A 72,089-nucleotide genomic window follows, 5' to 3' on the forward strand; every position below is an offset into this window, starting at 1 on the left:
CATTTATGTAGATCATGAGCGGCCATTATGTAAATCCGGAAGGAGGGATTCTATGAGTGTTGCTCGCAAACTTAATTTGATGGGTTGGATTTTAGAAATTATTCTTTTCAAGTTGGGATTGGCTTCGTAATTTCTTCATGGTCATAAACTCAAGTTATTGGATGCTATTGTGTATTTGTGAAATCTTACTTCAAATGCTTGTTGTGATACATAAAAGATCTTTTTAATATCTGAATGTTGTTGTTTACTAGTATAATTGTATCGCAAAATTTGAATTTTGTTGAAAACATGCATTATGTGAGTTGGTATGGGTGGTTTGGTAGCTTAATTGGTGAAAGAACAAGCATTTAAATGTTGTTAATGGCATAAGCCTTAAATATGGTGGACCATTATGTAGATGTGCTTATCAAATGTTAAAAGAGCAATCCTTATCCTACAGGTAGATTATCTAAGAAGCTCCATGTTAAGATTAGAAAGTTGTATGAGATTGTTGATCAACTACAAAAAAATAATTAGGAGCTTTATGAGAGTCTGCATGAGATGAGCAATAATAATAAGGAACTTCAGCAAAGTCTACACGAGATGAGGGAGGAGAGATATCAGTATTGTGACTAGATGATGCGTCAAGTGCAAGATATGATGATGCAGTTCAAGACCAGGATCCTTCAATGCTCACGGTTTACTCAAGACTCATGACCAGCTAGGGATGATCATGATATTGATCACCGAGATGAGTTGTAGTTTAATAGTAACTTGTCGGCTTTTTTTTTGATTAAACATAGTTTTTTGGGCATTTGTTATGTATATGAATTAATGAAATTGTTATTTGCCAGCTTTGTTAGTTGAACGAATTTGTGGTAACATATATTATTTATATGAATTATCAAAATAAATACAATATTTTCTTGTATTAGGGATTTAGAAATGGATTAGCAACGAATTAGAAATAGATTAATTTATTTTAAAATATAATTTTTATATATTTTTAATTTTAGTAATAGATTTGAAATGGAATTATTTCGGATTCTAATAAAAATTTAAAACAAAATATTTATCTTTTCAAATCTGTTTTTAAATTCTAAAACGGCTAAATTTGATTGTAAATCCATTGCTAAATTTTGAATCTGGCACTATTACGGGCACAGTTACGGCCGTAAGCCCCAACCTGTGAACCTTATGGGCAACTGTTACAGCTGTAAGGGTTATTGTAGCGGTCGTAAGAACCCCTCAATTCTTGAGCTATAAAAAGCCAGAAATTAGGGCTTTTAAGACATCTTCTTCTGTACTCTTTGGCCACCCTTTGGGCGGTGATTTGTGGGGTTTTCTATTGATTATCTTGCCGGAGAAGGAAGAAAACAAGAGGGAGAGATTAGGAGAATGTTCAAAGCTTCAAGGAAGTCATTCGTGTAGAGATCTCGGCAGTGATTTTGGGAAATCTTCAAGGAACTTCATCCATCCAAAGAGATTGTGAGCTTTGAGGGAGTTTTGTTATTCTCTTTATGTATTTTAATTCATTTGTATTGGATTGTTGTTCTTCAATGATGGAGAACTAAGTTTCATGGTGTTTGGGCATAGTTAAAATCTAGGGTTTATACTTTGATAAAGGTTTTGGATGCTTGTGCTCTTTTATTTCATTAATTGCAATTCATGTTGTCGTATCTAATTGGGTGTTTTAATTGAATGAATACTATTGTGGCAAGAGCCCCCTAGTTTTCATACGTTTGATGTGCATGGTGATGAGAAGAAATTCTCATCTAGCATAGACATGCTGCAATTCGAAGGGATTGTGAGTACGCCTCTAGTTAGAGTACTTTGGAGACCCCGTTTCTTTCAATTCTCCCGAGTGAGTTAGTGATCCATGCTCTTTGCAATCATGTGGAGTAGATTTTAGAAGAAATCGCATCTTTACTCTATATTCGGATTAGGGGTAATCTCTCTTTTTGAGAGAGATTATCTACTTAAGAGATTGTCGTTAGCTCACTGTAAAGCTTCATAGAGTGTTAATGCGATTGTGTGGATGTCTGTATCAGCTCTGCACCTATTCAGTTACTCTTCGCCTGAGAAATCGGAGTTTAGTATAATTTAGAAAACCTTTCGGTTCGAATGGAATTGCATGCTTAGACAACTTGTGTCCTATACTTCATAACCCTAGATGGATACTATTCCCGGACATCGTTTTTTCCCTTAACTTCTCTTCTATTTTATTTCTGTATTTCTTATTTCATTCTCTTTTGTTTACACATACTTCACTCGTTCGATTAGGCTAATTTTCAGAATTAGGGTTATTACTAGTATTCACTTTCTTCCATGTGGACCGACACTCTACTTTACACACTAATATTACACGAATAACACATACAATTGCGTCCCTATTAGATACTAAATACTTTCAATTTCTATTTTCAAAATTTGGAAACAAAACTTATTCTGTTGCAAATCCGTTTTCAAAGTCTCAAAATGACAGTTATTTTCGTTTATAATAAATCAACATGACTTTTAGAAAAGAAAAGACAATTCTAATTTAATATGTTTTTAAAATGATTTAGCAAAGGATTAGAATCAGAAAATGATTTTTGTAAGTTGCAATTTTATTGTAGTGGATCTATAACTTCACCTCACGTTTTTGGACAACTCGTGGAGAAATCCCCCGCCGCTATGCAACTCTCTTCCAAGCCGTCTTTCTTAATGGCTTTCTTTACATTCATAGTCACAAGCCACATTCATCTCTTAAGGCTTGATTTGTCGTCTGGCAATTGGAAGAACGTCTCTAAGATGGCTCTCTATTTGGTGAGTGTTTGTGATACGACCTCCAGGTCGCACCGCACAAGAGCACCGTTCGAGTCTGGTGTGAGCTCCTAGAACAGGGGAAAAAGAAAGTTGAAGGAGAAAGGATGCTCTCCCAAAAATCCAAGTAATTCATTTCATACCCTTCCGATAACCCCAACCTTGAATATAACCCTCAAAGAACTACGAGAGACGATGACAACACTCGCCCTAAAAATCGCAAAATATCGCACTTATCATGCGCCACTACCAAAACCCAATGGTGACAGAGCTTTCAGTCATATCTCCACCTTACCATGCTTTCCACTACCCCCTGCTCTATCCCATGATCATCCCTCATAGTCCACGAGCCATGCTCGGGCGAGTCTTGGTCCTAGTCTTTTTATCAGGCGGGGCTTCTTCAAAGCTCCCACGAGTTGGTTCCACCGTGCCAGGTCCGATCGAACAACGGGTCGCATCACTCCCGCTATCGTCGAAAACCGCCTTGTCCTCAAGGTGGAAGCCAGGGAATTGTTGGCGGAACTTCATGAGCGGTTCCCAGGTGGCATCTTCTAATGCGGTATCTTGCCATTGCACAAGAACTTGCTGTTGCGGACGCCCACGGCTGAGCACCGTTCGAATAGCGCAGATGGCTACTGGTTTGGGCTGGTGATTATCCTCGCCGAGACTTGGCGGTAAAGGGCAGGTTTCAGCAACTACTCCCCCGCTAAATGGCTTCAGTGTGGAGATGTGAAAAACGGGGTGGATGCGACTGGTTGCTGGCAAATTCAGGCGATAAGCGACGGGCCCAATTCGCTCCTCCACCAAGAAAAGTCTGTAATACCTTTGCGAGAGCTTCTGTGATCTGCGACGTGCAATCGTGCTCTGTTGGTATGGTTGCAAGCGAACCAGCACTTGATCTTCTACCGATAGCTGGAGCTCGCGCCGTCGTGCATTGGCTTTCTGCTCCATTCGTTGCTGTGCTTGGCGGAGATTATCTTTCAACGAGCGTAGCACGGCATCTCGTTCCTGAAGGAGTTCCTCGAGGGCCTGGAGTGTTGTGGATCCCTTAGAATAAGCTGGGATAGTGGGCGGTGTTCGGCCATAGAGAGCTTGATAGGGTGACATTTTGAGACCACTGTGGAACCCGGTGTTGTAAGAGAGCTTCGCCCAAGTGAGGAAATCAACCCAAGTAGCAGGCCGGCCATGGGTGAAAGCTCGTAGGTATTGCTCCAGTCCCCTATTTACCACTTCCGATTGGCCATCGGTTTGGGGGTGATAAGCGGTGCTATGTCGCAACGTGGTGCCGCTGAGTTCAAACAGCTTTCCAGAAATGGCTGACGAATACTGGGTCTCTATCGGAGATGATGGAACTTGGAAAACCATGATGCTTGACCACAGTGTTGGCAAACACCTCAGCCACCTTAGTTGCAGTAAACTGGGTGGGAAGAGCGGCGAAATGTGCCGACTTCGAAAGGCGGTCGACGACTACCATGATGACGGTATTCCCTCGCGACGGCGGTAGACCGGTGATAAAGTCCATGGTCACCTCATCCCAAACCATTGAAGGAATTGGCAGCGGTTGAAGTAAGTCGGCCGGGGCCTGCGTCGCAAATTTGATTTGCTGGCACATCCTGCATTCAGCCACGTATGTCTCCACATCTCTCCGCATATGAGGCCAATAAAAATGGGTAGAGAGTCGAACTAAGGTTCGTTTGACTCCCGCATGCCCTGCCAGCGGCGTATCATGAAATTCCCGAAGTAGCGCCTCACGAATGGGAGAATGAGGACTGATATAATATCTATTGAGGAATAAGAGTATCCCATTCCTTGATGCGTATGCTGCCGATAAGCTCCCTTCCGCGAGTTGACGATGTAGAGCTTGGAAATCAGGGAGATTAGCATTCTCTCTGCGGAGGGCCTCCATGAACTCGGGAATAGGTTGACTAGCTAACTTCATGCATTGGGATTGTGGGCCTGGAAGGGTCCCTGTCGACTCCTCGTGCATCCGAGAGAGCGCGTCTGCGATAAGGTTGGTATGACCCGGTTTGTATTCTATCCGAAAATGGTATCCCAGTAGCTTCTGGATGTATCTCTGTTGCTTGGGTGTTTGTATCACTTGCTGTAGCAGTTCTTTGATGCTTCGATGGTCGGTTCGGATAATGAGGAAGTGGCCAAGCAAGTACTGGCGCCACTTCTGCACGGCCTTTGAAATGGCATATAATTCCTTGAGATATGTCGAGAAGGTGCGCATGCGGGGGTTCAGCTTTCGACTGAAATAAGAAATTAGGTGGCCTATTTGCATGGGCACTGCTCCAATACTAGTGTTTGAAGCGTCCGTTTCGAGGATGAAGGTCTCTCGGAAATCCGGTAATCTGAGGACAGGTGCCGCCACCATGGCCTTCTTGAGGGATTTGAAAGCTGCTGTAGCTACAAGTGACCAAGTGAATCCATCCTTACACAGGAGATCGGTAAGTGGTGCTGCAATAGTGGCATAGTCACGGATGAATCACTGGTAATACCCCGTGAGGCCGAGGAATCCTCGCAGTTGCTTCTGAGATGTTGGAAGCGGCCAGTGTAGCATGATAGCTATCTTCTCCGGATCCGCTTGCACGCCTGAAGATGAAACGAGATGTCCCAAATATTCGATTGTTTCTCGGCAGAAAGAACACTTCGATAGCTTGATATAGAAATTATGGGCGTGAAGGCGGGCCAGTACTTGCTCAAGATGCGAACTATGGTCCTCCATGGTCGTGCTGTAAACTAGAATATCATCAAAGAAAACGATGACGAAACGACGGAGATAAGCCGAGAGAACTTGGTTCATAGCAGCCTGAAAAGTAGACGGGGCGTTAGATAAACCAAAAGGCATAACTAGGAATTCAAAATGACCTTCGTGAGTCCGGAACGCAGTCTTGTAGATATCTCTGGTGTTCATCCTAATTTGGTGATAACCGGAGCGCAAATCCAACTTGCTAAACACCTTCGCGCCGCCGAGCTCATCAAGTAACTCATCAATGGTAGGGATCGGGAATTTGTCTTTGATAGTCACGGCGTTGAGAGCACGATAATCCACATAGAAACGGTAAGAGCCATCCTTCTTCTTCACCAGCAGAACCGGCGATGAGAATGGGCTTCGACTGGGTCTAATGATGCCTTGTTCCAACATCTCACGCACCATTTCGCTCCATCTCATTCTTCTGAAAATGCGGGTAACGATAGGGCCGCACATTCACCGACCTCGCATCCGGGGCAAGGTGGATTTGATGGTCAACGGCTCGATGTGGAGGAAACTGGGCGGGTAGACCAAACAATGACTCGTAGTTCTGAAGTACCTGTTTTCCAGACGGCGCTAATTCAGCTGGAAACGCCAAAGTGGATGGATCTTCCTTGATGGTTGGTGTTTGCAGTGCTTGTAGGGGAATTTGGTGGAGTTCGAACAGACTGGAGTACTTAGTGTTCTGAATCAGACCTTGTAGTTGGTGAAGGGAGATGGGTCGTGGTGGTTGCGGTACGTCTCCGCGAAGAATCACGGTGTTTCCCTGCCTCTGGAACTCCATAGATGGTTCAGAGTAGTCATGAGTGACTTTCCCTAGCAGTTGTAACCATTGGATTCCCAAGACCAAGTCTGGTCCTTCAATGAGGGAGGACATAGAGATCCACCGAAAACTGGTGCCCTTGCAATTTCATAATGACCTGAGGGCAATAATAAGAACATACTAGGTAGTCGCCATTACCTACGTATACTCGAAACGGTGGGGTTGGTCGGACGGGAAGACTCAACGCCTCAGTGATGGTGGGTTTGATGAAGTTGTGGGTACTCCCACTATCGATGAGGACCTGGTAATAGTGCTCCGCTATCTCACCCTGCAGACGTAGGGATCGTGGACTCCCAGCTCCGGCCAAGGTGTTCAGGCTGGAAATGTCACCTGTGACTATCTTGTCCTCGGGTGTCGGTTGATCCTCTGCATCTTTTGACTCCTCCGGTTCATCATCCTCTGTCCCTAGAAGTAAGAAGAACCTGCTTTTACAGCGATGGCCGGGACCAAACTTCTGGTCACAGTTGAAACAAAGCCCTTTGGCTCAGCGATCCGAGATTTCAGTTGGGGAAAGGCGTCGGATGGGTAACTGGGGTGGAGAAAGTTTGAGGGTTTAGTTTTTGAGGGGGGTTGGTGTTTGAGTAACTAGTGGTAAGGCTAGTAGGGGTGCTGGTGGGTTTCTCGCGTAAGTTTGTATTGGTGGAGGTTGTTTCAGAACTAGTAGAGGTAGAGGTATGGCCGGAGTTTGCCGTGGTGTCCACTTGGTCCAAGAACGTAGATCATTCTTAGTCTCCTCCGCGCGTGCTTCATACGCGCGCGCGAGTTCAAAGGTCTCCATGAGAGTGGCCGGTCGGGATAGCTTCAACTCCTTGCGTATCTCGGGTCGCAACCCGGTGATGAAGAAAGATATTAACAATGGTTCAGGAATCCCACAGACCTTGTTCATCAGTGCTTCAAATTATGATTGGAATTCAGCCACCGTACCAACCTGTGTAAGTTTGGAAAGATTACCTTGGTGGTCTTCGAACTTCGATGGGCCAAACCTCTTTTGAATGTGCAATAAGAAAGTTGGCCACGTCGTGATGAGGTTGTTAGCCTTCATCCATTGGAACCAGTCGGATGCTTGTCCCTCCATGAGAAATGATGCAATGCACAAACGGAGCGTTGTCGGGGTGTTATGGAGGTTGAAATACTCGACTCGGAAACACCATGTGGTCGGGTCGCTGCCGTCAAACCGGGGAATGTCCACTTTCAGAGCTCGAAGAAGTGGAACAAGGTCTGGTCCTCCAGTGGCTGGTTCACCGGACCTCACCGGAGTAGTCGGACTGAGCAATGGGTCCATCGTTTCTGTGGTGCCCAGAAATTGGTCGCGAAGATCATCCATACGCCCTTCCACTTGCTGCACATATTGCTTGAGGGATTGGAAATCCACTGCCTGGCTCTGTAGCTGCGCTTGAATTGTCTTCAAAACCGCAAGTAAGTCCTGATCCGCCATGGTTGGTGATGAGTTCAGCTCTCAACGAAAGCACCAGTTGATACGACCTCCAGGTCGCACCTCACAAGAGCACCGTTCGAGCCGGTGTGAGCTCCTAGAACAGGGGAAAAAGAAAGTTGAAGGAGAAAGGATGCTCTCCCAAAAATCCAAGAATTCATTTCATACCCTTCCGATAACCCCAACCTTGAATATAACCCCCAAAGAACTCAGAGAGACGATGACAACACTCGCCCTAAAAATTGCAAATCATGCGCCTATTGCGCCACTACCAAAAACCCAATGGTGACGAGGCTTTTCAGTCATATCTCCGACTTACCATGTTTCCACTACCCCCTGTCTATCCCATGATCATCCCTCATAGTCCACGAGCCATCTGTGGGCGAGTCTTGGTCCTAGTCTTTTTATCAGGCGGGGCTTCTTCAAAGCTCCCACGAGTTGGTTCCACCGTGCCAGGTCCGATCGAACAACGGGTCGCATCAGTTTGTCTTGTGGCTTTTGATTAGAGGTTGTTCTTAGTCAATGGATATAAATTGGTCAAGTTTCTTACAGGCTTTCTGAAATGGGAATTTGTTAGGAAAAAGGATTGGGAATTAGTTTGCTCTATGCCCGATGAGATCTTAGTTGATTTCACTCATGATGAATTAGTGGAGTCTTTCTACGGTGGTCAACGAGCAAGGAGCGAGATCATTTGATGGATCCAACATTTCCGGGAAGGTCCCAACAATGCAACCTCTTCTTATTATTGTTACATTATGCACAATTATATATTGACATGAATCGGGTAAATGGGATGGCGGGTTGAGATGTCACCGTTCTTTTCTCGTTAGCTTTTTTCCCCTAATCATTATTATTATTATTTTTTATTTTTTATTTTTTTGCAAAACCATAATGATTGGCTCGGCTTGCTTTCTTTTGCTTTCTTACTAAGTGAAGTTCATTGTTTTATTTTATAAATTTTTTTAACCGGTTTAGAGTTTGGTGAAAAATTAAATAATTTTTTTAATTTGTATTATGGGTCCAAATGACTTGAGAGCGGAGTCCAAGTAAATTTTACTCAAAGATATTGATAGAATATCTTTATAAAAGTTTATATAGAGAGTTTTTTCATGAAACTATATTATATTATTATAGATAATAAATGTTACTCTGTGAAATTATCTAGTTCAGTTTGTTCAAATTAGTTGTAGAAGTGGTTGGATATGAGAAGTGTACTGTTAATGGTTATATAAAAGGAAAAAGGAGTCATATCATTTCTATCAAGTAAAAAGAAAAAAAATAATAATAATAAAAGTGCATCTTATGTTTTTAAGTTTAAGTAAATGACAACTATTTCGTGTAATTTCTATAAAAAAAAATTAAAAATATTTAAACTCGCTAGAAATAGAATGTCAGAATATTTATGAAAAGGAAAATTCCACATACATAGATATATATTATTTTTAATTAACTTAAATATGAATTTGAAGAAGGACATTTTGTCACTTTAGAGTTTATAATATAATAAAAACAAAGAAAGATATATTCATATATATGATTGAGCAAATTTGAATGAATCATGACAATATTAAAAAAAAAACAACTAGATAAAACATGAGATTAATAAATCAATATAGGACATTTTCCAACTTCAATTTAAAGAAAAACATACTTTAGTAAGTAAGGATTATTTTGGATGGCCTTGTCTGAAGTTTGATGAATTTGAAAGTGAGAAATGTATGTAAAAGAATAGGGAAAAAAGCACCAGTTGATTTTTCTTTTGATGAAATTTGGATAAGAGGGATGTTAAGCTAGTATTAATCTCATTTTATTTTTTATTTTTTATTTTTGAAAAAAATGGATAAATTATAAAAAAAATAATAATAATAAATAGCAGAAAGTACAAAAAGTGGAAAAAACTATAAAAAATAAAGACTCAAAATCCTAGCACGACATACTTTGAAAAAAATACACCGACTAACATAAAAATAAAACAAAAAAAACAACAATCTACTAGTTGAGGAGAATAATACAATTGGACTAAAACCTCTAAAATTAAGAAACACGATAAAACTCTAACCCTGAGGCCAGATAAAAGCAAGCATCTCTCACAGTGAAAACAAGAAGAGAAAAACCAGTACTATATATTATTATTATTATTATTATTATTATTATTATTAATAAAATGCTAAGGGTTGTGAAGAGGATTAAAGGAAGATATATCGGTGAAAATAATTTTAAGATATTTTTAGGGAAAAAAATTGAGAATCAAAGGATTAGATAACTTTTCCAACAACCTTGTCTATTAGCTTAAAAAGCTTGTAAATAAGGAAATTCTAAATTAAGATTTGAATTGATTGACTCAAATGTAGATAAAAAAACTCAACTTCTTTTCCATTTATGCATCTTAATCATGTTTAACAGCTCACTTCAGATCCTTTTCTATAACTAATTCTCTCATCATATAATTGACTGAGATTTACAATATAATTATTATATAAATACATGCTAATCACATCTAATTTCAAATATACCTAACAATAATTTATAATATATATATATACATACATGCAGATAATATATACAGGAACTTAACGTGCACACAAGTTGTCAAAGTTAAAGAGTTTAAATTTTAGACTTGAACCAAAATCAATAACCAAACGTTTTTCTTTCATATAAACTAAATAAAACAAGCAATCCAAATGAAACGCATGATGAACATAGAATACCTTCTATAACTCATGAAAGCAACACTTTGAATACAAGAGATGCTTTTCTTTTCTCTTTAGAACATTAAACTAAGAGATTTCAAACATATGAACAACAATTAATCAAGACTTGCACGCAATACTATTCATCCAAATCAAATCAAAATCTCATTTCTAATATCAACAAAACAACATGACAACCAACAATGCATGAGAACTCACATCTATATATTCATATATGCAATGCAATGCAGTGATGTACAAACAAAAGAGAAATCAATATGGCATTGATGGTGGAAGACATAGCAAAGAGATGGAGGGAGCTCAGCGGGGAAGACAACTGGAAAGGACTGTTGGACCCACTAGACATCGATCTCCGGCGAAACATAATAAACTACGGCGAGATGGCGCAGGCAACATACGATGCGTTCAACAGTGAAGAAGTCTCACCCTACGCTGGAAGTTGCCGGTACAGCCGGCGAGACTTGTTCAAAAAGGTGAATTTGTCCTACAATAACCATCACACCAACTATGAAATAACTAAATTCATTTATGCAACATCATCAATCGACATGCCGGCGGCCTTCATACTGAAATCATTGTCCCGGGAAGCATGGAGCAAGGAGTCTAACTGGATAGGATTTGTGGCTGTGGCGACGGAGGAAGGGAAGGTGGCGCTAGGGAGGAGAGATGTGTTGGTGGCTTGGAGAGGAACGGTGCAAGCATTGGAATGGATTAATGATCTTGATTTTAGTATGGTTCCGGGGGAGAAGGTGGCCGGTGATGGTGGTGGCAAAGGCCGGCCAATGGTGCATAGAGGCTGGCTCTCTATGTACACTTCCGACGATCCTAAATCACCTTATAATAAAACCTGTGCTAGAGATCAGGTGAACACAAAACATAAATAGTTATTGTAATGCATGCATTCATTTATTTGCATAATATATAATGTTTAGTAATATGTTCTTGAAAAGCAAATAATTCATGATGCAATATATGCAGGTGTTGAGTGAGATAAGGAGACTGATGAAGATGTACAAAGATGAGGAGGACATGAGTATTACAATAACAGGGCATAGTTTAGGGGCTTCGCTGGCGACATTGAATGCGATCGATATCGTATTTAATGGATTGAATGTGAAGAAAAAGAAGAGCAGAGTGCTGGTGACAGGAATTATATTTGCAAGTCCTCGAGTAGGGGATTCAAACTTTGAGAGAGTGTTTGGTGAAATGGAGAGTTTGAGGTTGCTTAAAATAAGAAATGCACTTGACCTGGTACCGAACTATCCGTTGATAGGATATGGGAATGTTGGGGTGGAGTTGGGGATAGATACAACAAAGTCTGAGTATTTGAAGAGTCCGGGGAATTTGACAACATGGCATAATTTGGAGGTGTATATGCATGGAGTGGCAGGAGTGCAAGGGAGTAAAGGAGGGTTTAAGTTAGAGGTGCAGAGGGATATAGCGCTGGTTAATAAGGGAGTGGATGTGTTGAAGGAGAAGTACTCGGTGCCGGTGTCATGGTGGGTGGTGAAGAATAAAGGGATGGTGCAAGGACCTGATGGTCATTGGAAGTTGGTGGATCATGAAAATGATGGTGATGGTGATGGTAGTGGTGGTGGTGGTGGGATGGAGATGGATGATGAGGTGGTTGATCAAACAGGGAGGTGTTCTTGTTGTTGATGACTCTGTTGTTGTTTGGCAAGTGATTTTTAAATAATTGGTTTTATGTGTAATGTAGTGTTTTTATTTATTTTTGGATTTTTTTTTTTTTTGGTTTTTTCAAGAATAAAAAAAGGTTTGTTGTTCATGGTGTTGATTAGTGACTGATTGTAAATTCAATATATAAAGTTCTTGATTTGTTGATGTAAACCTCTAAATGCAAAGTGAAGCTTTTTCTTCAAATTTATTTCTGCAAATTCAATCTCGGCGGGAACAAAATTCGGTAATTGATTTTCATTTAAAACAGTTTTTTTTTGGGAGAATTGGTTATAAACCCCTCAAAAGTTTTATAATTGCATATTTACCCTCCGAAAAAACATAATTGTATATATACCCCTGAAAAATATAGGTAATTGCGGATATGCCCTTACTGTTAGATTCCGGTAATCAAACTTGATTAATAATGGTTATAACTTGGATTAAGATATACAAAAGGTCCAAAATAACCCTTATACAACTTAAAAAAAACTTTTCAAGGGTATATATGCAACGATATAATGGTAATTTTATATATTTGTTGTTTATTAATAGATGATTTTTCAACTAATTTGAACCCCAAGGGTATATACGCAATTATGTATATTATTCAAGGGTATGTATTCAATTAACTTTTATTTAGGGGCAAATATGCAATTTCAAAATTTTTTAGGGGTACACCTGCAAAAGCCCCTTTTTTTTTTTCTCATTGTAGTTTGCTTGATATCATATTTATACTTTCCCACCTTTGACAATTGCCAGTCACCACATTCCCAAAGATAAAATTATACTAAAAAAAAATTTAAATAATAATAATAATAATAATAACAACATACTACTTTAGTTTAACAAATACATGTAAATGCGTAAATACCCCAGGCAAGGCAGGCAACCGCATGCACACCCATCTAAAATCAAGGGTATTGATGTAATTATCATGTCTTACAAGGGTATATATACGGAAAAAGGAGAATTAATTAATGCTTATTTGACTTAATTTGACCCATTAAAACCATTTTTGTAACATGCATTCAATTCCCAGAACCAGGGACAGAACCAAGGGGGGGCTAGCAGGGGCTTCAGCCCCTCCTCGGCACCGGAGATGTTCTTTGCTTGGCCAGAAAACACAGAATCAGCCCCCCCTCGGCCCGGCCAGCAGCCCCTCCTTCGGATTGTTAGGATCAATTAAACTTTGTAGTAGCTCACTCACAGTTTGTATTCACACAATTAATCTGAAAAATATATATAAAATATACTTGACTAGGAGAAGAAGTAATTTAGATGAGATATAACTCAGAAAACATCTCATACTCTTTCCATTGATCACTGAGGAATTTAAACAAACATTTGATATGCATGCCAGAGAGGTAGTGAGGTTCATACAACAAGCACAACCTCTAAATACATAATACAAACACACAGTGAACGCATAAATAAAGTCATACAAAACAATAAGATAACATCAGGTTGATGTCAATTCCAACTGGGAGAGTGTTCACGGGTTCATTCAACTTGTAGCTTCCACACCAAATGTATTAGGCTATTAGCCCTCTGCTTTTGTTCTCACAGCATTCTGTCTGATCACTATTTAATAGCTATAGTCTAAAATATAATAATATTTTTAAAAATATTTACAAAAATTATTATTTAATCTATGGATATGTTATAAATTACTTTAAAAAACCAATTAATTTATATAATATATAAAATTATATTATTGGTAGAATGTTTTAAAAATTCTTGTTTTGACACTTAATTTTTATAAACTAAAATATAAATTAACATTTAGATAAATTTAAAAAATTATAAATATTTTATTAATTGAATTTATGGGTGAATTAAATAGAACATGAATGATAAACTTTATTTTTATAAATATGTCTACAATGTGTTCGATTAAATGTCTTAATGAGTTAAAATGTTGAAAATATAAAATATTAATATGTATCATAAATTCATAATGTATATATATATATAACTAAATAATGTTTACTGTTAAATCTATATAGCAAAATGCATGATTGTCTATATTGAGAAAGAGGTTTTTGTAACTATTAACAATGAGGCGATTCTACAATATTTTTTGAAAAATGCAAACTCGTCGTATTCAGTTACCTCCTCTGAGTAGCATGTGTCGCACAGATGACAGTTCTAGCTCGAACGTGCGTAGATAAATATTTTATATTTTTTGTAATTGATTTAATTAAATGTCACAATATCGCACTATTTTGTATCGAATACAATTGTTATGTTGACTGAAATAGTTTTTTTGACATTTTACTCTCAGCCCCCCTATGAATAAGCCCTGGTTCCGTCCCTGCACAGAACCATGCATTTATTTCAGTAAAATGGATTCACAAATCATAGAAAAATAGCAGAGTGGCGGTCTACATACAAGGAAATAAATATTGGTAATGGCTCTAAACCCGAAAAATAGCATGAATGATTGAGTGTTGTGTGAACAAAAGCAAACAACCAAAAGAAAATATGGGAAATAATATGAGAGAATTCAAAGAAGAAAGCGATGTTCGGGAATAGTATTCCCTCTAGGGTTATGAGGTTCAGGATAATGGTTGTCTAAACATGCAATCCTATTTGAACCGAAATGTTTATAGAAATTATACAAAAATCTTGATTTCTCATACGAAATTGTAATTGAATAGGTGCAGAGCTGGTACAAACATCCATATAATCACATTACCACTCTATGAAACCTTATTGTGGACTAATGATAATCTCTTAAGTATATAATCTCCTCCTAAAGAGAGACATTACCTATAATCCAAATACATAGTAGGAATGCGATTTCTCCTAAAATCCGCTACACATGATTGCAAAGAGCACGGAAATTATCATCAATCCACTCGTAAGGATTGTGAGAGACAAAGTCTCCTAAATATCCTAACTAGAGGTATAACTACTATCCTCTCGAATTGCGGTAAGTCTATGCTAGGTGGGAATTTCTTCTCGTCATACAACAATACCAAGTATGATAGCTAGGGCTTTATGTTAGGTTTTGGACCACACATCATGTAGGGATTTAAAGATATATGTGCACAAGTTGTGTAGACGTACAAAAATAATATTTATAGTTGTTTATATCTTATCATATTTAATTTTGAATGGACCCAATTGTGGTGATCTAAATTAAAGTTTGAATAGGGTCCTAATTATTTAATTTTAATTGTGTGGATTTACATACTAATCATATGCTATGTAGAATTCCTAGGGGCAAAATTTTCAAGTCTATGATGGGCAGACTTGTAATTAGCCCCATAAAAAAATTTTATAAATAGGGTGTGGTCCCTGACTGAGCATGCAACGAGATGAGATTTAGAATTAGGTTTTTCAGAATTAGGGTACCCATCTTCCCACTCTGCGTGTGATCAGTTAGAAGAACCACAAGGCCCAAATTATCATCATCATCAATGGATTCAAGTAGAGCTACGCTTCCGCAATTTATGTTATTCCTAAATAATTTCCAATCAAGAAGATCATGGTTTTTCATAGTGGTTATCCCATTGTGAAATATATCAAGTTCCATCACTTTAACCTCGTTAGCAATCAAGCATTCAATCACACAATTAAACTCAAATAGATATGATTGCAAATAAGAAATCAATTAAAGCATCAAAGATCTAACAATCAAAATCAAGAAAATAAACCCTAGAGTTCAACTATGCCCAAACATCTACAAATTAACCCTCCATTAATAGAGGGACAACCATTCAAGATATAAATAGCAGGAGAAAACATGAAAGCCATGAAAACCACCTTCTCAATTGCATTAGTGAAGAATCGCCAGAGAAGCCCTAGGTAAGCTTCCACGCACAGTGCCAAGGTGAGCTTTGACGGCTAAGATCTTTAATCCCCTTGAATGTAGAGTCGAATCCCCCTTGAAATTGCTCCCTAGGTGCTGGAGATTCTCCTCTTATCTTCCCTAACCTCACCTCCAAGAATCTCCCAAGATAAAAGAAATTTGAATAATGGATGCCCTAAAAATCCTCATCAGTCCTATTTATACTCAGCTGCTTATGGACTGCCTACGATCGTAAGGACATGGTTGTAAGGGAGCTAGAGAAGATAGTCGCAAGCCTTACGGGAACACTAACGGGCGTAAGTCACATCCGTATGCGCTAGACCGTAAGCTTCACTGTTTTGATTCTTGCGACTACCCTTACGGGGCGTATGTAGTGGTCATAAGATCCTTTGGATGGTTCTTACGGGCGTAAGCCGTGCTCGTAAGGTCCTCTGAATTAGCTCTGAATCTTCCTTATAAGCATAAGCATGCCCGCAAGGTCTTCTGTAATTGACTTATGGCCTTAAGGATGACCATAAGCTGCCCGTAAACCACCCGTTTGCCTTGTTATTGTTCTAATGATGGCAAGAGAGCTCCAACTTCATCGGTTTAAGTCTGAATGCTTCTTTTGGCTCTCTCTCTCTCTCTCTCTCTCTCTCTCTCTCTCTCGTCTTGAAGTGCTACCCTAGTCCTGTAAATGTGAATTACACTAGATTTAGCATCAAATTTTACAATATAATCTTATTACATGTCGGATGAGTGCACAAATTGATATAAAATACATGTATGTTGTACACTCATTAAGATCATTACTCCGAACTAGAATAAATAAGCATATATGATATAACCTTGCCAAGAACCATAAAACCAATAGTTTGGAGTGCCTCTCTTCCACAATTTGTCAATTTCTGAGCCTTATTAATATAAATTCTTCATCTAAAGCCTAATTGACTGTAGTCAATTATCAAGGCAACTCTTAGAAAATGTCACTCAAAACATAAAATGCAAAATTTGATATGGGTCTCACAACCACTACAATCAAATAGATTAATTATCTTTTACAAATTTAATACTCTTCCCAATGGAGGCTTTCAGCTCTTCTTTGAGACTTTCCAAACCTTGCTTCTCGAAATTAGATAGTGGACCTAATCCAAGTATTTCCTCAACACTATTCTTAACCAGCCTTACCTGTGGAAAACAAATTATAGCAGCACATTCGGAGATTTCATAAACCAAAGCAATGGTGACAACCTAATTAGTTTTTACCTTGCAAAAAAAGCATTGTGTGAAATATTTTTGAACTTACGTATGAGTCACACCACATAGAACACTAAACATACGCAGTTTTATTTTCCTAAATTCTACATTGATTTACATCACTATTCAAACTACATCTCTAATAGGTCCCTTTTCATTCAAAAACATAACACACATGCTCAAAAGATGATCGCAATCTCACCAAAGTCCCAAAATAGGGTTCTAGAATGAGACATAATTAGCATTATAATATTATAGATTGTTTTCTAAAAACATATCAATCACCAATGAGATCTTTTCTCTAAACTTTGTTACTAGTCATTGCCTAATCCACTCACCCCCAAAGGTTGGTTGTTATATGTCTAGCGAATCAAGTGTGCATTATGCATTTACAAAATAGAAATTACTTATACTGGAATTTTCTTTGTTGTCTTTAATCTAACACTAAAGATGCAACTTTGCCAATGATAGCCACAAGTAAATTGCTCGATTATGCCATAGGTGGACATATAAAAAAACCACCATATTACATCATTTTATCAATTCATAGTATAAGCATAACAATGCTAAGCAGCTATCGCATAGTGAATGAAGCATTTCAAACACGAGGAAGTTCAAGAAAAGGGTTAGGAAACACAGGCAAGAAAAATTTGAATACCTTGGAGGCAAAGAATGGTAATTCAATTACGTTAGATTGGACAAAAGAGCATTCCACAACATCTGGCACCCCATTGAGACCTTTCAAGAAGGCATCCGCAAAGACATCCCCAACATAACTACAACAAAATCTTGTTGTCACTAAATAAAACATATACCATTTCCATATATAAATTCTACTATTCTAGAGCACTAACAAGTAAGACACATACAAAAAAAGGTCCAAAGCTGACGCAAGGATAAGCAGGCAATAACACATGATCAGAGGGTTAAAGAAGAATGACAAAGTTATAGTAATTTCTACTTGAAATCCTTGCGGCAAAAAAAAAAATTCAAAGAGTTAAGCTTTGAGTAATATAATGCTTAACAATTAAAACAAACTTACTACATGACACAACAAAATACATAAAAAAATTCTAAGAAAAATAGCATAAATACATTTCTTTACCCTCACACCATTAAAGGATAAACAAGAATCTCTACATATATCTCCCATAAGCAGGTTATAGCTGAATTCCTTTTTAAAACTCACACCATTCAGTGTTTCATCCTGAGTTTTATATGGTACTTTGTCCATAGCTGAGGCTCGGACTCAATCCACCCAAAATATTGTATTTTGCATCACTCACTTAAAGGTGAGGAAATAAATTTTTTGCACCATAATTCTTGCTTAAACCTTGTTTAAAATGGAAGAAGCCTATGGATAAGCACCACTTGGCAATAAAGGCTTAGATGCATATCATTGTTATGTGATAGTGCCTGATCCCTAGGCCTGATCCATTAGACCCAACTCAGCAATAATTACTCCTTTCTGCATGTAGGAACAAGGATCCTATTAAGTTTATTAGGATTGACTATGGATATATATATATATATCACTTATAATCACCCTAACTTTGATTACTCACTTATGTTGAACAATTTGAAGAGAAGTAAATGAGAATGAAGAAGAAGAAGAAGAAGAAGAAGAAGAAGAAGAACAGAGGTTTTTACTCTTGAAACTGGCTCATCTTTCATTTAATAATCATCAAACCATTTAAACAAACACTTGGCAAGCATGCCCACCTAGTAGCTCAATACATACAAACATAACATACAAACACACAAATAGTTACAGTAAAAGCATAACTAAAAGTAACTTTAGATAATCACAAATGGTCAAGCTGTTTTCATTCCAACTTGTGTGTAATTTCCGAGCTTCTCACTACTTCTTTGACTGAGCTCAATGGTTCTACGGCAGCATGACTTTTGATCAATTTACTCTTCAACATCCTCCCCTTGATCAAAAAAAACACTGACTCCCAATTGTGCATGAAGTGTTTCAAATTTGATTCTTGGTAGAGCTTTAGTGAATATATCGGCCAACTTCTCATCAGTCCTGCAACGTTTTACCTCTATTATCTCATCCTTTATAAGATCACAAATGAAATGGAACCGTGTGTTGATGCGCTTCATTTGACCATGGAGAATTGGATTTCTTGCAATAGAGAGTGTAGATCGATTGTCAGAGAGAATAACTTTTGAATTAATCTGTTCCTCGTTTAGATCTTCTAATAGACGTCATAGCCATACAGCTTCGCAGGCAGCTACTGTCAGAGAGATATACTCTTCGGTACTTGATAGTGCTATGATTGCTTGTTTCTTCGAACACCAAGTAACAGCACCGGAGCCCAGGGAAAATACCCATCCAGTGGTGCTTTTCCAATCATCTTGAGATCCACTCCAATCGCTGTCAGAATACCCAAGTAGCAAGAAATATTCACACTTGTTATATGAACCCCATAGTTAGTTGTTCCATTAATGTAATGAAGGACTCTCTTAACAACTCCCAAGTGATGCATACTTGGTGATTGCATAAATTAAGAGACTACTAATACATCATGTATAATATCTGGACGCGTGTGTGTCAGATAGAGCAATCCTTCGACCATTCCCCTGTATCTCAATGGATATGTTTCACCGAAATTATCATGTAGATGTAGCTTTTTCATTTGAGTTCATTGGAGTGTCAATTGCTTTGCAATTTATCATCCTTTTTGTGTGAAGAATATCAATTGCATGCTTCTGTTGAGACACAAATATTGAACGTCTCCTCTGTATCACCTCCAAACCGAGAAAGTATCTCATTGGACCTAGATTAGACATCTCGAATGTCCTCATCATAGTTCCTCTGAATTCCACTAAATACTTTTCATATGAACCCATTTATAATATATCATCTACATATAAGCAAAGTAGAAGAACATCTTTTTCACCCTGTTTTTTACTATAGACTGTGGGTTCATTAGAGCTGTGAATAAATCCCATTTGACTAAAGTGAGTGTCGATGCAACTATACCAAGCACTGGGTGCTTGGTGTAGTCCATATAAAGCTTTGTGAAGCCGATATACATGTTCTTCTTTACCCATTACTATGAATCCCTCTGGTTATAATACAAACACCTCCTCCTTGAGTTCTTCATTCAGGAATGCGGATTTCACATCCAATTGATAGAATTTTCACTCCTTCTATGCGCCAATGGATAAGAATAGTCACACAGTTTTCGATCTATCCCTTCACACTATGAATATTCCTTAGCCACAATGAGAGCTTTCTTCTTTTGTAGTGTGTTGTCAAGATTGAATTTTGACATGAAGACCCACTTCAATCCAATTGCTTTTTTTCCCTTATGGCAATGTGGTTAACTCCCATGTTTGATTTTTATTGATTATATTCATCTCCTCTTTCATGGCCATGATCCAATCTTCACTCTTTGTTGCGTCTTCATAGGAGACAAGGTCTCCAGCTGTGAGTACAAAAGAGCATGAATTATAAATATCAATGAGTTTACGATACCTCGTCGAAGCACCACCGTCTACTCTGGTCATGAAATTCTGTTCATTTGGGCTAGAATATATGTTTTGCTGAGCTGCATCAAGCCGTTCAATACTTTGATCGGACAGTGAGCATTGTTCCATAGCTTCATTAGTTTGAGTTATGCCTTCTTCACTTGCCGGCTCATAAGATGATGCATCCGAGTCAGCTTCTCTCGACCAATCCCATTATTTTTCTTCACAGAACCTTATGTTCCTGCTGATGTGTACACTCTTTAATCGAGATCTATGATCTTATAGGCCTTTGACCGATCACAGTATCCAATGAAAATGCCCGCTCATGTCATGGAATCAAACTTGGTTCGCTACTGAGAGTTAACGAACTCATATGTCAAACATCCAAAGAATTTGAAGTGTTCCACACTTGGTCTCGTTCCAGTCAGTGCTTTAAGAGGAGTTTGAAGTTTCACTACTAACGTTGGTGAGAGATTGAGAATATATACTACTATAGTGACTGCCTCCGCCCAGTATTCCGATGGCATCCTCTTTTGCTTCAACAGAGTGCATGCCATCTCCATCATAATTTTGTTTTTACGCTCGGCGACACCATTCTGATGAGGTGTCCATAGAGCAGATAACTGGTGGAGAATTTCGACAAGGTTATAGTAAACTTCAAACTCCTAGGGAAGTAAATTTTCCTCCTTGATTTGTGCGCAAGATCTTCACAGGAAATGAGAGTTGTTTCTCCACCAATAGCTTAAATTGCTTGAATTGCTGGAAAGCTTCCGACTTTCTTTGTATAAAATACACCCGACTATGTTTAGAGTAATCATCAGGTAGTAAGAGAAAGTAAGAATTACCTCCAATAGATTGTATTTTAATTGATCCACGAGATCGACATAAATTAGCTCCAATAAAGCTATTGCACGCTTTGCCAATCCTTTGGGAAATTCTGTTCGATTTAATAATTTCTTCAAACTTTTCAAATTTATATGTCCATATCTCTTGTGTCAGAGATTTGAGACATCTTCATTTTGTGTTGTGTATGCATAACCAACATCATCTACTTCTAATGGAAATAACATGTGATTTGTCATACATACTTGCGCAACTCTTGCCTTGGATTCAGACTCCTTGATGTTACACACTCCTCTTGTGAATTCTATATCAAATCTAGAATCCATCATTTCTCCCACACTTAGCAAATTGTGAGCTAATTTGGGTACAACTTGAACATCATTTAAGGTGGTAATCTTGCCTTTTCTTGAACAAAGAGTAACATTCCCAATTCCTTCAACTTTGAGAGCCTTTCCGTCTCCAACTCTGATAGAATGACTTGAAGTTGATTCAATATGCTGACATAAATTTTTCTCACATGTCATGTGGTTAGAATAACCACTATCAATAAGCCAAATGCCACCCTTTTGCTTTGGTTCTTCACCAATTGCCATGAATGCAACTTCTTCTTCTTCTTCTTCTTCTTCTTTCCTTCCTTCACAACGTTGGCTTTCTTTGTTTCTGTACCAGCACTAAATTTAACATGCCTATACTTCTTGCATAAAAAGCATTGAACACCTTTGTATGGTTTGCCAAACTCCATTGAACGTCCAAGCTCCATGTGACCAAACTTAATGCTTCTGTTGCATCTGCGACCTCTTCCTCTGGGATAGTGGCATCCTCATCCTTTTCCACCACGATGTGAATGTTCAACAACCTGTGTATTTCCTCTGCCAATGTGTAGAGCACTTTTCTCCTTCATGATGCTCCCTTTCAATGTTGAGTATAGACTCATGGTTCTTTAGTAAACCACTGAGTTATTCCACAGTAAGTATACTGAGATCCTTTGTTGATATAATTGAGTGCACAATTTGAGAAAACCTTGGAGTGAGACTTCTGAGCAACTTTTATACTATTGTCTTCTATGGAAACTCTTCTTTCATCACTTTGATTTGATAGACTATGTCCAATACTCTGCTAACAGAGTCTTCGACACACTCCCCTGCTTCATCCTGGTTGCATCAAACTCTCGCTGAAGTGAGTGCAATTGGACAATTTGAGTGTTTGAATTCCCTTGGAATTCTATTTTGATGATGCCCCAGGCCTCCTTTGTTGTCTTGGCTTCTGAAATTCTTACAAGAATTCTAGCATCAAAGTCTTGTTGGATGAGGTATAATGCTTTTGCATCCTTCTTTACACTTTCATTGATTCTAACTCCATTACCTTCCTCATTGAAACCTTTCTCTACGAGGTTCCACAAGTCCTTTGACCGGAACATTGTCTTCATCATCAAACTCCACAGGTTGTAATTCTCTCCTTTGACGAAGGGGACATTAGCATCCCTTGCTGATGAAGAGCGTCCCATTTTCAAGTCTTCGATACCACTGTTAGGACCGACTATGGATACATATATATATATATATATATATCTCACATACAATCACTCTAACTTTGATTACTCACTTATGTTGTACAATGTAAAGAGAAGTGGATGAAAATGAAGAAGAAGAACAGAGTTTTTACTCTTGAAACTGGCTCATCTTTCATTCAATAATCATCAAAGCATTTAAACAAACACTTCACAGGCATGCCCACCTGCAGCTCAGTACATACAAACATAACACACAAATATAACATAAAAACACACAAACAGTTACAGTAAAAGCATAACTAAAAGTAACTACGGACAATTACAAATAGTCAAGTTGCTGTCATTCCAACTTGTGTGTAATTTCCAAGCTTCTCACTATTTCTTTGCCTGAGGTCAATGGTTCTATAGCAGCATGACTTCTGATCAATTTACTCTTCAACAAAGTTGAACTCTCAAAATGTTGTGTTATTGAAAATAGATATGAAAATCTTAAGGTATATGGACTACAGATGGATGATGACTTGGGACCACATACATGAGAGATTTAGAGAGTAGGCTTGGTTAAGATTTAGCTCAAGTTAGTGAGGAATTTACATAGACTCCAAGAACCGCATGCAATGAAGATAAGAGTGGATTGTAGTAAGGAAGCAAGTGATCAAAATAAACTTAGTATGTATATCTAAAATGCAGTCTTAAGAAAAGTAGCTTCATTTTTCTTGAAATATCACACAGTAGATTGAGAAGCCAGACAAATTTAGGTCATGAGTTCATGATTCACCATTCTAAGTTCCATTGTAAGCTAGTAAAGTAATGTAGGTAGTAACTTCTGCTGATTAACATAATATTTTTATCAAAATAGTAACCGGATTTGATATATAGGTGTAGGATCTGCATTGGCATATCTTGGTGGCATCAAAATAGAAACTTGTCAGCACTATATATTGCCTGTGAGTTCATGTTGGTTCTTGTCTGAGTACTTTTTATTCTCTATAAATTTAATTGAGCTTCTAGTGAATAGCTATGGAGTGAGGTTTATGAAATCTGATTGATGTCCAATCAAAATCTGTTTGCAACATCACTTTTTTTTTTTTTGCCAATATATAATTACAAAGGATCAGGGAAGGATGATATATTATGAAAATTTTCTTTCTTTTGACACTCAAGTGCATTAGAAAGTTCAATCTATATTCTTCACGCCAGGGAATTGATGCTTTTTAATGGTTATGTCATACATTTATCCTTTGAATCATTGGATTAGACTAATAGTATATTGATCATATTTTAGACATGCTTCATTGACAAACAAATAATTTCCTTAACCAATAATTTCTTGTCATTGTCAAATTTTAATTACATTATTCTTTTTAACCTGTGTAGCCAAGTGAGTACATCAATGCTTTATTGGTTCCTATAGATGGCCATATCACAGTAGATGCCGAAAACTTGGCTGCCCAAGGAATCATTGAAAGTGGTATGGTTTTTATCTTTTGGAAGCTAAAAACATTCATATTTAATGTGATTTCTGAATTTAATGCAAGTAAATCAAAAGTGAGATAAATATCTAAAGTGTGATTTCTGAATTTAACATAAGTTGGCCTTTTTGAGCTGTTGGGAGATATTTGCTTATTCATGGGAGATATTTTTTTGTAAGTAAAGCTCTAATTGGAGGGAACCCAATTATCATTTATTAATGATAACTAGCTATGTATATTTTCCTCGAAAAAAAAATGAACAAAGTATGAGCTGAGTATTGCTCCCAAAACTATTCAATAAATCTAGTGAGCATGAGATATTTTCACTATAGAAATGCTTATGCGTGGTATTGTTAAATTAAAACTGAATATTTCTCCTCCTCTTGAGCATTATGTTGAGAAATTAGATGACATATCAACTATGATACAATTTTACTTTAGATCCAATTCCTTGATTTAGTTTCATATTAATACAACTTTGATGGGCATCTGATAATTAGATTTGAATCTTCCATTTGGGCCTTAATTTTTTTAAATCCGTTCACCAACAGAGTTAATAGTATGTAGTTGAAGTGGCTGTTCTAAATGGCAGTTGGATTTCTTGCCATAAACCATGGGAAACAATAGACAGCAACTATCTTGAAAGTTTGAAATAATAAGTTTCTTTTATTCTTTTGATGAAGTTATCCCATTATCCTCAACTATTCATGTTGCAAGGCATTCCAAAAACTGTCTAACTTGTTATTTTCATAGGTCACTGTTGACTCAATTCAAGAGCCCAAGGTTGGAACAGTTTTCAATCCCAAGTCCCTAATTAAAGCCTTAACTAATTTGATACACAAACATAGTGAAGCCAATGAGTTGTGGTTCGGGTACAATATCTGCTTTTTCTATGCCTATCTTTGATTACATAGTACATATCAATCTTATCCTCTTTATGACGGAATAAATTTTTGATAGGTCACTCAGGTTTTGACTTATTTCATTTGAGTTTTAATTTGTATCCTAAATGTTACCCAGTTTTGATTTTATTTCTCTGCAGATTACCCACAAGTAATCACATCCAAGAATCTAACGTGGCTAGCGGAAAAAACACAGTCAACTCTCATCACCACATCAACAGGCTGGGTTAAAGGCTCCAAGTCATCAAAGCTATCCACGACAACAAAGCTTTTGCCACCTCAACATCCTCTTCTCCAAGCTCTAAGGCTTCAACAAGAGCTATTGCCGGATATCCGTCATCGAGCAGAGAGAGATCTCTCCCTCGATGCTATCCATGTATAAAGATAAAACATTCAACCTCTTGAAGCTCGGACTCCTCAATGAGTATCCTCCCATAGCATGGCTTCAGCATCGGCACCAACACCGACATCGGAAATGAAAGCTGCTTTCTCGAAGCCGAACGGTCTTTCTCTAGAGTCATCGGACATTGATGTGACAGGCTTTAAGATCTCACTCTCGCCTTAGCCAACTCCGTTGCCACCATGTAGTTTGGCACCGCCATCTGGCGTTGGTTTCTCACTGCCACGGGGCAAGAGGCAGTAGAGGAGTAAGAGCAATGAGGGCTGGCGGAGCAAACATTTAAAGCTCTCACCTTTGAAGGAGAAGGGGTGACGGGGGAATGATAGAGGTATGTCGACAGCGGCATTGGCCTTCGAGCAATGCTGGGCATGGAGTAAGAGAAAGGATAAGCAGTGTTGACCTCTAAGGTCTTGATTGGGTCTCTGTGATCCATGGATGTTCATCCTCTGCTAATGCTACTCGCATAGTCATATGAAGCTCGAGATGACATCCATTATTCCAGCCACCTTAGTTGTTGCTTTCTCTATTTTACTTCTCTCTTCAATGGATCATTCTGGTCTCCATGCCTATTGAGAGAACTAGTACGAGAGTGCCTTCTCTTGTTTCATAGCTATGTATTTCCTGCTCTACAACAAACTTGGATCTGTTTCATTTCATCCCTTGACTGCAAACTAACTCATTACATGAGATTCAATAAAACAAAAAGATGAAGACCATTTGTGTTTGTATATATATACACCATGGATCGTCTTTCAGAAAACTCCTGGAGATGTTTAGACTCCCAAATGCAGGCATCGCAGCTGAAGGGACTTGCTGTTGCTTGCAGCTGGCGATGGGACCACCACCTTCGTGAATGAGACGTAGGCTAAGCATAGCAGTGACACAGAGCACGTATATATCTTTCTATCTACTCCTTTATTCTTTTTTACTTGTCACGTTTTGAAACTCTTCTTTGTTCTTTTTTATTTGTCACATTAGAAATTTTGTGCAGCACTAAATAATTTTTTTTTCCAAATTTACCTTTTAATTTAATGTATTTGTACAATTTTCAATACATCATAATCAATTAAGCATTAAATCATATACTCCACTTAGTGGAGTTTTAAATAAGGGTAGTTTTGGAAAGTAATGAAATTTTTTTATTAGATATAGGTAACCAATTAACTTTAACCAACTTTTCTTAATCAGTGTGAATTAGGTAAATATGATAAGTAAAAAGGAACGGAGGGAATATCATCCAAGATTCAAATTTTTTTAATGTGAAGACAGTGTCAAGAGCAACGAAGTTTGGGCTTGATAGGGAAGCTCTAATTATGAAGAACTCCGAAGAAGACAATGGTCATAACGAGTTGGAATCTCAATGTCCAAAACAATGGTGGATTAGACCATGAGTGCAAATTTTGAGGCTTTTTTTTTGGAAATAGAGCCGTGTTTCTTTCTTAGTTTGGCCACACATGTTTTTTCAGGTAGCCACGTCAAATTTTTGGATGTAGTTACTTGTGGGTGACCCGCCAGAGAAATAAAATCAAAATTGAATAGTTTTTTCTATATAAATTAAAATTTGGTAACCAAAATAAAATAAATCCAAATCTGAGTGAACTACCAAAAATTTAATTATCGCTCGGACTCATCATCCTCTCTATAACCAATCATATCTTATCCTCTCTATGATCAATCTTGTCCATTCTATGACTCATATCATCTTGTCCTTTCATTGACCCTGAGTCTGATTTCCAAAAATATGGCAATATTTTATTGTGTTCAATCATTTGTAGGTTTAATGGGAAGGATTTGTTGCGGATATGGAGAGGTAAGAAGATATTGTTTGTTGGGGACTCACTTAGTTTGAACCAGTGGCAACCCTCACTTGCATGCTTCATGCTTCTGTTCCTAATTCTAGGACTTCTTTCTCAAAGAGGGAGCTATCCTCTTTCTTCCATTAGATTTGAGGTTCTTTCTTTCTCTATCTGTGATTATATTTATTAATTACATAATAATAATCACTTAAGGAAAGTAATAAAGATTCATTAATTATGTTTATAAGATAGAATTTACGAAATAGACTTGCTTCAATATGTATAAATTTTCTTCATTTTATTCCTCTATCTAATGTAGACTATATATATATATATATATATATCATATGAAGTTTTGTAGATTTAATGTCATTATTAATGATAATAATATTATAGGTATCTTAGAATCTTAAATGTCATCTCAACCTCATTTGATGTAGAACATGCACATAGTCATGCATCATGGCAGACACCTTTGTGTGTGTATATATATATATTTCCTTCAGTTGTGGTCCTATCCCACCCTCTCATTTCTCCTATGATTGCTCTCTAATTATTTATATTTAAAGATTAAATTTATAGTAATTGATAATCTATTTACATCATCATAAGAGAGTTTCATAACACTGACCAACCCATATATGACACTAGTTTGTATGTTTTTGTTAAAGATCATTCCTTTTTTAAAAATATAGTTAAAAATAATGTTAGTAAATATAAAATTATTATATTATTACATCATGCGCAAATTATATATTGAGATGAATTGGATATATGAGATAGAGGTTGAGATGTCACAGTACTTTTCTCATTAGTTTTTTTTCTCTCTCATTATTCTCTTTTGCAAAACCTTGATGATTGGCACCACTTGTTTTCTTTTGCTTTCATACCAAATGAAGCTCATTGTTTTATTTTATAATTTTATTTTTAACTCTTTAGAGTTTGGTGGAAAATTAAATAATTTTTTTAATTTGTATAATCGGTCTAAATGAACGGATAGTTCAGTCCAAGTAGCTTTTGACTTAAAGATTTTAATAGAATATTTTTATAAAAGTTGTGTAGAAAGTCTTTCGTGAAAATATATTATTAACTTGGGGGAAAAATTGAAAAAAAAAAAGATTAGATAACTTTTCCAACAACCTTACCTATTATTAGCTTAGAAATCTTGTAAATGAGGAAATTTTAAATTAAGATTTGAATTGATAAACTCAAATGTTGAAAAAAAAAAAACTCAACTTCTTTTTCATTTATGATTCTTAAACATTTTTAACATCTCACTTCAATTCCATTTGTATAACTAATTCTCCCATCATATAATTGACTGAGATTTACAACATAATTATTATATAAATACGTGCTAATCACATCTAATTTCAAACATACCTAACAATAATATTTATAATATATATATACATATGATATACACATACATGCCGATAATATATACGGGCACGTGCACACAAGTTCTCAAAGTCAAAGAGTTTAAATCTTAGACTTGAACCAAAATCAATAACCAAACGTTTTTCTTTCATATAAACTAAATAAAACAAGCAATCCAAATGAAACTTATGATGAACATAGAATACCTTCTAAAACTAATGAAAGCAACAATTAAATACAAGAGATGCTTTTCTTTTCTTTTTAGAACATTAAACTAAGGAGACATTTGGTTGGATGTAGTTGAGAATGTAGTAGATTTATTACAAAATTTTTGTATTTGAAAAATTTAGGAGAGTCAAATCTAGTGTTTGGTTGGATATAGTTGTAACATTGGATCACAGAATTTTGTGTTTGGTTAGAGGGATTTTTAAAATTGGATTTGGAAAATATGTGCTTTGTTTGATTTATTTTTGCATGACTATATTAATTGCTTATTAAAATAATTAATATAATATAAAATATCAATTATATATCATATTACTAATATTAATTAGATAATAATTATATTTTATTTAATGTTTTATTAAATATAATTATGGTGTAATTAATATTATTATAAGTAATTAATATAATTAATATAATATAATTTATTTATTATAATAAAATATAATATATTAATTATTTATTAAAATAATTAATATAATATAATATATCAATTATATACTATATTGCTAATATTAATTATACTATAATTATATTATGTTTAATATTTTATAAAATATAATTAATATAATTAATATGAATTCAAATTTCAAATATTATGAGTAATAAAATATTATATATTAATTATTTATTAAAATAATCAATAAGTAATATAATATATCAATTATATATTATATTACTAATATTAATTACACTATAATTTAATATTTTATAAAATATATTTATAGTGTAATTAATATTATGAGTAATTAATATAATTTATGTATATTTAATTTATTATAATAAAATATTATATATTAATTATTTGTTTAAATAATTAATATAATATATTATATTAATTCTATATTATATTACTAATATTTAATTACACTATAATTATATTATATTTAATATTTTATAAAATATAATTATACTATAATTTATATTATGAGTAATTATTATAATTAGTATATACATGCACGTGAAATCCCTCATGTGCAAGTCATGTAAGGGATACACTAAATGGGGATTTTTGAAATTCGCTAATTTTGGCCGAATTCCATAATTTCATGATTTTTGGATCTTAAAATACAAAGAAATATTTAAATCTTTGAAATAAACAAAGGATTTCTTAAGCCCAAAGATTTTTGAATCTTTTGGCTTTCAAATCTAGTCAAACAAATATCCCTCAAAAGATGTTCAAACATATGTATAACAATTAATTAAGACTCGCACTCAATATTGTGTTGGAAAATTAATTTTAAATGAAATTTGAAAGGTTGATTTATGGTTATAAAAATAGGTGTTTTGGAAATTGGAAAGACTTTGGTTTGGAATTTGAAGAGTTTTTCAACTTTCATGGAATTTAAAAAGTTTCAAACTTTTGGAATTTTTAAAATTAAGTTAGAATTTGAAGAATTTTTTTCAACTTCAGTAGAATTTAAAAGGTTTCGAACCTTTTGAATTACTTTTTGAATTCTAGAATTAAGTATGAAATTTAAAAGGTTAGTCTCCATGGCAATATAAAGGATTTCACTCTTCAACTTTATATATGTATACAAAAATAGAATACAATAAAAAGACAATTTTAGTGGAGAAAAACACATACTTCATTTCCTTTTTTCACCTACTCACTCGTAGAAAACCTAAATTTCTGTATGATAGAGTTCACATAATTCAACTATCGTATTATGGAAAGCATACGTCAGTTCAAACCCAAGCACCGGAGGGTGGTGAATATGTTTTTTAAAATAACTATGTGATACACAAGCTTCGGTTTTGTTTCTCCTCGTCTTCACTTTTAATATAAAGTTTTGTTTTATTTATAATTTTTTATTTACCAATATCCCACATACGAAGGATTAATCGTATCCACCATACTATTCATCCAAGTCAATCCAAATCTCTTTTCCAATATCAACAAAACAACATGACAACCAACAATGCATGAGAACATCTATATACATATTCATATATGCAATGCAATGCAGTGATACACAAACAAACTAAAGAGAAAAAATATGGCATTGATGGTGGGAGACATAGCAAAGAGATGGAGGCTGCTCAGCGGAGAAGACAACTGGAAAGGACTGTTGGACCCACTAGACATCGATCTCCGGCGAAACATAATAAACTACGGCCAGATGGCACAGGAGACATACGATGCATTTAACAGTGAACAAGTTTCACCTTACGCCGGAAGTTGCAGGTACAACCGGCGAGACTTGTTCGAAAAGGTGAACTTGACCTACAATAACCATCACACCAACTATGAAATAACTAAATTCATATATGCAACATCATCAATCGACATGCTGGCGGCATTCATGCTGAAATCATTGTCCCCGGAAGCATGGATCAAGGAGTCTAATTGGATAGGATTTGTGTGGTTGTGGTGAAGGAGGAAGGGAAGGTGGCGTTAGGGAGGAGAGATGTGTTGATGGCTTGGAGTGGAACGGTGCAAGCATTGGAATGGATTAAAGATCTTGATTTTAGTATGGTTCCGGGGGAGAAGGTGACCGGTGATGGTGGTGGCAAAGGACAGCCATTGGTGCATAGAGGGTGGTTATCATATCTATGTACACTTTTGAAGATCCTAAGTCACCGTATAATAAAACCGGTGCTAGAGATCAGGTGAACACATAACATAAATAGTTATTGTAATGCATGCATTCATTTATTTGCATAATAATGTATATTAAAGTTCTTGAAAAGCAAATAATTCATGATGCAACAATATATATATATATATATATATATGCCGGTGTTGAGTGAGATAACGAGACTGATGAAGATGTACAAATTAAGATCATGAGGAGGAGATGAGCAATTACAATAACCGGGCATAATTTAGGGGCTGCGCTTGCGACGTTGAATGCAATCGATATCGTGATTAATGGATTGAATGTAAAGAAAAAGAAGAGCAGAGTGCTGGTGACCGGAGTTACATTTGCAAGTCCAAGAGTAGGGGATTCGAAATATTGAGAGTGTTTGGTGAAATGGAAAGTTTGAGGTTGCTTAAAATAAGAAATGCACTTGACCTGGTGCCGAACTATCCGTTGATAGGATATGGGAATGTTTGGGTGGAGTTGAAGATAGATACAACAAAGTCTGAATATTTGAAGAGTCTGGGGCATTTGACGATATGGCATAACTTGGAGGTGTATGTGCATGGAGTGGCAGGAGTGCAAGGGAGTAAAAAGGAGGGTTTAAGTTGGAGGTGGATAGGGATTTGGCGCTGGTTAATAAGGGAGTGGATGTGTTGAAAGAGAAGTACTTGGTGCCGGTGTCATGGTGGGTGGTGAAGAATAAAGTGATGGTCCAAGGACCTGATGGGCATTGGAAGTTAGTGGATCATGAAAATGATGGTGATGGTGCCTGGTGCTGGTTTGAAAGGAGATGGATGATGAGGTGGTTCTGCAAATTCAAACTCGGCCGGGACAAAATTCCGTGATTGATTTTCATTTAAAATAAACAGTTTTTTTTTCCCTCATTGTAGCTTGCTTGATATCATGTTTATACTTTCCCACCTTTGACAATTGGCAGTCAACCCACTCCCAAAGATAAAATTATACAACTTCAAAAATTTTAAAATAATAATAATAATAACTTGCTACTTTAGTTTAATAAATACATGTAAATGAGTAAACACCCCAGGTAAGCTACGCAGCCGCATGCACACCCATCTAAAACCAAATGTATTGATGCAATTATCATGACTTACAAGGGGTATATATGGGAAAAAAAAGGAGTAATAATTAATGCACTTTTGACTTAATTAGACCCTAAAACCATTTCTGCAAATCTTGTATTTATTTCAGTAAAATGGATAGACAAATCAGAGAAAAACACTGGTAACTGGATAATTACTCCGAGTCAGAATAAATAAGCATATATGATATAGCCTTGTCAAGAACCATAAAACCAATAGTTTGGAGTGCCTCTTCCACAATTTGTCAATTTCCGAGCCTTATTAATATAAATTCTTGATCTAAAGCCTAATAATCGACTGCAGTCAACAGTCAAGGCAACTCTTAGAAAATGTCTGTCGAACATAAAATGCAAAATTTGATATGGGTCTCACAACCACTACAATCAAATATATTAATTTTCTTTTGCAAATTTGATACCCTTCTCGATGGAGGCTTTCAGCTCTTCCTTGAGACTTTCCAAACCTTGCTTCTCGAAATCAGATAGGGGCCCTAATCCATGTATATCCTCAACACCATTCTTACCCAGCCTTACCTGTAGAAAACAAATTATAGCAGCTCGTTCAGAGATTTCATAAACCAAAGCAATGGTGACGACCTAATTAGTTTTTCAATGGAGTTACCATGCAAAAGAAACATCGCTTGAAATCTATTTGAACCCACATGAGTTGCACATAGAACACTAAACAGACACAGTTTTATCCTCCTAAATTCTACATTGATTTGCATCAACTATTCAAACTACATCTCTCATAGGCACCTTTTTCGTTCAAAACAGAACACACACGCTCAAACGATGATCACAATATCAACAAAGTCCAAAAATAGGGTTCTAAAATGAGACATGATTAGCATTATAATGTTATAGATTGTTTTCTAATAACATATCTATCACCAATAAGATCTTTTCTCTAAACTTTGTTACTAGTCATTGCCTAATCCACTCACCACCCAAAGGTTTGGTTGGTTACATGTCTGGCGAATCATACATGTATTACGCATTTGCAAAATAGAAATTACTTATACTGGAATTTGCTTTGTTGTCTTTAATCAAACATTAAAGATGCAACTCTGCCCAATGATAGCCATCAGTACCCAGCTCAATTGTGCCATAGGTGGACATGCCCAATGATAGCCATCAGTACCCAGCTCAATTGTGCCATAGGTGGACATATAAAAACCAAACCACAGTATTACATCATTGATCAATTCATAATATAGGCAGAACAATGCTAAGCAGCTATTAAATGGTGAATGGAGCATTTCAATCACAAGGAAGTTCAAGAAAGAGTTAGACAGAAAACACAAGCAAGGAAAATTTGAATACCTTGGAGGCAAAGAATGGTAATTCAGTGATGTTAGATTGGACAAAAGAGCATTCCACAACATCTGGCACACCATTGAGACCTTTCAAGCAGGCATCAGCAAAGACAGCCCCAGCATAGCTGCAACAAAATCTTGTTGTCACTACATAAAACATATACCATTTCCATATATAAATTCTCGCGTTCCAAAGCACTAACAAGTGAGTCACATACAGAAAAGGTCCAAAACTGAGGCAAAAATAAGCAGGCAGTAACACATGATCAGAGGGTTAAAGAAGAATGACAAAGTTAGAGTAATTTCTACTTGAAATCCTTACAAAAGAAAAAAATATTCAAAGAGTTAAGCTTGAGTGATACCATGCTTAACAATTAAAACAAAGGTACTATGTGACACTACAGAATACATCAAAGAAATTTCCAAGGAAGATAGCATAAATACATTTCTTTACTGTTAACAGCCACAAAAGAGTGTCTTTAAAACCTTGACTATTCAGAAATTCCAAAACAATTAGAACTTAAAAGCAATAGCATCATACTCATAAAATAAATAAAAGAACAATTACTTGTAATGCTAATATCATCTTAACGAGAGGAAGTTTAGACCCCTACCAGTATACCATCAAAGGATAAACAAGAATCTCTACATATATCAACCACAAATAGGTTATAGATGATATTCTATAAGCCAATCATCCTAGAAAGGGAGACAAAGAACAAATAATGCATGCTTTCTAGCAATGAAAATTTTTATTAACTAAACTGGGTTCAACAATCTTACGCCATGGACAAAGTTGCAGAGCCCTTTCCAGCTTTTGCCTCCACCACTTCAGTTCCTCCATCCTGAGTTCTCTTTGTAAGAGCCTTGATGTCCTCATGTGACAAAGAATTGGCAGATGGTGTTGCCTGCAACCAACCAAAAAAATGAAAAGGTAAAAAGCAAGATTCAATGTGATGCATAGGATCCACCGCACTTCAAAAAAAGAAATGAACCCAATAGACACATAGTAGCATTAAAAAAACAAACTTCAGATGGAAATCCTACATTAAAATTCATTCCCTAAAATCAAAGTCATAATGTACAGATAATTTTTTTTTAAAAAAAAAATCACCTGAGAAAAGAGCGGCAAAATGGTAATACCAGCATGTCCACCAACAACAGGAACATTAACATCTGCATTTTTCTCAAATTCAGAATATTTAGCAAGAAATAAGAGTAAACATCTAATTTGCCAAATGAAAAGAAAGACCTTACCTGCAACCGGGACGCCAGCCTTCGCAGCATAGAATGTCTTTCGCACGAACAACATCAAGCATGGTTACTCCAAATAGTTTCTTCTCGTCATAAGTCCCCATCTTCTTGAACACCTCAGCCGCAATAGGCACCGTGGAGTTCACCGGATTACTAATCATATTCACAAGCGCCTAAATCCCAACACAAAAATCAAACTTTTATCAAAGGCCCTGTCTTTTTAAATCAACAAAAAGGAATCCAACACAAGTGAAGAAATCATACGTGGGGGCAGTGTTTGGCGATGGCAGTGCAAAGGGACTTAACGATGCCAGCATTGATGTTGAAGAGATCATCGCGGGTCATGCCAGGCTTGCGGGGGACGCCGGCGGGGATGATGACGATGTCAGAATCCTTCAGGGCCTCACCGAGCTGGTCCTCGCCCGCGAAACCAGCGACCTGGGGGAAATCAAGGTCGGATCAGACCGATAAACCAGGGATCATTCAGATCCAAAGGAGGTGAGAGAAATGGGAAAACCTGGGCAGCGGTGTTGATGTGGCTGACATCGGCGGCGACGCCTGGAGTTCCGGCGATATCGTAGAGGGAGAGTTGGGAGACGAGGGGGTTGAGCTTCATGAGGAGGGAGAGGGGCTGGCCGATGCCGCCGGCGGCGCCGAGGATGGCGACCTTACGCTCAGGGGCCCGCGCCGGAGGAGAAGTAGCGGGCGTCAGCCGCCCGGCGAAGGACGGACTCCATGGATCGGAGCATCGACGGCCTCATCTAGCAAGCTCGCAGAGATCGATCGAGATCGAGATCGAGATGAAAATTGAGATCGAGAAATGAAGCCCTAGAAAAAGAGGACGAGGGTTTTCGATAGTTCCGCCCCAAAGGACTTGAGTGGGACCCACTTCTAGCTGGACATTGGTCTCTTCAGTTATTTTTTTTCCTTTCAAAAAAAATCCCTTAATAAATTTTTTGAAAAAATAAAAACCCCTTTGCCTTCTGATATTTGCAAAACGTGGAATTAAGTATTTTTTTTTCTTAAGTTCTATGGAGTGTGATTTTTCAAATTTATAAAAAAATTATAAATAATGTTAATTTTTTATTTTTAACAGATATGTAAAAAATTATTATGTGATATGATTTTTTTAACTAATTTTATTTGATTTTTGGAATATAAATTTATTTATTTAATATAATTTTTTAAAAAATTAATAACTTAAAAATATAAATATTTATATGATATGAATTAAGTTTTAAATAAAATAATAATTTTGTTCATATAATTTAACACTGTTAATGACTAGTTAACAGTTTTTTCTCTTTTTACAAATCTAAAAAATCACATATCTTAGAATAAAAAAAACCTTATTTTTCATTTTGTAAATCTTCAAAACCACAACTGTTTTTTTTAATTTTTTTTAAATTTTTTATTTATCCTGATGGTTCTGTTTTTGAGATGGAGAAAAAAAAACAAGATTTTTGGTATTTAGGTTTAAATCCAAGAATTTAGAAAATAGATAAATTCTGATATTTTATATAATTTGTGGACTGCATCATTGCTACTTGTTGCCAATGATAAATGAATATCAACAATCGCAATTATTTTAAAAGCTAATAAAAAAATACATATGATTAAATCATAAATATATGATTATTTCAATAATAATGTTATTTATATAAAGAGGCTTTTGAGAAAGAAATTAAACAATGATTGCTTAAGTTAGATATTTTTAAATTAAAAAAATAGAGAAATATAAAAATGTTCAAAGTTCCCAAATATAGAAAGTGAGAATATTCACTAACCATTTCAGCTTTATAGAAATACATAAATGTTGAATTAAAAGCCAAACGGTTCATCCCAAACACAAGATAGAGTGATTTTTTTTTAAATAATCAACCAATCAATAATATAAAAAAAATAAATTAATTAACGGATAACCACAACTCGGTTTCACAAGGAATTGTTAAAAAATTGGTACACTAATTACGATCGTTTAATTGATTATTTCAAGAATTTATAAACTTAGTTTGATGTCACATGTAACAATTAATGTATGTTTCATTTGAATGCAATTAATTTTGAAAAAACACTTCAATAATTGCACAATTAACTAACGAAATACAAAATTTATTTTTTAAGAAATTCCTAACTATTTTTTTAGTGTTTAAGTTCTCACATGGGACTCTCAAATGTAAATAAAAGTGTGCTTGAAATCACATGGACCTAGAGAATCTGAGTGGGAAAAGAAAAAGAAAAAACACTTTTAAAAAATTTTAGCATTACAAAAAATTGTAATTTGTGAAGAATAAAAAAATAACAAAGAATATGATTTTCATTCTGTTTCTAATCAGAGGAATATGCTAGAAAGAATACATTTATTCTTCCTTCACGTTTTTTGTGTTTAAGGGCACCCAAAAGCTCTTTTTTTTCCCAACTTTTCTTTTCACATATTTTGGAGACTTTTTTTGGACCACAAAAGTTATTGCTTGCTTATTATCTTTAGGGCCACTAGTATTGGTGCACCGAAGCCCACATCATTCTTTTCAAATATTCAAAATTTAATTTACCTGAAAACCAAAGATATCTAGCAAAGTTGGTGCTTATTATATGTAGTTGTATTAATAAAATTAAATGATAAATTAGCTCAAAGTTTTAGTCAATTATGTCTTTGATCACCAGAACTCGAAGCCAATATTGGTTTCTTTGTTGTAATTTACTTATTTATTTTATGGATTTGATAAAGTAATAGGAATATGAATGTGCTACATGTTATAAAAATATAGGATCAATTAGCGTAATATAACAGTAAAATAAATAAAAATAATATTAAAAAATAAAAAATACATAGATATTACATAAAAAATTTCTAAATAATTAAGGTGAAAACCATGAGTATTAATAGAAAATTTTATTAAAGTAAAAAATTTTAGGAGTTGCAAACTCTTTCTAATAATATAGAGAAAATCAGTACTCTCTCTTATATTAAAAGAATATATTAGTTCTCAAAAAAATATTTTTCTTTTTTCCCACTCTTCCATTTTCTCTCTCCCACTTTTTCACTCTTACTTTTTCATTCACTTGCGTGTGATGTATGAGAGTTCAAATCTTTCTCTATTTATAAGCATGAGAAAAGGAGTTCTTTTCACCAACCAGCCACCATTTTTGCTTTCCAATATGGGCACATGCTGATTTGTGAGCCATCGTTTAAGCAACTAGCCAGTGGATTAAGTAGAATTTAAGGCTAATGGTTTTGAGAGTTGGTGAATTAATGGTTTTTTACTAACAATTCTCCCACTTGAAGATTTGATTGAAAGTCAATCGATCTTCACACCATTCTTTCTACCTTGCAACTCAATATTGCTTACGTCTCTTTCAAACCACATGAAAATTGATACCATATGAATCTATCAGCGGTGATTACTTTTGTCATGAAGTCTACTAGGTTATCCTTGGTATCAATCTTTTGGATGTCCACTATTCATTCTTCTACTTTCTCACAAACAAAGTGATACTAAACTTTGATATGTTTTATCTTTAAATGAAATGTCGAATTCCTTGTAAGATGTATAGCACTCTGGTAATCACAATATAGAATAATGTTCTCTTGTTTGCACCTAAATTTTTCCAACACCATCTTCAACCACACTACTTCTTTACTTGCTTGTGTAGCTACTAAATATTCTATTTCTATCGTTAATGTAGCCACAATCGACTGCAGTTTTGAAACCCAACTCACAGCTCTTCCTGCTAGTGGGAATACATATCGTGTAGTGAATCTGCTTTTATCAAGATCACCTACATAATCAGCATCAACATATCCACTGACAACAAACTCTGATCCTCCATAACATAATGCAATATTTGAGGTTCCCTTACATATCTAGGAATCCTCTTGACAACATTCCACTGCTCTCAACGAGGACACACTATGTATGGACTTACCACTCCCACTGCAGGTGCAATATCTAGTATTTTATAGATCGTGGCAAGCATTAGTCTTCTCACTGCTGATGCATACAGTACTTGAGACATCTCCATCCTCTCTTCTTCACTGCTAGGACACATACTTGAGGATAACTTAAAATTAATAGTAAGTGGGGTAGAAATTGATTTATAATCTTGCATGTTGAAACATCGTAAGATCTTTCTCAGATAATTCTTCTGAGAAAGCCAAATATTCCTATTATTTCTATCTCGGTGAATTTGCATCCCTAAAATCTTATTTGTTGATCTCAAGTCCTTCATTTCAAACTCCCTAGCCAATTGTGCCTTCAACTCATTGATTTGATTTTTGTTGGGGCCTATTATCAATATGTCATCAACATACAGTAACAACAAAACAAAATCTGCTTCTTCAAACCTTTTGATATATGCACAAAGGTCTGAATTGAATATGTTATATCCAAGGCTTATGATGAAGGAATCAAATCTCTTGTACCAACATCTTGGCACCTTTTTTAAACCGTACAGAGATTTGTTCAACCTGCAAACCAAGTTCTCTTTGCCTTTTTCTTCAAATCCTTTTGGTTGGAGCATATAAATCTCTTCTTCATGATCTCCATGAAGAACTGCAATTTTGACATCTAACTGCTCAAACTGCAAGTCAAATGTAGCACTCATCGTTAGGACTACTTGGACTGCTGTGAGTTAAACCACAAGTGAAAATATTTCATTAAATTCAATTCCTTCCTTCTGAGTATATCCTTTCACCACCAATCTAGCACAATAATGATCTACTTGATCATAATTATTGGACTTGATCTTGTGGACCCATTTGTTGACAATGGATTTCGTCCTTGTGGTAGTGACACTAGTTTCCCATGTCCTATTTTTATAAAGTGCTTCAATTTCTTCTTGCATTGCTGTCATCCAATGAGATGTATCCAAATTGTTTAGAGTTAATGGTTTTCCATCCTTATTTAGAAGACAATATGCAATGTTACCTTCTATAATATAATCAAAATGCCAACTTGGTGTCTTTCTTATATGAGTTAACCACCTAACTTTTGGAACTTCATATTCAGTTGTCTCTTGTATCTCGTGCTCTAGTATAGCTTTAGCTTCTTTATCTACATGTATTGTTATAGTCTCTATGTTTTCTTTTAAAGTGCTTTCACCATCTGCTTGCTTTTGTTTTTTTTTGTCTTCTATGAAGATAAAATCTCCGATGATTACAACCTTGTGAATACTGGGATCCCACAAGCGGCACACATTAACTCCATCCACGTATCCTAAAAATATACATTTTATGGATTTTGGATCAAGCTTTTGTAGTTTCTTGGGTGTTGTACATCATATATACAGGACTTCCAAATATATGAAGGTTTGAAAAGTGAACTGGCTTACTAGTCCACATCTCCATCTGTGTCTTCAACTCGATTACAATTGATGGAGCCCGATTTACCACATAACATGCAATGCTGATTGCTTCTGCTCAAAACTTTTCACCTAGGTCTGTAGCTCCCATCATTGCTCTTGTTCTTTCTAACAAAGTCTTGTTTATCCTCTTTGTCACTTCATTTTATTAAGAAGTATATGTTATAGTGAACTGCCTTTGATGCCTTCCTAGTAGCAGAATTTATCAAATTCTTTGTCAGTGTATTCTCATCTATTAACTATCCATAAGCACTTGATCTTCTTGTCAAATTCAAGTTCCACCCACGATTTGTAAAATTTGAAGACTTGAAACACATTTGTCTTCCTCTTGATAGGATACACCCAACATCTACTGGAATAGTCATTAATAAATGACACAGTAATTTGCTTCTCCTAGGGATGTAACTGGTGATTGCCACACATCAGAGTGAACTAATTCTCGAATTGCTTTGTTTCTAGAATTAGATGCCTTGAACTTCAATTAATATTGTTGGTCACAATGCAATGCTCATAAAAGGGTAGTGTTACCTTTGTGAGACCTGGAAGAAGATTGTTCTCTGCAAAAATCTTCATTCCTTTCTTCGACATATGTCCAAGTTTCATGTATCATGTTATTGTGCATCTTTCACTTGGACTACTTGCGGTACTGAAGCTTCTTCTTCTTACAAAGTTTCTTCCTTTAACATGTATAAATTTGCAACTATCTTGTATCCCTTCATACATACAAGCGTTCCTCGAATTACCTTCATGATTTTGTTTGGACTTCAATTTTGCAACCAAGAACATCAAGTTGCCCTATAGACAACAAAATTCCTCTTCAGGACCTCCACATGTCGAACTTCTTATATAGTCCGAATCGTGCCATCATACATCTTCAGTTTGATGGTGTTAATACCATCCATCTTTAAGGCTTGATTTTTATAGCGGTACACAGATCCCCCAGAGATAGGTTTATAGTGATGGAAAAATTCTCTTTGATTGGTTATGTTTAATGTGGCTCGCTAAATCGAGAAGTCATTCATGTTGTCGTCGCTCCTTCACACGCCTGGAATCTCCATCATCTGAGGTGTTTGCAACATTTCCTTGAGGATTAAAATCTTTCTTATTGAATCTCATATTTTGTCATCATTGCTTCTATCACAAATTGCTTCAAGAGTAGTAACTAGTTCTTTCAAAGGGTGAATAATAATCTAGCTTATTTTCTGATGTGGAGGATCCACTTATAATGGCAACCACAAAGCATATAATTAGTAGACATACACACCCAAATCTAGCTTTGATACCACTTGTTATAAAAATATAGAATCAATAATGCATAGTCATAGCAAAATAAATGAAAGATATGCTAAAAAATAAAAGACACATATATATTATGTGGAAAACCCCTAAATAATTAGAGTAAAAACCACAAGCAAAGATAGAATAGTTTAGTAAGTGTGAAAATTTTAGGAGTTGTAAACTCTCTCTAATAATAAAAAGGAAACAAGTACTCTCTCTTATACTAGGAGTATATACTAACTCTAAAAAAAAATATTTTTCTTTCCTCCCACTCTTCTATTTTTTTCTCTCCCACTTATTCACTCTCACTTTTTCACTCACTCGGGTGTGATGTATGAGAGCTCTAATCCTTCTCTATTTATAAGCATGAGAGAGAGACAGAGAGAGACAGATAGAGTTATTTTCACCAACTAGACATTCTTTTTGACTATTCAATATGGGTGTATGCTGATTTGTAAGACATCATTTAAGCAACCAGCAAGTAGATTAAGTAGATTTTAAGGCTGATAATTTTGAGAGTTGGTGAGTTAATGTTTTTTTGGCTAACACTACACACATGCATGCACATCACATGGCACATTTTCTCATGTTAAAAAGGGTTATACAGTGGCAACATCAAGAACTCAAAAAACAAATAACCAGCTATTAGGATGGTTAACAGAAGACCAAGTTTTAAAACCAAAATTCATTGAGCTCACTAATTCATGCCCTTATGATATAATAAAAGAATAGTTGTTCTTTTCCCATTATGGCCCAATTTGTTGGCCAACAATTTGCATTCTCTTAGAATAAGTTCAATGCTTTGGGGTTAACATCTAACATTATATTCTAAATGTTGCTAAGTTCCTATATCAATCTCTGATTATCATACAAATCCATCTAGTTAAGTGCTTGCCATCATCCACTACAACCATTACATACATGGTTAATCTTCAAGCCCCAATCCAGAAATTTGGTGCCACCAACTGGGCGAGAGCTTTAGTAGCTAAGTTAGATCTATTCCAAGCCCTATAAAAACTACCAATAACAAGTTTATTGTTAGTATCTACAATCTGGAATCTTGTACCACCAGCTTCTTCATCAAATACCCATGAGGCTTACGGAAAAGTAGGAATTTAGGGAAGTTAAAAATTATAGAGTTTTTTTAGGAACTTCTCCCATTTGACATTTGGCATCCATACAATAATTAATCACATTTTGTCACTTGATTATTAGCAATCCATCCAAAGTTTTGTTAGCTACATCTAAAAATCATATCACATCTGGGTTTTCATAAAAGCCAAATAGTAGCAACAATGATGGAGGGCCATTGTTGTTTTTTTATAGGAATTATAGTTTTCAAACCATAAGCTAGTTGTAACACCCTTAACAAAATTAAAATTATGAGTAACCATTTATCTAACCAAATAATTTTGGGTTTGGGACAAGTGTGAAAAATGTGTTCTATAATCTCCTCCTCTAGACCATATATATAACACACAGTAAGACAGCTGATAAGTGCTTGTTTATACATATTTTAAATTGATATTGAATATAGATTAAGCAGGTCTTTTACCAGTTGTTTGTGCTCTTTTGGCGTTTTTACATTCATTGGCGCAGCTGGGTGTGCGTGGGCCTTGTGAGAGAAAAGTTGAAAATGCGATGCAATTTTTGGGAATTTGAGTAAAAGATTGGCCAAGTGCGGACAACAGATGATTACATCACCAACCACATATTTATTGGAGTTCATACGGGCATGATACACAACCACATTTGTGTATAGTACCATAGCAAATCTACTGTAGCAAGATTATTTTAGCATGGTACTGAAGCTGAACGAGGTGAAAAGATAGAGAGATGCACGGCCGTGGGAAGCCCGATATGACCCAATTTAAGCCAACTTCTCTTTAGGTGAAATTTTTTTGCTTAGGGCTCTAGCAAAAGGAAAGAAGGGAGCTTGGGCTAGGCTTCATTGGAGATCAGATCCGACCAAGAGGAAACTCTGACACCATCCTCCGTCGTCCACACCATCATCATCATCACCAGTAATTCGTTGGAAACCGCCATTCGGCACTAACAAACATTTGCCGGTGAAGCGCCATTCGGCCGTTCAGAGGACTGACCGTCGGAGTTGTCACCACAGTTTTAGACAAAGTTTCTTTGGTTTCTTTCATGTATTTGATGCTTATTATTGTTTGTGGATTGCATTGCTTCATGAGGAGCTAAACTCTTGTTGGATAATTGGGTGTATAAACCCTAGGGTTGTATTTGTTTGATTTAATTCATGGTATTATATTTCTTGTTGATTTGAGTTTCAACCTTGTGTGTGAATGCCATATGTCCATTTGTAGTAAGAGCTCCATCTTATGTTTGGGTTGATCTAGTGTCTAGTCGAGAGACCCACTAAGACTAGACCAATCAAGGTTGGAGAGGGTTGAGAGGGTGCACCTTCAGTAGAGGAGTGCCCCTTTCCCTTCCAAGTTGTTCACAACTAACTTCATACTCCCGTGAGGGTTAGGCAGTCGTATGAACCCTAGTGAAGAGAGAGATCACTGCCGGGGTTTGTATAGAATTAGGGGTTAATTATCTTAACAGAGTTATTAACCTAAATTTGGGAGTCTAGTTGGTTATTCAAGTTCCCTAGAAAGCATTGCATTCTTAGGTGACTTAGTAAAAAAAAAGAGAGATCACCATTAGAGCCTCATAGGGGAATAGTCACCATTTGTTGTGAGAACAAGACAAGTGTATCTTAGGATCATCACGACTTATTTCAACTTCAATAGAGAGCATGTATTAAGTCCTGCACTTCATGTTTACAACCCTAGGGGAATCATCACACGAGTATCCATTCCATTTTGGATTGTTATATCATTTTCTCATACTCTTACATCACTTGCATTGTTCTCTCCTTTATTTTCAATATTATTTGCAACCAATAATTTGATTAAGAGCTAGATAATAGAGAAATAGTGACTACTAGTACTCTCATTTCCCTGTGGATTCAACTACCTAACCTTTGAGTATATTATTACTTCGACACCTGTGTGGTAAACACATGCAAAGGGGCGTGTCAACAACACTCAGAATAAAAGCATGAAAGTGATCCTACATTTTAACTATGTCATGCAACATTAACCAAGCTAAAAAATTTGGTTTTAGGAGCCACATTCAATTTTTGAAGTAGTTTCCACCCATCCTGAATGAAATTATCTATGACATTTCTACACAAGTGAGAATACATGGCAAAATAAATTTTGCTCTAGAATGAGGATAGAAACGAGACCCAATAGTTGCTTTTCCCTAACATCAATGGTTTTTTTTTATAAAATTATAGAAGAATTAAAATAGTCTCATGAAGTCTATTATACCTTATCTCTAACTTTGGCTTGGTCCTAGGGATTATGGTAATTTCTTGTTATTATGGTGATTTTCTAAGAGAGCAAGGGCATTTTAGGAATTTTCTCTTATTTGTATAAAACCTGTCTCTCAACCTAAGCCCTATTTTCTTTAATCAACCCTCCCTTCCTTCCTAATCCCTCTTGGGGTCATCTCGAAGTAAGGATCTCCTTCTCCTTCCCCTCTTTAGTAGAGAGTCAAGGTAAAGTCTTTTATCTCACCTCTTTCAAAGTTTTTCTTCTTATTCTTAGCATCTATTCTGATCATCCTCTCTTAAATTCTTTGATTATTCACTCTCTGAGATTAGATCTTTGTTATTGTGAGTTCCTATTCTTAGATTAGTTAGATTATTAGATTTTAGGTTTTGAGATTGATTGTGAATAGTTTCTTAGTGAGGTTATAAGTGCTCAAACAAGCATATTTCTCACATTATATTCATGTTAATTAAGCATGTATTTTTTAAGAATTCATTTTTATTGAGTACTTAAATTGTTGTTTTATACAACCAAGTCACTGGAGATATGTTCGAGGTAAGAGTGATCAAAGATGGATTTTTCGAACAATTAAGCATGTACTAACACATGGCCATGTGAGTAACTTAGTGATTTTCACACAAGTGCCCTGACAAGGTCCCCTTGCGTATATCCCGCAAGTGCACGGGTTTGTCAAAGTAATAATCCCGGATGAGCGGGTATCGAATCCACAGGGAGTAGGGAATAAAAACACTTAATTCGCTTCTTAGCTATGTGAAAGATCAATAGTGATAAGTGTGACAATGATTCAATTCTCAAAAGTAAAAGCAACAAGTAAGAGAGCACGAGTAAAGGAGGAGGTAAGGCAATCGATAAAGATGGGGTACTCGGATAATGCTCCGCCTAGGATAATTGTTTTCAAGTGCAAGAACCCTCTATTATGCTTCCTAATCGATGCAATGGTGAGTCGTGGAAATCCTTAATTACATGGTCCCAAATCTAAGGTCAACTATGCCTAACTCTATACATGTCCCGGAGGAGAGATTAGATAACCTCTCAACCTCGCACTCGAATAGAGTTGCAAAGAGCTCTAGGGATTCCAAGTGATAAATCTCTTCCTAATTATAGACCTAACCCTTTGGTCCGGTGGAAGGTCCCCTAACCACAATTAAGCCCTAGATACTAAGATCACCTCAATGCTTCACTCGTTGCACATGCAACTAAGCCCCCAAATGGAGGGTCATCCCTTAGACCATTCACTCTATTATGGCCGCAAAAGAACTCGGAGGAACGGAGGTAGAATCTATCACGTCGGAGGGAAAAATGGGACGCCTCCCTGCACCTCTCGACTCACCCTCTCAACCCTCTCCAACCTAGCTTTGTCTAACGCTCGTGGTGTGTCACTCACTCACAATGTTACCAACAAGAACTCTCAACCCTAGTGTCACTCTAGGGGAAATGTTCATACAATCAAGCATTCAAGGTTGGAACTCACAATAAACATCAATTAATTGAAAGCATAATAAAGAGATTCAATGAAACGAATACATCCTAGGGTTCACAAATATCCAAGTACCCACTAGGGGTTTAGCTCTCCATGGAGCTAAGTACAATCAAAGAAATAGAATGTAAAAGCAATGAATCCATAGAGAAACCCTCTCGATGGTCGTGTCGATGGTCTTGTGGAAACTCCTCTACTCGTCGTCCAAGGATTCCCTCATCCGATATAGGATACGCCTCGACGGATGCTCTCCTACCAACCTTCTTCCTAAGGAATGACGATGTCGGAGCAGTAGAACCTTTCCAAAACCTTAGCCAATACCTCTCAAAACCCTAGCCGAAGCCCTCTCTCAAGTTGGGGAAAAGATGGAGAAAAGAATGCTGAAATCGGGGCTGAATCGGCTTTAAATAGGACTGGAATCGGGCGACCACACGGGCCTGTGGATTTTTCACACGCCCGTGTGGATTCTCTGAATTTCTGTTTTCTCGGCCGGCTGTGAATAGTATTGATACAGTACTTTGCTACAATGTTCTACTACAGTGTCCGGCCTGAATAGCTTCCCGAATCCATGCTTTCATCGGGGTAACGCAAACGGGCACACGTTCACGTCGTGGATCACTTGCTTCTTTAATGACGGACAAATTGGTGGAGATCTTGTTCTATGTGCATAAGTCAGAATGCTTGAGTGTGACTGCCCTTGTTCCCCTCCAAATGGTTGTGCTAACTCAAATACGAGGAGGTTGGCACACACTCTAGCATCTCGTACCCGACCTATGTCTTCGCGTTTGAACCTTAGCAAGATTTCCTCCAAAATCGGTGCATTATGATCCACATTGGCTTCTTTCCTTCATACTCGGCCTCACAACCCTACCTGCACAAAAGTAACATAAAAACACACATATTAGTGTAAAAACCAGAGAAGAGTAATGCTCAACATAAGGAAAGAATGCTTCACATTAATATCACACAAGCACTTATCATGCCCAAACGCTAAAATAACACATAGACGATCATAAAGCCTAATACATGGGCATGTGAACCTTCATAACTACCCTGATAAAAGAGGCTAACGGCTAGGTTTTAGATGACTAATAGTTTTGGCAACCCTTTTATTGAACTATTTAGGAAGATAAATTGCAAACTTGGCATTATTAGGCTTTTGGCCAATGATTTTAGAGTGATTGGAAAGAATAAGATTGCAATATTAGGCAACTCTCCTAGAAGCTCTAGTGATCAGAAAATGACCATCACCATACATTATATGGTTGAAGTTAATGGAAAGTTTGACATCAGGACATGGCACCATACTAGCATTTAAAGCATACTTAAGAATTGAGGTTAAATTCTATAAGATAAGTATAAATAAATAAGGAGAAATGGGATTATCTTGCCTCATTCTTGTAGCTTTAATCTAACTCAAAAGTTAACCGTTAATCAAGAAAGAGAAACTAGCATATAAAATGCAACTCTTAACCCAAGAAATCCAAATTGGAGGAAAATCCATCCAGTCAAAGTGGCAAGAACAACATTCTAATTCAAGATATCATAAGCATTTTTCATGTCCACTTTAATTAACATCCTAGGGGATTAACTAAGTTTTGATTAATGGAATATACTATTTCATGAATAATAGTAACATTATTCCAAGTTGATCTACCACAAAATAAAACACTATGCTCCCCAACCATTAATCTTAAGAAGCATATTTCCAAGTCTATTAGCCAAAATTTTAGTGATAATTTTATAGCAGGCATTATAGAATGATAAAGGGTGGTAATATAAAATAAATTTAGGTTTTTCATGCAATGGAATTGAAGTCACACAAGTGTACACTAAAAGTTTTGCATCAACGATGTACCAAAAAAAATATTTAATAGCTTCACATAAAAATATCATTCTATAAAAATTGATAAGAATCAACATTAGGACCACCAAGTCCAAGGCTTTTTCGAGGGGGAAGAACAAAGAGTTATGTAAGCCTTAACTTTGGACATTTAACATATAAAATTTAAAAGTTCTGTTATAACTAAATAGTGTTTAAATTAGAAGGCAAAGCAAGGATGGCATCTGAAAAGAAAGTATTGGAGGATGAATTCCAAAGCTTGGAATAGAAACCAAGAAAACACCATTATATATTCTCCCTATCCATATACACCTATCCATCATCATCAGTAATATGAAAGATATAGTTCTTATATATGCTTATGTATATGAGTAATATTATGAAAAATGTAGTATTAAGATAACAATTTTCCACCCATCTTTAGATCTTTGAGCCAATTTTTAGATAATTTGGCAAAGGCATTATATCAATTAAAAGAGCTCTAAGATTAATATAAAGGCTCTAAATTGGATATGTCCTCAATTTCAATAACTTCCATAGCTCTAATTTTTAACTTTGTAATTGATGAGTCATCACACGACACTCAAGCTCAATTTCAAGGGCCCTGAGACCTACTATTACTTTTTTTTTGGGGATCACTGTCTAGTTGACCGAAATGGAGTTGTTGTTTGTGAAAATAAAAACAAAAGTAAAAAAGCATGCAAGTAATTATGACAAGCTAAGCAAGAACGATCCTGAACAAATGCGAGGATAAAGAAACCTAGTGTGAAGGAAGGCCTCGGGCAAGGATTCCCCCGGGAGAAGACTAAATACGGATGACAATGAACACTTAAGCACAAGGTTAACTTGATTTTGGTCTGCTAGACTCAGATGCCGACTACCCCCAAACCTCCCTGGTGTAGCTCTAATCTAATTCGGGTTCCTCCATCCAAAAGATACCCCTATGATGTCTTTGGTAACAAAGAGTATTATCTAGAGTAACTCTAATGCTTGCTTTAGGCTAAAATTACCCTAATTTCATAGCGGGCCTACTAATACCCAGAACCTCTGGTTTATTAGTATAATGAATCCCCCTTCAATCATCATACAACCTAATACAAGCTAGTATCTCGCCAAATAAGTATTATTCAAAATCAATTCCACTGAATCCATCCATTGTGGAATGAATAAGAAAATGATAGATTGAAACCAACAAACAAGCTAAGCATTCAATTACAAAATATAAATGTCATCCATACAAAGTCTTCTCTCAAGATTCACCGGAAACCCATGGCCTAGGGAGTCTAGTTTGACACAGAAAAATGAAAGAATTCAAAATACATTTAAAGCATGGCAAGAATGATCAATGAACTCTCTCGAAGTGTCGGCTAGAAGATGGTGATGGGAACTCATCGGATATGTGCCATCGAGTTCCTTGATGCTCTTCTTGATCCTCCCCTTCTTCTCTCCTTCAATTGCTCTCCAAAATGGCCTCCTTGGATGAGAATGTCGTCTAGGGTTTCTTGGAGGTGGATGGTGATCAAGCTTCCTCTCAAAGCCCTAAGGATGGGCATATATACTTGTTCATGTATGTGGGCAAGTTTGCGGGCAAAGCCGAGGCTGCACAAGTCTCTTTGGTCTTCAAAATGGCTCATCCCAAGCCTGTGCGGGCTAGTGTGCAACCGCACATATCCCGCACAACCTTATAGCCAGTCTGTACGGACTAGTGTACGAGTCGCACACCAAGCCACACAACTCACTGCTAGGGCTGTGCGGCCTCTGTGCAGCCTGAACAGTGGTCGTACAGCCCACTGTCTAGGCTGTGTAGAGCCCGCACAGGGCTTCTTTTGGCTTGGCGGGGTTCATCTGGTTTGCATGCAGAGCTCGTGCAGACTTTGTTTCTTCATCAATTTTGTGCGAAATGAATCAAATACGGCTCATATTCATATATATAGCCTCTCGATGTCCTGAGATGAAATAAATACATAAAGGGTACATTTGGATGACAGAATAGGAATGGGGGTAATGGGGAGGGGACAGGAATGAAAACTGTGTTTGTTTAGGGAGGGTTATGCATTGGGAATGTACAAAATAAGTAGAGGATATGTGAGACAATTACCTTTATACCCTTCTTGTAAAAAAAAAAGTTATGTATATATGTTTAATGACACATAAATTTATTCAATTATTAATATCTTCATTAAGAATTAATTAAGTTAATTAATTATTTTATCAATACAATTAATAATAAAATTAAATAAATTTCTCATTTTTAAATGTCAATCTATGCTTCATTTTTGTAATTAATTATTTAAATAATTAAATATTATTTCAATTATATCGTTGATTGTTATAATTATTGTTTTAAACATTTAATCAAATACATTTTTATATTTACTATAGTTTCATTAAATTAATTAATTATTTTATTAATATAATTAATAATTAAATTATATAATTTTTTCTATTTTTAAATGTCTATCGAGGTTTCATTTTTGTAATTAATTATTTAAAATAATTAAATATCATTGCAATTATATGGTTAATTGTTATAATTCTTGTTTTAAAATTTTAAACAAATAAATTTTTAAGTATTGCTAAACAAGAACTTCAACACACCTGGAGCCTTTTTTCATGCAAGAACACAAGGAATTTTCATCTATATGCATCAAGAACAACATAGCAAATATCATTCAATAAATTTAGCAAACAAATAAGCATTCCAAAAAATACATAACGACACACGACATTGCAAATAACATTAAATAAAAATGAAAATACCCACATAAATAACAATGAAAGCATTTATGTAATACATAACAAGCATAAAACACTCCACCAAAGTAAAGTTATACAAACCATACAAGTCTATCTTGCTCTTGCCCAGGGCAATGAACATTTGGCAGCAACCAAAACAAAGTGACAAAGTCATAAAATCCATTAAAGTTCAACAAACATAAAACATCCCACCAAATTAAAGTCTATTATTGTCTTCAACAAAGAAAAGTTCTTCTCCATGATCATTTCCCCATAATGTCATTTGGCCACCAAATAGATGCACCTACAAAGAAGAAAATGTTGAGAATCAAAGTTATTTCGTTTCTCCTTTGTACAACTTAAATTGCATATGAACCACATGAATTTGTTAAAAAAACCCTTTTTTAAAGCATATATATGTTTGTATGAAGAGCAAAAAATCACTATAAATAAAGTCAATGTACATGCCATAGATAAATCAAAATCACAATTTTACTAGATGACATGAAGAATAAGTAAATACGAATTTTAAGCAATGCACACAATATGAAAATCTTACCAAGATGATTTATATGCCATGTGGGCAATATGACATTCTTGATAGGAAAACCCGACAAAAGAGTAGCTTCTTATCAATTGGAAGATCCGAAAAGACTTTGAGTTGATCTTCATCTTTCGCCAAAACTTGTAGCATGAACATTGCCTCATCATCGCTAAGCCAATCAATTGCAAAACGTACTTCACCTAAGCATTTCTTCTTCTCTTCAATTCAACATGAGCTGCATCATTATGTGCAGTGATTTCAAAATTACGTGCATCAATCTCAACATCACGGGCAGCAGATTTCAGCTTTGCGTGCTGCAGATTCAGCAGTTTAAGCAATTGATTCAGCATTACAGGCTGCAACTTCTGCTAATGCTTTGAAATTTGGAATAACTTGATCTACAAATTTATGAAAATTTGTAGATATATGGTCCATTGTTGGGTTATGGGCTACATGTTTCCTTTATTGCTGCCTAGGTGTTCTTGAGGTACTATTATTAGATGCCATAGGTGATGGAGTCTCTATTGGTTCATGCGCAGGCATAGGGAAGTCTTCAATTAGCACTTGGGAGAAGCCTGCTACATCCTCCATGGAAATGTTATCCTCATTTTCATACTGGGCTGCATCATCCCCGATATCACCTCTAGATTTTCCAATTGCTCTATCCTTGGTAAAGATAGGGAAAGATTAGTGAAAATGGAAAGGATTTGCCATATAATCCAGCAGCCTCTTTATGGCCCTGCATTATAGCATGAACAAAGTGGTTAATAAGCTGCAAAATTACCAAATTAGATAAATTACATATATTTACCTTGACATACTCATCATATGCATTGTCACGCCTTAGCCCCAAAGCCAGGCTCGCAGACAGATCGACCACATCCAACGGGGCTGGGCCCCACTTGGTGCAAGGCCTCAGACTTTAGATCTGGCCAGAGTCAACCCCAATAGATAGAATAGGGAATAATATTACAGAATTACAAACAAAAGTAACAATAACATAAATAATACAAGTATGGACTCTAGCAGTCGTACAGAAATACAGTGTCACACTTAACAAACAGAAACCAAATATACAAATGGAATACAAATCTCACTCACAGGGAACCAATTGCAAGGTTTACAACGTCAAAATTCAGTTATAGCAACCAGACATCAACTAAAAACAATGAGACCTCAAAACAACCCGCCAAACCTAAGCTTAATCTTCTCCTGCGATGAAAATCACAAAGTACATGAGCCACAAGGGCCCAGTAGGATCACAAAAATAACAGATAATATAGATAATTACAGAATAATTATAATTCAGACAGAAATACAAAAAATGCTCAGAATACAAAAATAATCATAAATACAAAAAATGCATGAAAAACAGACATGTGCATTTCCCTGACTAATAACAGAATCAACAGCTCGAGTCTAGATCTTCGGCTATGAAGTCGGAACAGAACATACAGAATATCAACAGTCGAAGCTGAATTTTCGACTGCAATCGAAAGGGACACGCATGTCATGTAGCACTACTATAGAAAACATGTGCACATGACTAGGACTTACTCCTCCTATCTGGGCAACTTGCCAAAAATGGAGATGTATTAAAAACCGCAGAAATGCAGAGTACAGACAGAGAAAATACCAAATAATTCACTTCACAAAATAATTAACTTAAATAATTAAATAAATAACAATTACAGAATAATAAAATGAATACCAAATAAATAATGCAAGAACAAAATAAATAAATAAAATAAAATAAATTACTAAATAATTTATTAATTAACCACACACCAAAAATGCAGAATTATACGGGTGCGAGAGCCTACCTGGTTTCGAGCTACGAAGTTGGGTTCAACAAATCCCGTGAATTAAAGCTCACTACAGGATCTACCCCAAAAAAAAACTATACTTAAAAAGCAAGCCTTGGGCCGGCCCTAAACTTACAACTAAAGCCCCTAGAGGATGAATTAACACTCACTCAAACCACAACCTTAAATTAAAAACACTAAATAACATAAAAGAACAAGCATTTAAACACCAAGCTTAAATAATGGGGATTCAGACAAAGAATCTCCCTAATCACAACATGATAATCCTAATTTAAGATTTCATAGCCGACTAAGGCAACAGAACAACCATGCACAATTAAATATGCATATATAAAATTATAACAACTAATCATGAATGATTTAAGAAGAAAATGCCATGTTTTAAAATATTTAATTGAAAAAAAAATGGAATCAAGGTCGCAAGTTCACCATCAAAATACACATGCATGATTAATATTACAAAAACAAATTAAAGGTTCAGACAACTTAAATCAAAAGTGTAATACCCTGAACCTTTGAATACCTGTAAGAAATTATATTCAGGGTACTACCACTATTGCAATAAGATCTTCCTATAGAGCAATTTTGTTGAGAAACCCCAAGTGGAAAGAACAATGACCTAAGTGTGAAAGTTTCTAGAAGATTTTGGATTCATAAGTAATAAAAAAGGATTGACACGAAGTGTTTCTGGAAACCAAGGACTGGAAGGTAAGGCGACAGGGGCCTTTTAAAAATACTGTGTTATAATCCAAGGACCGTCGGATAGTTTGTAAGGATCTTTTGGATATATTATTTTATGATTCAGAGATCATTGGTAACTTTTCAGGGATCTTTTTGTAAGAAATTTTATTTGTAGGGACTAACAGTAAATTTTGGCAGATATTTAAGTTAAGAGATAACTTTGGAAAGTTATGGTCTTTTTGTAGGAAGGGGGGTGGGGCGGGCGGGGAATGGGATCCCTGTCCCCATCCCCGCTCTCCACGGGGCGGGGATTCCCCGGTTAAAATTCCCCGCGGGGGAAAAATCCTCCCCCGCTCACTCCCCCATGGGAGATCCCCACCTCCCAAAACATTAATATAAAGATTTTCTATAAATAACTATAATATTTCTAATGCATTTATGTTACACATGCTAAAGATGCTATATACAATTGAAAATAAAAAATATAATGTATGATGAAATAAAATAAAAATTCTTAACCAAAGTTTGTTTTTTTACAACATACGTACATCATGTATAAAATAAAAATTCACACAAAATATTTCTCCTAACAAGTCATAATATAATGTTTGATGAAACAACAACATTAAGGTACAAATAACATAAAGTTTAAAACTAAATTAAAATTACAAATCCATTAAATAAAATTCATAATGCAAAACTAGCACAATAATTTCATGCTTCCATCAATTTGTTTCTTCTTTCTCCAAGTCATTTATATTGAGAATCCAATTCCACTACCACTAGCATCATGACATGATAACTCCTCCTTCAATAATAAACAAAATTGTAAATATATAATAAGATTATAAATAATATCAAGATTAAAGATAAAATTTTATAAAAAATCATATTTACCTCATCATTCTCATCCTCCTCTTCATCAAATGTAGAACAAATAGCTTGAATTGTTGACCATAAACAAGAATCTTCAAAAATAAAGAAATACATAATAATAACTAAAAATATATAAATTTAAAAGAAATACCATATATGTTTTAATGAAATATATAAATTTAAATAGTTTATAAGTTGTATGAAATAATTGTGAGTTCCATAATAATAACTAAAAATATTAACAAATAAATATTTATTAATTATATATATAATATTATGTTAATGTTGAAATAATCTTTAATAAATATATTAAAAATATATAATATATTTTTTTGGGGAATCCCCGTGGGGCACGGGGATTCGCGGGGCACGAGGAATCCCCGTGCCCCACGGGGAGCGGGCGGGGATCCCCGTGGGGCGGGGAGACCATTCCCCGCCCCCGCCCCGCTAGGCGGGGAGGAATTTTTCCCCGCTCCGCCCCGCGGGGGGGATGTTTCGGGGAATCCCCGCCCCGTCGGGGCGGGGCCCCGCGGGGAACGGGGATTCCCCGCCCCACCCCCATTCCTATCTTTTTGTGGCTTCTCATCTTCTTCATTGTTGCTACAGTAACCCCGAGAGGAAAAAAAAGAAAAGAGTGAGATTTGAAGAGAAATTGGAAGAGATGAAGCTTGGTGATTGGAGGGGAGAAAGGATGAAGCCTTCTTTGGTGAGGATTTTGGTGGTTTTTGTCTTAATTACTTGGATGTATGTGTGTGTTTCTTGGTTTGAAAATTTCATTTTTTCTTGGAAATGAGAGAGTTTGAAGATGGAAAAGATGGATTGTGGTTAATAAGGGTTGTTGCTTCAATTTTGTTTAGAAAATATTTGCATTTGAGATGGATTTTTGCATGGAATGGAGGATGAATTCTCGTTTTTTTTACTGTAGATTACTGTAGTACAGAGATTAGGATTTTTTTGGGGGATTAAGTTGATGATGATGGTGATTAAGTTGTTGATGATAATGATTAAGATGGTGATGATGATGATGGTTGAAATAGAGTTGGTTGAGGTTGATATGGGTTTGGTTCAGATTTTGGGTTAATGACTTTGTGGTGAACCAATTCAAGGAGAATCAAGTTCAGTTGAACCAAGCTGGTTCAAGAGATTTTGTATAACAATTAAACTTGGTTCAGTGGAATTGGGGTTAGTTCATGTTGATTCAGAATGGTTTAGTCCTAATTGAGTTTGGTTTAAGTGCAATTGGAGACTAATTTGACAATACAAGGTAGGGTTTTAACCGGTTGGAGTGAGTGGGCCCAATTAGAGAGTCAGTTATTTGTTTCTTGTATTTTCTTATGGTTCAATTTTGAAATTAGCCTGTATTTATTCATTTTATTCCATTATCCTGTTAGGTGTGATTCAGGCTTGAGAGAGAGTTTCAGGTCTAGCAAGGAAACCCAATGGAAGCCAGGTGAGTTGGTAGTGGCTACCATTTTTGAATAATTGGTTAGTCGCTATGATTTTGAAATAGTTATTTAAATGGCTGCTAAAAATAATTGTTTAATTATTTCATTTTATATTGCTTAATAATTTTTATTGTTAAAAGATACTTATATTTATTTGTAGTATGTCATAGCAATCGTATTAGTATATCTGGTTTTAGCAGTCATATGTATTTTCAACTGTGGGGTTAATTGTGCACAATTCTTCTAAGAGAATGCCTATGATTATTCTATATTGCTTAAGTAAAGTTTTATTGATTATTACACTTGCATTGAGACTTTATTGGAATTGGAATGAGTTATTTACGTATGTTTCAAGTTTTATTGATTATTACACTTGCATTGAGGCTTTATTAGAATTGGAATGAGTTATTTACGTATGTTTCATACTTGAAAAGCATCACTATTCAAAGGCAAGGATTTTCGGATTATTACTTGATTCATAAATTGTGCGTTGATTTATGTTAAAATCTTTGGATATGCTTGTGTTTATCATTTCCGTGAGGAAATGGCAGATATTTTGGATATTTATTTTTGTCCTGGTTATGGACTCCTCATTGCGAGATACATGCTTGTATTTACTTGATTGGTGACATCCTACTGTAGTAGGTAGTTTTCATGGTTAGCCTATTAAGGTGGCATAGAAGACCGGCAGACTTATTGGTCCTGTTCAGGTGGGAGTGTAGAACCCTAACTGGATGTGCATCGGGAAGCCGGGGACACCACACGGTGGACCGATGGGTCATCATTAAGGACATGAGTTCCTTGACGACTCTGAACCTAGCCGCGGTTACGACGAAGGTTTAGAGAGGTTTCTAGACCATGTTGCGTTCATTTTGTAGTGATATATTAAAGTTGTGGTTTTCGCGGCTCTCAACCTAGTCGCGATGACAACTACGTTGGGGATTGTTTTTCTGCTGATGATTTGGGAGCGGATTTTAGTTTACCTGTTATTTTAGATTGTGATGAGGGGGCAATGCCCAACTGTCGCTCTTAGGAGGGCAGTCTCTCACAAAAATTTGTATTTTCTGAGAAAATTGATTTGATGTTGATTTATGTTGAATTTATGTTTCAAAAGCTCTTTAAAGTTGTATTTTGCCAAAATTCTGGTCTTTGTGAAAGTTTGGAAATTATTTGGGAAAATTGATCTTTATATATCTTATATATGCTATATTAAATTATTTGAAATTATTGAGCCACTATTGACTAACTGAATGTAATGCAGTTGTAGGAGCAAGACCCTACTAGTTTGCATGTGCGAGTATAAAGCCAGTCAGGATTGATTCAGGGTTACAGTGGGATTCTTTTCTTTCTACTGTTGGTGTCGTGATTTTGTAGCGGTTGTACCAGTATAAGTAATTATGTTTGTTGTATCCGTGTATTTGAACCTTTAGCTGTGTAAAGTTGTTAATCGTGTTTTGTAAATCTGATTAAATATTTTTTAGGGGTGTCAGTTTTCCAGTTAAAATGGATTTTTGACTGATGGGATGTCACATTTACCTCGGTAGAAGAGGTGGGTGTAATAAAAAGGTTGCTCACACTTAATTGCCTATAATCAATGAATCAACATGCTACACTTAACAAGGCTAACCCAAAACTTCAAAGAATCAGATGTTTAAATAAGACATGCTTACAAACATTAATATAAATAATTTAACTAAACCAAAGCATGCTTGCAGGAGCCACAACGTGAATACAGATACAAATATGCATAATTAAGCTAAAGGCATTTTTTGGTCTCATATTTTAGTAATAACAAGAAAATTACAGATAATACATTCAAAGTAAATTAATCATTCCAATAATAAACTCAATTCATTAACAACTACAATTAGAAGAAAAGCAATCTTAAGAAGTGCTGAAATCCAGTTAGGCATTACTGCAAACACTTAATGTGCAGGTGTAATAATTTCAAGAATTTAAGAGAGAAAGCATTAAAGCATGGTCTTTAAATACAAGCAATTAAAAAGGGTTTTAAATCAAAATTTCAAGCATTAGACACTAAAAAATTTAGAGGAGACAAACACTTAGACACAATAACATTTAAACCAACTCAAGACACCAAACAAACAATACAAGAAAAACTCCAAACAATCAAGAAGCATGGTGTTTTCTCCATCAAAACTCAACAACAAGCAAGGATCACCCACCACTAGTCTCTCCGATGAGCCACCAGTGAAGAGATCCTCCCTCAGTCTCCAAGCTTCAGAAAGAGGTCAGCTGGTTTGGCAAAGAAGAAGACGCATGCTTTGAAGGAGAAGTTGCTAAGCAATTATTCCAGTTCAATCATGCTAATTAAAACATGATTACACTCTACTCAGATCCACAAAATCTGGATATAAGGCCAAAAGTGTGGGGGAGGCTTGTCTTGCGTCCAAGGCTAGTCAACTTGGTCAAAGTTGATGGCAGGTATTACATGCACTTTTGTCACATACAATAGTGCTATCTTGGTAGTTCCATTTGAAACCACTTAGTTATAGGATATCTGCAATGACATTCGTCTTACTCCTTAAGAGTTTCACACGAGATTCGATGTTTGGTATGACCTTTAACATAGTTTGTAGAATCTTTTCCTGTATCATTTTTCCTAATTGGAGAAGATATCCACCTCGAAAGCCATTTTCAGCTCGCCACATCGGACTTGTGGAAAGTTCAACTAAAGCTTCGATTAGTACTCTATCTTCTTATGTTGTCCAATATCGCTTGTTTTATCCCCTGTCCCTTTGTTGTGGCTCTGAATCCATACTGAAAAATAAAGCAAGAAAGTGACATATTAATACATGCATGAAAACATTAAAACAAAAAAATTGTATGATGCAAACCACATAACCTAAATGGAAAGAATTATAATAATAAACATTTTAAATGACAAGAATTATAATAATAAGAAATGTATAACATGCATGAATGTTAAATTATATATATAAAAAAAAGATCATGACTAGATCCATGACATTCTAATAACAAACGTTTTAATAATAAGTATTTGGGTAGTGATTAACCACAAACATATGTTCATGTTAAACAAAAAGTCATCATTAGTCTCCATGACATTCAACAAATGTGTTACATTATTGGGAAAAAATAATTTTTAAACAAAGTTGTCATAGGGGACTCGTTGTTATTGCAACATATTAAACATGTCCACGGCCATCTCTTGCCCAAATTGAGTACATTCATCGGTTGGTTGCACAGCTACAATGTGTTCATTATCATCTTCTACACTTTCCTCCAAGGATGTAGTCTCAACTTCATCCTCGGCGGGATCTTCTATCATTTCCCTCCTAATGAAATTATGAAGCAAGCAACACACATTAATAATACGTCGTTGCATAGCTATGCTGTAGAAACTCAGACTTGATAAAATTTTTCAACGAATTTTTAGAAAACCAAATGTCCTCTCCAAGGTTGTCAGACCCGGCCCGGGCAATGACCCTGCTAAGCCCATGGGTCAGGGGTCAATGGGTTCAACCGGGTCGAACCGGGGTTGAACCGGGGTCAATAATTAAATATAAAAAAAATATTATAATAATTAATAATAAGCAAATATAATATTAAATCCATAATTATATTATAAAAACCTACTCAAATTTGATATTTAAATTGATAAATGACCTTATATACAGTAGAGTTTTCTAATTTTGTCATTTATTTTTACATTTTTTAAATATTTACAAATTTAATATATTAATATATAATTATCAAACTTCTCTCGATGTTATTTATTTATTTATTTGTTTATTGGTTGATTTTTGTTAAAATAAATAAGAAATTTAATTCACTAATTCTTATATCTCAATTGAGTTTTTTTATTTTTGTTTTTAAATTTTTCTTATATTTTTTTATTTAATTAGAATACTTTTAATTTTTATATTTTTTTATAATAAAAATTACACTCATTTATTGTTTTTATTTTTCTTAATAAAATTAAATTTTTTTAGAAAGTATTTACATAATACATTAATATATATTATTTTTAAATGTTAATTTTTGTTGGTATATATATATTGTAATTCTATTTATTGATTATAAACTATAAATTAATATTAATAAATATACACGATTTTGTGGTTTTTAATGAGAAAATAATAATAAATTATTAAATATTGTAAAAAAAAAATTAAACATTGTGACCCGATTGACCCGGCCGGGTCAACCGGTTCCCGGTTGAACCGCCCGGATCACCGGGTTAACACCGGGTTTTTTAATGCCCGGGTCAATGGGGTATACCCGGGCCGGCCACATGGCCGGTTCCCGGTTTTTCCGGTTGAACCGGCCGGGCCGGTCCGGGTTTGACAACATTGGTCCTCTCAATCACATTTCTAGCACTTGTGTGTTTCATGTTGAAAAATTCTTCAGGAGTTTCTAGTCGATGATCGTCTGCCCATGAACTCAAGTGATACCGTTGGCCTCGAAAAGGCGCAAGAAATCTACGGCAATTTGCATATCCAGAATCAACCAGGTAATAGAAACCTAAGATGAAACATATTATTTATTAGGTTCAATGTAAGAATAATGGCAACGATAATGGTGGAGTATTTTAATTACCGCTTGGAACTTTCAAGCCATTAGACTTTTTAACAACATCTCTATGCACTCGTGCATCATGTGTTGAACCCTCCAATCCAGACAAAACATATATAAATTGCATGTCTTGACTGCAAACACTGAGTGCATTAATAGTGATCTCAGATTTTCGTGTTCTATATCTTGCTCGGTTTGCATTGAACACATTCATTCAAATATGTGTCCCATCCAATGCGCCAAGACAATTCTACATTTGGAAAAAAAAACATTATTACTTGTCCATTTGAGTACTTAAAAACCCACTAAAATTGATTAGTTACCTTAAACCACTTCCACTTTGGGTCAATTAAATTTTCTAGGATGGGCTTCAGGTTTTTTTTAAAAGAACGCTATGACTGAATAATTGATCATAGGACAGCATGGAAGTGTCGACTAACTATTTCGGCCAATCTCACAAAGTCAAACTTGATTATCATATTTTTGACATGGTGTGCGACAATGTTCAAAAACATTGCAACCATCTCCTCAACGATGACATTTATAGTGCCTTGTAATGCCGCGGTGGTCAACAATTGGCATAAGCTATGAAAACGACGTCGATCCATGCTTAACTTGTCAATGCATTTTATGTCACTTTCGCAAATCACCCAACTCAGGTATTCATATTGTTTATGACGCCTACATGATGTTGACCCCACCTCATATTGAATTGACTTGTTTCTATTATTGTTTTCTTGCACATATAGCGACCATGATGTTTAACACATATAAGTAACACATGTACATTACAAAATACAATCAGACTTCATCAACCTCATCCATTCTTAAAAAAATTTCATAACTCAAGAAAATCAAGGAATAACTTTTCATGCCATACCACATTGACAAGAAAATTTGTAAACAACATCAAACAAAATTAATTTTGAAAAATTTTCAAGTAGAAAAGCTTTATCATAATCTTTGAGTGAAAACAAATATAAGCATGAAGTTGGAAAATGTATACACCCCAGCAAAACAAACAAGATTGCATCACATCAGACATAATACCATGAAGATCAACCAATATGGTACATTAAACCAACTAATATATGGCATTAAATCATCAATATACAATATTATGAAAACAAAATATCACCAATAGTCTTCTCTCTATCTATCTCTCTCAATCTTAATCATATAAATATATGATATGTTGGCTTTATTCAATAAGGAGAAAATTAGTGTGATCTTTACCAACTTTCTTATCCCATGCATATATACAATGACACAAGTGGACACATAACACCTTTCTAGTTTTTGCTATATGTAATAAGTTTTAAAACTTTTAGTTCTAGCTAGATGGAAGGCTGGAGTTGAATTGTAACTAGATGGTCACCTATTTTTGAAGTCAAAGATGACAATTTCATTTAGCAAGAGAGGACAAAGTATATATATATATATATATATATATATATATATATATATATATATATATATATATATTACTTGTTGCATGCAGTACTTCTTAGTTTATGCATGCATGATGCCAAGATGGTATATATATTCATAAACTCAACCCTTGTTTCTTGAAATGGTGGTACAAAATGGTACCTTTCAGATTGACAAATGGTGAGTACATAAACAAATGAAGTCAATCTAAAATCATACATTCCAACTATTATCTAAACATGGATTAGTGTGGAAGTAGGCTACTAAGGTCTTTTTAATTAATTGCAGAGATATCATTTTTCAAAAAGTTTGGTACTTGGGAAAGACGAGATAAGAGACCGAGCATAATTCATGCACAATTAACATGGACGCATGTATAATATAATATTCAATTATTTGGATAGTCTTTAAATTAGATTAGCTAAACATAAAAGTAATCAAGTAAAAGCAGTAAGCAATCCAACTGCAAAGGTTGGTAGCAATGCATAACTCTTTATCATCAACATGGAGCTTGGAGTATGCCAACAAGGAGTGTTAAAATTAATGCACTTTTAGAATAGTGGAAATAATGTTAGGTGAGAAGAAATAGCTAGAAACCTAAATAACATTGCTTAGATGTTTTTGAGAAAAATTTAAGAACTATCAAGGAGTTTGTTCCCATTTTAAGTGAGTCTTTCTCTGACTAAAAAAATATTACTTCCTGGAAAGCGGAGACCATTGAAGTCATAACAAAGGGATTCACAACTGGATTTTGACATACAAATGCCAATAGTATGAGCACGAAGTAATGACCAATTTGTGGCCATTAAAGCCACGCGTTTTAGATGTACACATTGAATTCCTACACCTATTTATATATGTAGATGTATATATGTATTTGTGTTTTCATTTTTCATCTTCAAAACATAATTAGCAATCTATCTTTTTCAATCAATCCATGGAATCCAAGCAAGATGGTTCTTTAGCTAGTATGTGCATCTACAAAGAGCTTATTGAGTTGATTCAAGCTAAACAAGAAGAAAACAAAGCACAACAAGAGAAGAGAATACTAGGCTGGGTAAAGGCAATGGTTCTATGATTCTATCATTATGCTCTGCCTATTAATCTCCAAGTATTTTAATCAATTACTCATCATTCAAATAGAAGCCACAAACCAATGGCAAAATCAACAACATTTCATAAAAAATTCATAAAGATAATCAAAATTCCTAAATCCAATAAAATTCATAAAAATCACATCGATTGCATCACCAAGAATTCATCCTCCACCTATTCAATCATCCATCATACAATGATTTTCAATAAAAGAAGTAAAACCAGCATCACCACATCATCCACAAAAGAAATAGAACTTCAGGCAACAAGAGGAGAAAGGAAGCTAAGGATGAGAAATGAACTTGCGAGACCTCTTTGCCTTGGCTTCCTCTTTGTCCCTTAAAATCTGCAGGACGACGGTGGTGAAGACGATGGTGGCAATGGCAAGGATGGTCACGGGATCAGTGAACGGCGTCAGTGGTGAGATAGTATCAAGCCAGCAACAACGAAAGTAAAGAAGAATGGTTAGGTTAGAATTGGGATATATACAAGTAATATTTTAATTTGAAAATGGGCAAAAATGTAATTTCAAATCTCTATAATGGGTATTCCACCCAATGTGGGGGGAATGACTTATGCCTTTGGGGGAGATAATGAATTCCCCCAGGCCTCAATGATTACATGCACATAAGAACATCCAAACAAGGGGAAGGAAATATGTAATCAATGATTCCCCTCCCCAGAGTAATCATTGAGGGCATCCAAACAAACCCAAAGTGCGAAAAAGGACATCGACATTAATCAAAAGTGCATGAAAGTGCAAAGAGTTTATAAGTAAAACATAGTGTATTTAGACACTTAACAGTAACCTTAATATCATAATCTTGAAAGTTAAAATCTTCCATCCTCTAATTGATCGTATTAGCTCTAGTACAAGCAACTAGATGGAAAAACATGCATAGGAGAAGAATTATGAGAAAAATTCCAAGGTTTAAAAGTAGCTTTATTACAAATTTGGTAATGTGACTAGTAATTATCAAAATAGAAAAATTTATTTAAAAAAAAAATCAATGCTTAGCTATAATGAGAAGGGGAGCATAATCAAAAGAAATTCCAAGAAAATGAAAATTAGCCTATGAACTAAAACAAGAAGTCTACCAAAAATTTGGTAAAAACAGTCTAACTTAGCTTAGTGACTAGCTATATCAAATTTCGCATTGCACCATGTAAAATCAAAATTAACAAATTAAACCAATATCTAGCAAAGCATTTTAAGAAATGAAATCTATGAAAAGATAAGACTTACTAGAATAATATTTAAAAAACCTTTCTCATTATTTAGTCAGGGAAATAACAACACTAACTAGGATAGAAAAAAGTATATTTGAAAATAAGCAATCCACACAGTGGAGGAAGTTGATTTAAGATGCACAATTCCACGAAGAAGATGTTGACAAGTAAAATAACAAGTAATCTTGATATGCTTGATTTTTCATGAAAACATCATTATGTGCAATTTGAATAGCACTGTGATTGTCACAAAAGGAGAGTTGTTGGATGAGAAAAAATAATACCAAGATCTTGAAGCAACCACACGAGCTTTGAGGCAGTGGCAACAAGAGCTCATATTCAGCCTTAGTGCTAAATCCGGGCAACAATAGTTTGTTTATTGCTTCTCCATGAGATAAGTGAGTGGCCTAAAAAAACAATAACCAGTAGTGGATCTTTGATCAATGTGATCACCAGGCCAGTCAGTATTAGAATTTGCTCGTAGTTCTAGAGATGAATGGAAGAAATAATAAATAGTGAATACTTCAAGGTGTAGCCATAAATTGACTAGCAATATGTACCACATAGGATATGTCAGAATGAGTCACCATGAGGTAGATAAGAATTCTAACTTACTGCCGATAAAGAGCGGGATTATCCAAGAGTTTACTATCAAATGGTATAAATTTCTGACATGCCATGAGGGGAGTTGAGGTAACTTTAGCATCTGTAAGTCTTGCCTGAGATAAAAGATCTATAGCATACTTTTCTTGGGAAAGAAAATATCTAGATCCATTAGAGGTATCCTCTATTTTTAGAAAATATGTAAGATGACCAAGGTCTTTCATCTCAAATTATTGGATAAGAAAATGCTTAAGTTCACTGGTGTCTTCAAGATCATTTCCAGTTATGATCATATCGTCAAAATAAAGTAATAAGAAAATATATTCATGTTAAGCGTAACGGATGAAGAGAGCATGATCATAAGAACTAGAGCTAAAGCCAAACTGCGTTGCAATAGCAATGAACTTAGCAAATCAAGCTCTTGGTGTCTGTTTAAGGCCATACAAAGCTAAGCGAAGAAGGCATAATTTGTTGGGAGGATGATTGATGAGTGCATTTTATATTGATATTTTATATACCCTATTGTGTGATTTACTTATCCTTTTAGCATGTTTTTGTTATAAACCGATGTTGACTTGAGGTATGTTTGCTAATTGTTGCAGATAATTAGGGTTTGGACCAAAAGGAATGAATAGAGATGAATTCTGATGCAAAACAGCGTTGGAATACAATTTTCAAACAAGCATAGTTCGAAGCACACCTGTGCTTGGAAGCATGGTCAGAAGCACAGGTGTACTGAGCCCCGTGTATTTCACTGGAGTATGCACAAGGCTTGGAAGCACGGTTTCACCTCTCCTAGCACCAGAGTGCTGAGGGAGCAAGGTCAATAAGCACGAGCGTGCTTATGCCTGTGCGTTTTGCTGGAAATCTCTTGAAAATATAAGCATGGTTATAGGGCTCCTTGCACCATCATGATCAGTAAGCACGGGCAGTAAGTATGGGCATGTTAAGCTTTGTGTGTTTTATTGGTTTTGTGCGAAAGATCACTTCCCAACATTTGAAGCCCACTACGGTCATCAGCATGGCTATTAGCACAACCGTTCTTACATCGAAAAAGAGGTATTTAAGCCCTAAAGTTAGATTTGAGGGAGATCTTTTTCTCTTTTTCTGGAGGCGAGTTAGGACAGTTGTCGGCATCATTCAGAGCCATATTTGGAGTGAAGATAACCGTGGGATAGGAGGATTGCTAGCTGACAATCATTGTTAAGATTTATCCAACGTGACTGTGAAGCAAGAAGGGAGTCTAATGGATCATCTTTGTGTCTCTTATTGTATTTCTATGATTGATTGTAAAACCATTTTTTATATAAAAATTTTTTGCATGTTCTAATTCAAATCAAATCAAAATTTTAAAATCACATATGACAAATCATAATCGAATTAGGACAACATGTAGATAAAATAAATAAAAATCATAATATTTGGGTATATTCAAGATCACCCAAGAATACATATCCTAAGGCGATCTAAATATTAACATCTCAAGACCAGCCTAGAGCACAGATCTCGAGGCGATTTAAAAATAGTCAAATCTCAAAATCAGCCGAAAACACATATTTCAAGGTGATCTAAGTATTCACAACTCAAAGCAATCCAAAATACTCAAATATCAAGATTTATTGAGAACACAGATCTCGAGGCGATCTAAAAAAATATTCAAATATCCGAATCAGCCAAAAACACATATTTCAAGGCGATTCAAAATATCCAAAATCCTAAGATTAGCCAAGAGCACCGATCTCGAGGCGATCTAAATAATCAAATTTCAAGATCAGCTAAGAGCACAGATCTCATGACGATCCAAAAATATTCAAATCCCTAGATCTGCCGAGAGCACAGATCTTGAGGCGATCTTAAAAATATTCAAATATCCGAATCAGCCAAAAACACATATTTCAAGGCAATTCAAAATATCCAAAATCCTAAGATTAGCCAAAAGTACCGATCTCGAGGCGATCTAAATATTCAAATTTCAAGATCAGCTAAGAGCATAGATCACGAGGCAATCCAAAAATATTCAAATCCCTAGATCTTCCAAGAGCACAGATCTCGAGGCGATCTAAAAATTATTCAAATATATGAATAAGCCAAGAACACATATTTCAAAGCTATTCAAAATATCTAAAATCCTAAGATTAGTCGAAGAGCACCGATCTCGAGGTGATGTAAATATTCAAATTTCAAGATCAGCTAAGAGCACCAATCTCAAGATGATCCAAAAATATTCAAATCCCTAGATCTGCCGAGAGCACAGATCCCGAGGCGATCTTAAAAATATTCAAATATCCGAATCAGCCAAGAACACATATTTCTAGACGATTCAAAATATCCAAAATTCCCAGATCAGCCGAGAGCACAGATCTCAAGGCGATCTAATAATTTTTAAACTTCAAGATCAGCCGGAACGTAGATCTCGAGGCGACCTCGATCACAAAATCAACCATGTATACAAATCACGGGGCAAATATATATATATATATATATATAATAAAATAAAATTTAAATTAACACAAAAAAGTATAAAAAATCAAATAACATTAAAGATAAAATAAGATAAAATAAAATAAAATAAATCAAATCGTATAAATATATATATAATATGATAAATTAAAATAAAAATAAGTCAAGTCAGGCAAATATATATATATATATATATAATTAAAATAAAATAAAATCTGATAAAAATATAAAAATAAAATAAATAAGAATCAAATGAAATCAGATAATATAAATTAAATAAATAAAATTTGATAAATATATATGATAAAAAATAAAATAAAATAAATCAAATCAAATAAATTAAGTAAAAAAATCCGATAATATATATAATATGTAAAAAAATAAATAAATAATAATAATAATAATAATAAATCAAATTAAATCAGATAATATAAAATAAATTAAATAAAAAAAATCCAATTAAAAAATATATAATATATAAAAAAATCAATCAAAATCAAATCAGATAATATATATATAATACAATAAAAATGAAATAATAATAATAATAATAATAATAATAATAATAATAATAATAAAGAGAAAGAATGTGAGTGGGATGGTCGCCCTCCACCTCAGCTTCACGGCTTTAAAGAATCGCCCCTCACGATCGCTCGCGACGAGGCGCTTGCACGCTTTTAAAAGGAGGAGGACAGACTTTGGAAACGGGGGCAAAAGGGGATGAAGCTAGAGGAGGACCGGCCGAAGAAGAACTGAAGAGAGCGAGGAAAAGGAAAAAGAAGGAAGGATCAAAGAAGAAGAAAATCAAAGGAGCCAGAAGGAGGAAGGAGGTGAAGAAATAAGGTTGAAGAAGAGAAAGACGAAGGGATGAACCAGCCAGAGGGAAGATGGAAGGAGGAAAACTGAAAAAAAAAAAGAAGAGAAAAGAAGGCCTTTTCATGCTCGCTCGACAAAACATATACATATAAAAAAAAGAAAGATCGCCGCCTTTAGTTTATGATCACCGAACAAGGATGCTGCTTGTCAACGTGTTGTTGCCGTTGTCATCATCGAAAAGGCTCCTGCTAAAGAATTCATGAATACAGAAAAAGCCGAACCTAGAGAAAGGAGAACAGACGAAGGAGCGCCAAAGAACAGAAGAAGAAGAAGATGGCAAAAGAAAGAAAAAAATTAGGAGAAGAAGGAACCGGCTGGAGAAGCGAGCAAAAGAAAATTCTCCAGAGAAGAAGAAGAAGAAAGAGGACCCAGACTGTTGCGTTTGCAATAATGAAAAGGATGGAAGAGGAGAAGATTGGGAAGAGAAAGGAAGAAGGAAGAAGATAAGAGGATTGATAGTGGAAAAATTAACCTTCCCCCATTCAAGTCTTACCCTGGATTATATTAAAGGTCCTCGACAACCAATAAAGACAAAATGGTCATCGGACCACATTCAAACATTAATTGGTCGCTCTAACTTCCGTGCTACTTTAGACGATAAAGTCTTTGAAGCGCGTGGCTTTGCGTCAAGACTCTATTGCCACGCTCGGGGTCTTCCAAATTGCTCCACTCTTCTCGTGCTCCCCGCGATTTATTATCTTTTGTTCTTCTTGCACTCCACTTTCTCTTTGGAAGATTCTCCATATATCACATTGGAGTCTTTGTTGGTAGCGTTGACCGCTACATTTGCCCTCCCTTCGACATTCACCGTGTCCTCAAGGTGAAATCGGGGAAAGTTCTGGCGGAGGACGGCCTCGTCGACCCAAGACGCTTCCAGGGCGGCTTGATTCTCCCAGCGGATTAAGTATTGTCGATGAGGTTGATCGTGTTGAAGGACAACGCGGGACTGTAGAATCTCTGCTGGTTGGAACACTGGATTGTTATCTTTAAAGGCTGTGGGAAGTGGGAGCTGCTGAACCGTAGGGTCACCCCAGCACCGTTTAAGCTTGGAGACGTGAAACACGTCATGCAATTGGGCATGGTCGGGCAGGGTCAAGCGGTATGCGACATCCCCGATCTTCTCAGAGATTTGAAATGGTCCAAAAAATCTTTTGGAGAGCTTCGTGGTGGGATGGCCTGTAAGTGAGATTTGTCGGTAGGGTTGTAGTTTGAGGAAAACCCAGTCGCCAACGTGAAAGGACACATCCTTTCTTTTAGCATCTGCCTGATTCTTCATTCTGGTTTGGGCTCGCTGAAGATTGGACTTTAATGTGGTAAGGACTTGTTGACGATCATTGAGGATTGTATTCACGGCTTCGGTAGTTGTGGTGTTGGACATGTATTGTAGTAAGGTAGGAGGTGGGCGGCCAAATACAGCTTGATAAGGTGTCATCTGAATGGACGAATGCCAAGAGGAGTTATAGTGCCATTCGGCCCAAGGAAGGAGGCGCGACCAATGCCGGTGATGTTCGTCTGTGAAACATCTCAAGTAATCTTCTAAATATCTGTTGAGGACCTCGGTTTGCCCGTCAGACTGTGGGTGGTATGCACTGCTCATTGATAACTGAGTTCCTTGGAGTCGAAAGAGTTCTTGCCAGAACTGACTGAGAAAAAGAGGGTCTCGATCGGACACCAAGAAAGTGGGACTGCCATGAAGCCGTATAATGTCTCTCACAAACACTTCAGCGACCAGGTTTGCTGTGAAGTGCGTCGGCAAAGAGGAGAAGTGGGCTTGTTTGGACAAGCGATCAACAACCACAAGAATAACAGTCTTTCCGGATGAAGGAGGCAGGTGAGTGATGAAGTCTAAGGTCGCAGCTTCCCAGATTTGGCCCGGAATGGGCAATGGTTGGAGGAGCCCTTGCGAGGCATGGTTGAATGGTTTAACTTGCTGGCATATGTGGCAGCGATTGATAAAGTTGCGGACATCCTGTTTGAGTGTTGGCCAAACAAAGGTACCTGCAATACGATGGTATGTCCGTCGGATTCCCGCATGGCCACCTACAGGGGTGTTATGAAATTCAGCGATCAATAATTGTCGAAGAGCGGTGTTGGCGGGAACGAGGACTCGTCCCTGGAACAAAATAATATTGTCGCGCAGGGAATAGTTGGGAAAATCCTCAGGATGGTCACGCAAAGATTGCGCAAGGGATTGCATATGTGGGTCCTCGGTGTATGTATGTTGCAATATGCCCCAAAGTGCGGGTAGTGGCCTAGTGAGCGCCAGTGAAAGTAGCTGAGCTTCTGAATCTTGTGGGATGCGAGATAACGCATCGACAGGTATATTAGTGTGACCAGGTTTGTAAATAATATCAAATTCGTAGCCGAGGAGTTTGACAAGCCATCGTTGCTGATCTGGAGTTTGGACTGTTTGATGTAAAAGAGAACGCAAACTATGGTGGTCGGTGAAGATCACAAACCGTCTGCCTAGTAAATATTGTCGCCATCGTCGAACCGCTTCTGTGATGGCGTACATCTCACGAACATAGGCTGAAGATGCCCGGAGCCGTGGTGTAAGAGTTTTACTAAAATAGGCAAGAGGATGCTGAGCTTGTAATAGGACAGCGCCGACACCAGTTGATGACGCGTCTGTTTGTAATTCAAAAGGTTGGTCAAACCTTGGTAGTCGTAGCACAGGGGTCGTGGTTAACGCCAACTTTAGTGCCTCAAATGCTTTAGTGGCTGCCGCGTTCCAGACAAAGGCCGACTTACGAAGTAAATCAGTTAACGGACTGGCGATGGTGGCACAATGTTGGACAAACCTGCGATAATACCCTGTAAGGCCGAGAAACCCACGTAAGGCTCGTACATTGGTAGGCAAAGGCCATTGTTGAATGGCGATGACTTT

At 35.9% G+C, this 72,089-nt stretch overlaps 2 protein-coding genes and 1 pseudogene across 2 annotated transcripts; 2 read left to right on the forward strand and 1 right to left on the reverse strand.

The window, feature by feature from the left end:
• Positions 1-10,619: 10,619 nt before the first annotated feature.
• On the forward strand, positions 10,620-12,348 carry LOC120280235 (phospholipase A1-II 1-like). Its single transcript, XM_039287010.1, has 2 exons — positions 10,620-11,368; positions 11,484-12,348. The coding sequence occupies exons 1-2, from the start codon at positions 10,763-10,765 to the stop codon at positions 12,162-12,164; spliced, it is 1,287 nt and encodes a 428-aa protein (XP_039142944.1). The 5' UTR covers positions 10,620-10,762; the 3' UTR covers positions 12,165-12,348.
• Positions 12,349-31,117: 18,769 nt separating this feature from the next.
• LOC120281145 lies at positions 31,118-32,679 on the forward strand (annotated as a pseudogene).
• Positions 32,680-33,063: 384 nt separating this feature from the next.
• On the reverse strand, positions 33,064-36,362 carry LOC120280651 (malate dehydrogenase, mitochondrial-like). The gene is given in 9 exon segments (XM_039287553.1): positions 33,064-33,470; positions 34,263-34,380; positions 35,039-35,163; positions 35,370-35,431; positions 35,513-35,552; positions 35,554-35,682; positions 35,774-35,947; positions 36,027-36,188; positions 36,190-36,362. Coding segments are annotated over 9 exon segments (1,032 nt in total). The 5' UTR covers positions 36,271-36,362; the 3' UTR covers positions 33,064-33,329.
• Between the last annotated feature and the right edge of the window lie 35,727 nt (positions 36,363-72,089).

Source organism: Dioscorea cayenensis, chromosome 17 (genome assembly GCF_009730915.1).
Source record: "Dioscorea cayenensis subsp. rotundata cultivar TDr96_F1 chromosome 17, TDr96_F1_v2_PseudoChromosome.rev07_lg8_w22 25.fasta, whole genome shotgun sequence".
NCBI classification, from domain to species: Eukaryota; Viridiplantae; Streptophyta; class Magnoliopsida; order Dioscoreales; family Dioscoreaceae; genus Dioscorea; species Dioscorea cayenensis.

Coding starts and splice junctions, on each gene's coding strand:
- LOC120280235 (XM_039287010.1), top strand. CDS start 10,763: ATGGCATTGATGGTGGAAGACATAGCAAAGAGATGGAGGGAGCTCAGC. Junction 11,369..11,483: donor AAACCTGTGCTAGAGATCAG/GTGAACACAAAA, acceptor CAATATATGCAG/GTGTTGAGTGAGATAAGGAG.